The following is a 72089-nucleotide window of genomic DNA, read 5'->3' as shown; positions in this document are numbered from 1 at the left end:
ATTTGCGTATATTGAAGAATCCTTCCATTCCTGTGATAAATCCCACTTGATCATGGTGTATGATCCACTTAATGTGCTGTTGGCTTCTGTTTGGTAGTATTTTGTTGGGGATTTTTGCATCTATGTTCATCAGTGATATTTACCTGTTGTTTCCTTTCTTTGTGACATCTTTGTCTGGTTTTGGTATCAGGGTGACGGTGGCCTCATAGAATGAGTTTGGGAGTGTTCCTCCCTCTGCTATATTTTGGAAGAGTTTGATAAGGATAGGTGTTAACGCTTCTCTAAATGTTTGATAGAGTTCACCTGTGAAGCCATCTGGTCCTGGGCTTTTGTTTGTTGGAAGATTTTAATCACAGTCTCAATTTCAGTGCTTGTGATTCGTCTGTTTATAATTTCTATTTCTACCTGGTTCAGTCTTAGAACGTTGGGCTTTTCTAAGAATTTGTCCATTTCTTCCAGGTTGTCCATTTTATTGGCATAGAGTTGCTTGTAGTAATCTTTCAAGATCCTTTGTATTTCTGCAGTGTCAGTTGTTACTTCTCCTTTTTCATTTCTAATTCTATTGATTTGAGTCTTCTCCCTTTTTTTCTTGATGAGTCTGGCTAATGGTTTATCAATTTTGTTAATATTCTCAAAGAATTAGCTTTTAGTTTAATTGATCTTTGCTATCATTTTCTTCATTTCTTTTTCATTTATTTCTGATCTGATCTTTATGATTTCTTTCCTTCTGCTAACTTTGGTGTTTTTTTGTTCTTCTTTCTCTAATTGCTTTAGGTGTAAGATTAGGTTGTTGATTTGAGATGTTTCTTGTTTCTTGAGGTAGGATTGTATTGCTATAACCTTCCCTCTTATAACTGCTTTTGCTGCATCCCATAGGTTCCGGGTCATCATGTTTTCATTGTCATTTGTTTCTAGGAATTTTTTTATTTCCTTTTTGATTTCTTCAGTGATCTCTTGGTTAGTTAGTAATGTATTTTTTAGCCTCCATGTGTTTGTATTTTTTACAGTTTTTTTTTCCTGTAATTGATATCTAAGTCTCATAGCATTGTGGTTGGGAAAGATACTTGATACAATTTCAATTTTCTTAAATTTACCAAGGCTTGATTTGTGACCCAATATATGATCTATCTTGGAGAATGTTCCATGAGCACTTGAGACTAAAGTGTATTCTGTTGTTTTTGGATGGAATGTCCTATAAATATCAATTAAGTCCATCTTGTTTAATGTATCATTTAAAGCTTGTGTTTATTTTCATTTTGGATGATCTGTCCATTGGTGAAAGTGGGGCATTAAAGTCCCCTACTATGATTGTGTTACTGTCGATTTCCCCTTTCATGGTAGTTAGCATTTGCTTTATGTGTTGAGGTGCTCCTATGTTGGGTGCATAAATATTTACATTGTTATATCTTCTTCTTGGATTGATCTCTTGATCATTATGTAGTATCCTTCTTTGTCTCTTGTAATAGTCTTTATTTTAAAGTCTATTTTGTCTGATAATGAGAATCGCTACTCCAGCTTTCTTTTGATTTCCATTTGCATGGAATATCTTTTCCCATCCCCTCACTTTCAGTGTGTATGTGTCCTAAGGTCTGAAGTGGGTATCTCGTAGACAGCCTATATATTAGTCTTGTTTTTGTATCCATTCAGCCAGTCTGTGTCTTTTGGTTGGAGCATTTAATCCATTTATATTTAAGGTAGTTATTGATATGTAAGTTCCTATTACCATTTTCTTAATTGTTTGGGGTTTGTTATTGTATGCCTTTTCCTTCTGTTGTGTTTCCTGCCTAGAGAAGTTCCTTTAACATTTGTTGTAAAGCTGGTTTGTTGGTGCTGAATTCTCTTATCTTTTGCTTGTCTATAAAGGTTTTAATTTCTCTGTTTTATCTAAATGAGATCCTTGCTGGGTAGAGTAATCTTGGTTGTAGGTTATTCCCTTTCCTCACTTTACATATGTCCTGCCGTTCCCTTCTGGCTTGCAGAGTTCTGCCGAAAGATCAGCTGTTAACATTATGGGAATTCCCTTGTATGCTATTTGTTGCTTTTCCCTTGCTGCTTTCAATATTTTTTCTTCATATTTAATTTTGGATAGTTTGAGTAATATGTGTCTTGGCACGTTTCTCCTTGGATTTATCCTGTGTGGTATTCTCTGTGCTTCCTGGACTTGGTTCACTATTTCCTTTTCCATATTAGGGAAGTTTTCAACTATAATCTCTTCAAATATTTTCTCAATCCCTCTTTTTTTCTCTTCTTCTTCTGGGACCCCTATAATTCAAATGTTGGTGCATTTAATGTTGTCCCAGATGTCTCTGAGACTCTCCTCAATTGTTAGCATTCTTTTTTCTTTATCCTGGTCTGTGGTAGTTATTTGCACTATTTTATCTTCCAGGTCACTTCTCCGTTCTTCTGCCTCAGTTATTCTCCTACTGATTCCTTCTAGAAGACTTTTAATTTCATTTATTGTGTTGTTCATCGTTGTTTGTTTCATCTTTAGTTCTTCTATGTCCTTGTTACACATTTCTTGTATTTTCTCCATTCTGTTTCCAAGATTTTGGATCATCTTTACTATCATTACTCTGAATTATTTTTCAGTTAGACTGTCTATTTCCTCTTATTTGTTTGGTCTGGTGGGTTTTTACCTTGGTCCTTCATCTGCTGTGTGTTTCTCTGTCTTCTCATTTTCCTTACCTTACGGTGTTTGGGGTTTCCTTTTTGCAGGCTGCAGGGTTGTAGTTCCTATTGTTTTTGGTGTCTGCCCCCAGTGGCTAAGATTGGTTCAGTGGTTTGTGTAGGCTTCCTGGTGGAGGGGACTTGTGGCTGTGTTCTGGTGGATGAGGCTGGTTCTTTTCTTTCTGGTGGGCAGGACTGTGTCCAGTGGTGTATTTTGGGGTGTTTGTGAACTTATGATTTTAGGCAGCCTCTGTGCTAATGGGTGGGGTTGTGTTCCTCTCTTGCTCGTTGTTTTGCATAGGATGTCCAGCACTTTAGCTTGCTGGTTGTTTAGTGGAGCTGGGTCTTAGCGTTGAAATGGAGATCTCTGGGAGAGCTTTCACCATTTGATGTTAAGTGGGTCTCGGAGGTGTCTGGTGGAGCAATGTCCTGAACTCGGATCTCTCACTTCAGAGGCTCAGGTCTGACACCTGGCTGGAGCACCAAGACCCTGTCAGCCACATGGCTCAGAAGAAAAGGGAGAAAAAGAAAGAAAGAAAGAAGAAACAATAAAATAATATAAAATAAAGTCCTTAAAATTTTTAAAAATTATTAAAAAAAATTTTTAAAGTAATTAAAAAAAAAGAAAGAATAGAGCAACCAAACCAAAAAACAAATCTACCAATGATAACAAGCGCTAAAAACTAAACTAAGATAAACATAAAAATCAGAAACTAGTCAATTGCATACAGTAAACCTCAAGTCTATAGTTGCTCCCAAAGTTCACCACCTCAATTTTGGGATGAGTCTATTCAGGTATTCCACAGATGCAGGGCACATCAAGTTGTTTATGGAGATTTAATCCACTGCTCCTGAGGCTGTACGGAGAAATTTCCCTTTCTCTTCTTTGTTCGCACAGCTCCTGGGGTTCAGCTTTGGATTTGGCCCTGCTTCTGCATGTAGGTCACCCTCTGGCGTTTGTTCTTTCCCCTGAAGGCGGGGGTTAAAGGAGAAGCTGATTAGGGGGCTGTGGCTCACTCAGGCCGCGGGGAGGGAGGGGTACGGAATATGGGGCAAGCCTCTGGCAGCAGAGGCCGGCATGACATCGCAGCAGCCTGAGGCGCACTGTGTGTTCTCCCAGGGAAGTTGTCCCTGGATCACGGGGCCCTGGCAGTGGCGGGCTGCACAGGCTCCTGGGAGGGGAGGTGTGGATAGTGACCTGTGCTTGCACACAGGCTTCTTGGTGGCTGCAGCAGCAACCTTAGCATCTCATGCCCGTCTCTGGTGTCCACACTGATAGCCATGGCTCGCGCCCATCTCTGAAGCTCATTTAGGCGGTGCTCTGAATCCCCTCTCCTCGCACACCCCAAAACAGTGGTCTCTTGCCTCTTTGGCAGCTCCACACTTTTTCCTGGACTCCCTCCAAGCTAGCTGTGGCTCACTGGCCCCCTTCAGGTTGTGTTCACGCCAACAACCCCAGTCCTCTCCCTGTGATCTGACCTTCGAAGCCTGAGCCTCAGCTCCCAGCGCCCACCCACACCGGCAGGTGAGCAGACAAGCCTCTCAGGCTGGTGAGTGCTGGTCAGCACCGATCTGCCGCGTGGAAATCTCTCTGCTTTGCCCTCTGCACCCCTGTTGCTGTGCTCTCCTCCGTGGCTCCAAAGCTTCCCCCCTGACCCACCCACCCCGACTCCCCCAGTGGAGGGGCTTCCTAGTGTGTGGAAACTTTTCCTCCTTCACAGCTCTCTCCCACTGGTGCAGGTCCCATCCCTATTCTTTTGTCTCTGTTTTTTCTGTTTTCTTTTGTCCTACCCAGGTACGTGGGGAGTTTCTTGCCTTTCGGGAAGTCTGAGGTCTTCTGCCAGTGTCCAGTAGGTGTTCTGTAGGAGTTGTTCCACATGTAGATGTATTTTTGATGTATTTGTGGGGAGGAAGGTGATCTCCATGTCTTACTCCTCCGCCATCTTGAAGGACCCCCTGTAGGAGGTTTTAATTTCACAGAGATGTGGTTGAAATCTTGGGTTCTTCCTTTTGTCCTGGGCACTGGCTTTTCTCTGTATCAGGGTCTATGTGTTTACTGATGTTTCACATAGAAATATCCCCAATTGGTTCTGTTCTGTTTACTACTGGCCAGGGGCAAGATGTTCCCTTCATGCCTCCAATCCCACACAAGATATACAAATGCCTCTCCTCCTGTTACGGGGCTAGGAAATTTCCAGGTTTGTTGAACTGTAGGTTGTCCTTGGGTGATGACATGGGATGATGCTAACTCTTGAGTCCATTTGGTCACTGTCATCCCTTCTATTGTACTTCCTGGCATTTGAGACAAAAGATGTTTCTATTTTTTGTTTTGTTTTTTTAAAATTTTCAGAGTGTATTTGAACAAAAATCAGTTTGAATCAGGCAGCACTGAACAGGAAGTAGTTAGAATCCCTTCACCAACAGGAGCTAGAGGAAAAACTGACAGAAGGTGTTTCTTCTTCCCTCCATAAGGACTACCAGCTTTTTTCCCCCTTCTCTCATCTATTTTTGAGTTATATTGGAATTACTCTTTGCTTTCTGTCTTACTACTCCCAAGTTCTCTCTTCTATACTAGGAAGCTGGCACTGCAAGCTCAGATCTCAGAATCTTCCTCTCAGATTTGTTTGCTTCTGTTTTGTTGTAGGCTGGAGGAGGAAAGTTAGCTCTTGAATAAGAGTGAGTGAAAGGGGGAGTGAAATGCAAACGAAGCAACCATACTAATATTTTGAGCTAACATTCTACAACACCTATGCAAATGATGAAGTTAGAGTTAATATCTGCCTTTTCTTAAATGGGACCAGGTGATCTGAGACAAGATTTTTGTTTGTTTGTTTGTTTGTTTTGGTTAGTTTGGTCTACTAGTGAGATCTCCTTTGCTTGTAAGTGACATAAAGCAAATATGAATTAACCTTATTTAGTAAGGACTTTGGAGAAATAAAATGGCATCTGGTGAGATAAAAGGAAGAGAACAATCCAGTTATGTTTAAGAAGGGCAGGAATTCAACTGGGTGTTGGGGAGCGCTAGTCCCAGGCTCTACAATGTCCACAGGGCTCTTTTTCTTTGCCCTGTAATTCTTTTTCCTCCGTGTACAGATTGGCTTTCTCCATGAGGTAGAAAACATGATCACTCACTGAACCTTAAATGTAATTTTATAATTGGAGGAAAGAAACTGTGTGCCGTACCTCGCCCTCCCCGCCACCCCTCGCCAAGAAAAAGAAGAGAAAAAAAAGACAACCTGAGTAGGATATTTCTTGACCAAAAATTTATTTTAGACCTTACAAGAACAAATTTCAGAGTCTCTACTGGGGCTTTGTACAGCAAAATAAGCAGCTACTAAGAGGCATATTTTGACAAGGAGTTTTTTTTCAGTTCCAGCAGGTTGGTGGGGTAAAATTGAAAGTATAAGTTGGAGATCAAAGAAGGGAATTAGCACTGATCTGCACAGTAAGAATATTAAATACTTCATTGTGAGATTAATAGTTTTACAAAGTCTGTGGCTAGTAAGAAAAATAAATATCTTCTGCCTTATAGGTTGAGATTATACTGTTTTATAAGAATTGATATTTTTACTTTGGAGGGGTGTGTGTGTATATGTGTTTCTACTGCTACCTGTTAGAAATAGGAAGAATAATGAGACAAGTTCTGTGATGGCTACTCTTTCAGAGAATTTTAGACCCTTTGGGTTATTATTTCAGACTGAATAACTCAGACCTGCAAGAATATATTGCAGGGAAAAATCAGATGCATCTTAAAGCAAAATAGTTTACTGTCATACTTTCCCAAAAGGCATACAGGACATCACAGAGAGGGACAACCTGAAGAGAAGGGCATGAGGTTATAGATAAGAGACATACACCATCCATGAGAGGCTACTCTGTCCATTTTTAACTTCTTGGTTGCTTTTCCTTTAGATGTTGTACACAACAGATGACAGTCAACAAATATAACATCCTAGAAAGCTACTTTGCTTCAAGAATATCTGTCTGTAGAAGAAACAAGATAATGTGGCAACACCATGGGTATAGGGTACAGCAAATAGGGTACAGGGAAGATCCCTGTCCATTCCTTGGTCCTGCAGAGATTCCCAAGCCAGCAGACCCATATTTCATCAGATGTTTGGAGTGACTTGCCCAGAGTAGGTTTTTGAAAATCTGAGGAATTCCTCGTCACCTTCCTTTACTATTATCTATATCCCTCCCTTGTGTGTGAGTCAGAAACACATTAGTATTTGCAATGCCCAATTAACTAAGACATATTTAAGCACATTTAACTTAGCAGAATACATGTTTGACCAAAAGTAAGTCATCTGTAACATAATTCCCTTACTCATACTTTTGGAAAATGGGCTTTGTGTGGTTCATGGTCTAGACATCTTCTCCACATAGAGTTACAAAATACTGTGGCAGATGTTATATTAATTATGTAGTTAAATTTTCTCCCTTTTTATGTTGTAATCTTTAGTTACCCCAATCCTCTGTAAAGACTGATACAGCTGTTCAACCTCATGTAGTGATACTTTGTGGAATTAAAGAATGGGCAGTACAGGAAATGCTTACTGAAACAGAGTAACCTCTTTTTTTGGTGCCAGTACAGAGAGCAGTATGCTATTGAGGTCACTATGTCCCAGCAGACAAATAGGTGACCAGCAGTGATGTGAAGTTTTCTTAGGGAGGAACTGGGAATACTGGGATGAACCACAATGAGGAATGTGGTGTAATGGCTGTGTGGCCAATACAAGATAAAACCTGAGAAAACCGCTTTACACATGGACTTGAGACAGGAAAAATAAACTGGGAAGGAACTTGACATTTGGAGTACATGGTATGATCAAATTCTAAGTCCCAGTTGCAAAATCCCAGGGTAGGGACTTACTGCTCAACTTGGGTAAGATGCTAAGATGCAGATCAACACTCAGAAACCACCTAAAGCAAGGGTTACGCAATAACTTGGCTACTCCTCCAGACATATGAATGGGGAAGAAGGGAGCAGTGTTCAAAATGAGAGAGCACTTGGATGTTCAGCCCCACAGTAGTGCATTGGAGGCTGCTTCTTCCACTGCTAAGCACTGAGTGTGAGGGTATTACTATTTTTGGTGAAGATGACTTTTCCACATGCTGCTCCTCCTTATCATAAACATGGATTATGGAAAGTCGTAGATAAAAGATGATTAATTTATCAAATGGTGTAGTCTCTGTGTTTCATGCCTTTTACTATTTGTGTGAAGTCAGATTTGGACTACTCAGCTCCTTAACATGACAAATTACTAAAAGCCCTCTCACAATCCCAGGAAAAATCAAAAAGAAGACAGAAATGGAAAAATGTTTTTTTAATTCCAAAAACAATGAAGTTTTGATAAGTTCTCTCATGTACCTAATAGAAAGAAGAAAACTGGGAAAACAAAGAAATAGAAACCAAGAATCACCAACTAGAAACTTTGCCCCCTGAAAATTAATAAAGGAGCAACATAAACAACTTATTTTTCTCAACTTTACTGCAGTGTAATTGACAAATAAAAATTGTATATATTTAAGGTATACACACAATGGTTTGATTTATGCATACACTGTAAAATGATTAGCACAATCAAGCTAATTAACACATCCATCACATAGTTACCATTTTTGAAGGGGGGGTGGTGAGGACATTCAAGAGCTGCTCTCTTAGCAAGTTTCAAGTATAAAATAGAGTATTATTTATCTAAAGTCACCATGCTGTACATTAGATCCTCAGATCTTATTCATTTTATAACTGAAAGTTTGTACCCTTTGACTGATATATCCCTATTTTCCCCACCCCTTTAGCCCTGGTAACCACAGTTCTCCTACCTGGTTCTATGAGTTCAATGTATTTAAATTCCACATATAAGTAAGATCATACAGTATTTCTCTTTCTCTGTCTGGCTTATTTCACATAGCATAATGTCTTCCAGGTTTAACCACATTGTAGCAAATGGCAGGATTCCTTCTTTTTTATGGCTAAATAATATTCCATTGTGTGTGTGTGTGTGTGTGTGTGTGTGTGTGTGTGTGTGTATACACCACATTTACTTTATCCATTCATTCATTGATGGACACCTAGGTTATTTCCATATAGTTTAAAATGGTTTTTCTTTTGTATGTTTTAATATTATTTAAAAATAATAATAGATGACTAACATCCCCAAGGAAAGGTCTTTTCCAGATCTTTTATGGACAACTGTTCAAAAGTTTAGAGTTCTTTTTGATTTCAGTGGAATCATATACACTAATAATCTTCATGTTTGAAAGTAATTTTTTAAAAATTAATTAATTAATTAATTTGTTCATTTTTGGCTGCGTTGGGTCTCCGTTGCTGCGTGGGCTTCCTCCACTTGCGGCGAGCAGGGGCCACTCTTCGCTGTGGTGCGTGGGCCTCCCACTGAGGTGGCCTCTCCCATCACGGAGCACGGGCTCCAGGTACACAGGCTTCAGCTGTTGTGGCTTGCGGGCTCTAGAGCGCAGGCTCAGTAGTTGTGGCGCACAGGCTTAGCTGCTCCGCGGCATGTGGGATCTTCCCGGACCAGTGCTCGAACCCAAGTCCCCTGCATTGGCAGGTGGGTTCTTAACCACTGTGCCACCAGGGAAGCCCCTGATAGTAATTTTAAGTAGCTGTGAGTAGGGTGGATGTTGGGGAGAGTAGAAAAGCAAAGGGGAAATCAGATCTGAGATTTCCTTTCTGTTTAGATTGAAAACAATTGCCCCTGGGCAAGAGTTGGGAGTTTAAAAATTAAACATTTATCTGATATGTAAATTCATCTGAAGATCCAGGATTAAATGGGCAAAGGGTACTATCGAATCTTGAGGTCCATTCAGAGCTTCCTTAAGTAATTTTAATTCTCTACTCACTCTGAGTACTGTGACCCCATAGAAGTCCATGTTGTAGGGAGGGTATTAGCAAAGGAGGGAGAACACTTCAAGTGTTAAGAGGATAAAGATGACACCTCTTTATCCTCTTATTTGTCCCAGCTCTTCACAAAGGGAAAAAGTGAATTCATAGGACATGAGAGATTTGGAGACAAATACCTGATAAAACCACTGGGTCATATTAATTAGTTAACTGGTTCATGCATAAATAAATTGTCATCAAATAACTAATGGATTATATTACTCTGCTAGATGCCATTTTGGTTGTTGTGACTACAAGATGAGTATAACACATTGTGTCTTATTCAAGGAATTTGCAACCCAATTTTGGCTAGAGACAAAGTTAACATACATGAAAGTTTAAATATTACACAAGCAATAATGCAAGAGGTATCATGACCCAGTGATGCTGGTGATTTTATCATTAAATGGTGGAAGATTGGATGGGTATATAGATGGCTGTACCACTCTGAGAAACCCTATTTAAAAAGTGATGGCAATTTTGAACATAGCAGTGTTCTAAAGTAATAACTGCAGATGAGGAAGGATGGAGACAAGGTAGAAAGCACCAGGACGAGTTCCTTGCCTTCAAACTGTCTCCAAAATCTGACAAATAGCATCTGTGACATAAATAATACTGTCTGTTAGGTTTTAAATGGATCACAAAGTTTGTGTTTTAATTCAAATCTCACATAGTGCCATTTTCCCATCTAAAGCATTTTTGGTGTATAGTGGTCTCCATCAGAAGCAGTGGTGACATTGCTAGTCCCAAACCATTTGAGAAGTCCTGAAGCCAGGCATATCATTTCTCCATGCAGAAGTCACTGGTTGAATCATGGCCCTCTTCATTTTCCTTCTGTGCTACTAGTCTACTCCCTTTGCAGAGTCTGCAGTCCAACAGGCCTCTCCTTTAGAGCTTAAGTTCCTCTTGAGAGTGTCTGAGTTGTTCTCTTAAATTAGGCACTCATTAAGATACTGGAACCTAAACCATTGAGTCTCCTGGTTCTCAGGCTTTTAGACCCAGACCAGAACTTATACCATTGACCTCCTGGTTCTTAGTTCTTCAAAATGCAGATCTGAGGGTTTTTAAACCCTCATACATAATCGCATAAGCCAATTCTTTATAATAAATCTCTTTCTCTCCCTCTCTCTCTCTTTTTCTCTCTAGGTATATGTATATGTATATGGATAGATTTGTATCATATTGATTCTGCTTCTCTGGGGAACACTGACGAACATAGATGTATTCATATAATTAGGAGATAAGATCGGAAAATATGATTTTCTGTTTAAACTAGCCTGGATCCATAAGAAACATACAAAATGAGTAATTGCTGAAATCTTCCCTAAAGTAGCCCATTCTAAGAAATGATTTTAATATGTGGCTGATGATATTGAGGTGTCTCCTACATTTAATCAAAAATAAAAAGTATGTATTGCCAAAAGTCTTTAAAGTAATGATCATAGGTAGCTCAGTGGTAAATTTGATACGACATAGCCCCATAATTAAACATGAGCAAGCATCTATGAGGGTTTTTTGTATCACATTTTTTAATAATTGAAGTATAGTTGTTTTACAATGTTGTGTTAATTTCTACTGTACAGCAAAGTGACTCAGTTATACACATGTATACATTCTTTCTGTATATTCTTTTCCATTACAGCTTATCCCAGGAGACTGGATATAGTTCCCTGTACTATACAGTAGGACCTTGTTGTTTATCCATTCTAAATGTAAGAGTTTGCATCTACTAACCCCAAAATCCCAGTCCATCCCTCTCCCTGCCCCCACCCCCTTGGCAACCACAAGTCTGTTCTCTATGTCTGTGAGTCTGTTTTGTAGATAAGTTCATTTGTGCCATATTTTAGATTCCACATATAAACGATATCATATGGTATTTGTCTTTCTCTTTCTGACTTAGTTCACTTAGCATGATAATCTCTAGTTGCATCCATGCTGCTGCAAATGGCATTACTTCATCCTTTTTTATGGCTGAGTAGTATTCCATTGTATATATGTAACACGTCTTCTTTATCTATTCATCTGGCAATGGACATTAGGTTGTTTCCATATCTTGGCTATTGTGAATAGTGCTGCTATGAACATAGGGATGCATGTATCTTTTTGAATTATAGTTTTGTCTGGGTATACTGGCATAGGTTTTTAATTGAGGGAGAAACATAATCAGATTTGGATTTTAAAAAGATATGTTCAGAGAGTTTGTGGGCAGGGGTTTTCAGTTAGGAGACATTTGACTGAGGGAAACCAGTTAGGAAATTATTTTAACAGTTTAAATGAGAGATGATAAGGAGTTGAATCAAAGCAATAAGAATGGGTAAACAGAGGAAAATTAAGAGGTTTGATTTTATAAGTCACTTCCCTAGAACTCAGTCAGACACATTAATAGGTAAAGCTGATAGCAATCAAAATATTATTGAAGGGGAGCAGAATATGCCACCCCAAAATATGCTACTTTCGCATGCTGATTATTTTAAAGTTACTTAAGGAACAGCTGGTGCAAGGAGGACACTCTGACCTCCTTTGTCCCACTGAAAGCAGGAGATAAATTTCCCTTGTTAAAAGTACCTCTCGGGCTTCCCTGATGGCGCAGTGGTTGAGGATCTTCCTGCCGATGCAGGGGACACGGGTTCGTGCCCCGATCCGGGAAGATCCCACATGCCGCGGAGCGGCTAGGTCCGTGAGCCATGGCCGCTGAGCCTGCGCGTCCGGAGCCTGTGCTTCGCAACGGGAGAGGCCGCAACAGTGAGAAGCCCGTGTACCGCAAAAAAAAAAAAAAAAAAGTACCTCTCTATACCAGGAAGTAGAGACATGCTTATCACTGGAGATAGGGAATTCAGGGCTGAGAAGGCTGTATAAACAAATCTCATTACTTCACTCATTTGCTACCCCAAGCCCAAATCCCTTTGTCTTGTCAGTGTTTCACAAATGTATTGTCTCCTCATCAAAAAGGTATAAAATCTGCCTGCTCTGGTCACTTCTTTGAGTCTCCTATTTTTAAGGGATCCTGTACCTAGAAAATTAAATTTGTTTTTCTCCTATTAATCTGTCTTTGTCAATTTAATTATTAGACCAGCCAAAGAGCCTAGAGGGGAGGAAGGGAAAAGTTTTTCTCCCTGACATTATCTCTGGTGATTCTCTCAATGTATATATACCAAACAAGGTTGTGTTCAGCAGTTTGCATTCTCCACTCTGCAGATAAATAAGAACAATGCTAATATAATATCTTAAATTGAATCTTAGTTCATTTTTGAGCAAACTTCGCCCTTATTCCTATAAAATATTTTTGTTTCTTCATTTTTTGGGTGGGTTTGTTTCCTCTTGGGAAGCATGCTTGCTAGAGCTCTAGAGCTCTCTGAGGTTTAAGGTACTAGTAAACTGTGTCCAAGTAGAAGACTGGAACTATTAGAGGGATTTTTTTTTTTTTTTTTTTTTTTTTTTTTGCGGTACGCGGGCCTCTCACTGTTGTGGCCTCTCCCGTTGTGGAGCACAGGCTCCAGACGCGCAGGCTCAGCGGTCATGGCTCTCGGGCCCAGCCGCTCTGCGGCATGTGGGATCTTCCCGGACTGGGGCATGAACCCGCGTCCCCTGCATCGGCAGGCGGACTCTCCACCACTGCGCCACCAGGGAAGCCCTAGAGGGATTTTAAAAATGGTTGGCTCTGACAAAGGGTGATGTTTAGGGTGATCGACTTGATCTGTATGGTACTTGGGTGTTGGGCAGATTACTCTGTACACTTGTTAAGACCCATAGAACTGTACACCATAAAGAGTGAACTTTATGTAAAATTTAAAAAATCAACCAGAATTTTGGGTTAGGAGAACCCAAGATACTGGGAGAACCCAGACTGTGACAAATTAATTTAACTGTATAACAAATGTAAGGGGTTAGGGATAAAAGGAGCTGACATAAAGAACTTTGGAAAGTAGTGTTTTGATTGGATAATCTAAGTCTAAAGACAAAAAAGAACTATTCACAAGCAGTACACTGGTTGGTAGATTTGTTTCTTATACCAGTATTTCAGTAATTCTGAAATTACGTTATTGGTATACTACGGATGAACAAATAAATTAATATATTGTTGATAATGAGAGCCAGATTTCTCACTATCAGAGAAAGAAGTTACAAAGGAATTAGAGAGGGCAAGGGAAAGGCTAAAATGAACCCTATGTTGCTAGATTACAGAGTTGGTAACATCATTATTAACCCATTTATTTTAATAGCTATACAGTTATAAATACAGAAATAAACATACATATGTGTGTATACATGGGGTAGTATACATACATATATTTCTTAGGCCTGTCTACTAATGGGACCTAGAAAGAGTGACACTCCAGTAGTAACAAATATATCTAATTCCCAGATCTTGGTTTCTGTATACTATTCTTCAATAAAAAGAATCAGGTCTCCTTAGAGAAATGGCTGACTCTCAGTCTGGGGCAAGGAGAATATAAGATTCTGGAGCATCTTATATAGTCAGAAAGTAAGGCCAAAAAAAGAGAAAAATACAAAAAAGGAAGGTAGGGGCATGCCAGAAGGACACAGGAGCCAATATAAAATAGCTGGAATGGCTAAAGCTGGAATAATTTGAGCAACATAATAAGTAAAAATAGTATAGAGTTATAACCCAGAGAAATAAAATAAACATACATAAGTCCATATTTATACAAATAAATGATTGAGTAACTAAATAATTAATGAACACATAGGTGGGGTAGATGGGGAAGAGGGGACATTCCTTACAAAAGAATTCGATTAATAAGTGCAGAAGATATGAAGGAAATAGAAAGTCACCATTAGAACACCATAGTAATGACTGCTGCAGGCAAGATCCATTGATAAATGCTAATGTTAGTAGATGCAACTTTAAGAAGAAAGAGAATATTTGCATAGTCTCAGAATGTTTCCTCTAAATATTTATTAGTTTACTGGAGTGGTTTTAATAATTCCCACAAATTGTTTGATATTGTTATCTCCGGGAGATGGAATTAGTTCCCCTCCTCTTGAGGGTGGGTTGGAAGAGAATATGGAAAAGGAAAGATAACTGTAGAGTGGAGAGAATGGGGTGCTTAACACTTTAATCAAATTATCAAAGTTAACATCACCTAAAATAAGTCATACTGATATCATCACCCCCTGAAATGATACAATGGGAAGAGCACTTCACTTCTATGGTGATCTTCCCCAAAATCCATTACCCAAGTTTAATCGTGGGAAAACATCAGACACAACATGAGGGACAGTCTACAAGCTACCTGACCAGTACTCCTCAAAATTTTCAAGGACATGAAGACAAAGAAAGATCAAGAATCTCTCTTGTTCAGAGGAGACCAAGGAGACATGGTAACTAAATCAATGGGCAGTCCTAGATTGGATCCTGGGACAGAAAAAAACAATGGTTAGAAAAAAATAGCAAAATCAGAATAAAGCCTGCAGTTCAGTTAATAGTATTGTACTAATGTTCATTTCTTAGTTTTTTTTGTGTGTGTGGTTAGCAGGCCTCTTATTGCTGTGGCCTCTCCCGTTGCAGAGCACAGGTTCTGGACGCGCAGGCCCAGTGGCCATGGCTCATGGGCCCAGCCGCTCCGCGGCATATGGGATCTTCCCAGACCGGGGCACGAAGCTGTGTCCCCTGCATCGGCAGGTGGACTCTCAACCACTCGCCACCAGGGAAGCCCAGTTTCTTAGTTTTGATGAATGTGTCACAGCTGTGTAACTTAGAGGAAGCTGGGTGAAGAGTATATGGGACCTATCACTGCGATTCTTCAAATCTAAAATTATTTCAAAATAAAATTTATTAAAAATTATTGGTTCCAAACAGCTTTCTTGTTCACTGTAAAATAATGTCAGTTTCCGAGGTTCTGGAAGTAGCTCTAAGGACAAGGCAAAGATAAAATTGAATTCTGGAATAGATCAATAGGCTTTTATCTAGAAATCCTGCCAGAAATGATTCATATATTACCTAATTGTGAGACTTTGATGTCAAAACTTCAAGGAAAATGTTTTTAAATCTAAAAATATCTAAAAGTAAAATGAATACTCAATGATTTAATAAGACACATAAATACTTCAAATTCTCCTAATTATGAATTCTGTCTGAAAGTTTTATAAGCTTTATAAATTTATAAGTTTTGCTCACGAGGCCAATGAAACCCCACTGAAAAAAATGAGACGTTATTCTTGTATATTTTTGATAAAACTATATCACCTGACTAATGCTCCACAGTGAACAAAGGGTTTCTAAAAATTTCTGAAATTACCTTGACTGAATGGATGGGTAAAACCAACAGTTTGATAATCGGCATTAAAATAAATGCCAAAGCCTGTTTATATTTAACCCGCAAATGTGAAAAACTAATACTTCCCTTATCAATCTTGCATGCTATTTAAAAAATCCCCAGGAACATGCTGGACATATCTCTAAGATGCTTTTCTTAATATGCGATGAATAAGTTGTTCAAGGTGGATCCTGTACTGCTTCTAAATGCTACTAAGGTCCTTAGAAGATGAAATTCTTATCCCATCTTTTTCTAGGATTTGATCACTTTTTATGGGACTTCTCAGCCATATGGTGCATATAGAATCTTTCAGATTAAAAGAGCAAGGGAGGTTCCCCTGAAGCAGAAGGAGGTATTCCCCTATATTGCCCTGTTTGCCTTTCATACCTGCTTCATCTCTTACATCAAAGTGAACCCCCCCCACCCTTCCTAGAAATGTGTCAAAAAATTTCCCACGTAGTCACAATAATGCATTCTCAAAGCATGGCAACCTGTTGTGGAGGAGCATTCTTACATGTGATGTAGCCTCAGTCTATAATTGACAGAATGTAATGATTTCAAGACCATTTCCATTATTAAACTGATAACTACGTTATAGTACATGGGACAGTAATAAAAGAGAAATACTTGGCCCAATGACTGCTACTCAGGAGCTTACAGTTGAAGACTAATGAAATTGATGTATTTTGTAAAGGTCATAAAACGCATCCACTGCCAGAATGGACAATTAGGTGTTTGTATTTGACATACGCAATAATGGACATGCTCTAAGTGCCATTGATGAGCAGTTTTTCAGTCATCTACATGCTAGATCCAGTGCTAGGCTCTAGAGCTGGATATGATCATATATAATTCACCTTCTTTATCATTAAGGGGTGAGAAAGGCAATACCACCAAGGCTGGTCTCAAGGATGATGACTTGGTTTTGAGCAACACAGCATTCACTTTGTTCAGCCACCAAATTAAGCAAGGAAGTAACGCAAATAAGACAGCCAGATCTAGCATACTTGATGGCTTGCATGGGTTCAGCTCCCCGTTGCTTCCTTCTTGCTTATGGAAGCACACTTGAAAGTTCAGCAGGCTTTTCCATCTTCATAGAGTGAGAGATCCACTTAGAGGCACCTAGGACCACTGGCTCACTGCCTTTTATACTTTTATTGTGGGTTGTGGGTGGGAATAGCGAGGCGGCCATGTAGTCCTTAAGGATTGGTATTAATACCATAGAAGGATATGATTTTATTCTACGTAAGCCTTGTACCCCAACATCTGGAATCTGGGTTCCTAGCTCTTTTCTGGGCCAAGCTGCATAATTATGTGACACTTGAAGAGAATGGATGATAAACTAATTTCTTCTGTGTTTTATTTCTTACTGAGCCATTAGATCTACTTAGTACAGTAGGCCTGGCCAGATTCTACCACAGTCCACCACTTGGTTGAGGACATAGGTGGCCAGTCCTTGTTCCTAATTGATTTCTTACAACTCTCAATTGTATATATAGGTGCAATTGCCTCTGCAAATTGGCAGCATTACCTTCATTTTCCACTTAAAAAAGTAAGGGGTAAGGAATAGAAGAGAGCTGTTTTAATGCCTTATCCCAACAGATATGACTAAAGTGAAGTCATTATATCCGTCAATATAAGAGCTAAAAATTTATGAACAAACCAACATAAGTCTTAGTGTTACTTTAAAATCTCTGAGAGTAATTTTATTCTCAAACTTTGAAATAAATTATAATGTAGATCACTGCAACCAGATAATATTGTCTCTGAACACGGCTGAGACAGTATTATTTTTCTGGTGTTGTTAAAAAAAAAAAAAAAACTTGTCATCCGTTTTCAGAAAAGTTAGCAAATTGCACCCATTTTTATTTCTGATTTTGTATTTGTAATTTTTTTAAATAAAAATTCTATAAGCTTCAGACCCATCCCTAAAAAATTTTGAACCCATCCCTAAAATAATGTGAACTTTGAATCCATCCCTAAAAAAATTAATAATATTCTATTTTATTAATTTGACACTTTGACACTTTGAACCCATCCCTAAAAAAATTAACAATATTCTATTTTTTGCCTGTTTCCAAATATCTCAGTTTATTCAATATTTTACTTTTTACTATTTTACATTTAATTGTTAATATCCAACAAGGATAAAGTTATCATTACTATTAGTTGATACTTATAACTAAGTACTATGCATTGTTCTACATGCATTACTTGAACACTAACTTAATCCTTTTAATGATCCTATGAGATAGATACTATTATAATCTGTGTTTTACATGTGAGAGAACAAACATGGAAAGGCTATGGTCTAAAAATCACACAGTAAGTGGCAGAGCTGCGATTTGAACTAAGGCTGTCTGGCTCTACAATCCATGCCCTTAAGCTCTACTGCTATATATATATGGAAGCTTTCAAAGAAATATAAAATATAGAAAGATAATAATATTAGAAAGCAAAAATAGGCATTTTTCATAAAATGGAACCAAAACTAAAGTTATTACTCAAAACGAATACTGTAGAATAAAGTATGTTAAGGGAAAATATGAGCTAAATTTAGCTCTTTCTTTGCAATTCAGGAAGTATGATAAATTTATCACTCACAGGACTTGTGGGAAAGCTGTTGCTTTCCATAGACAAATTGAGGTAAATCTGTACATTTAGGGCCCTGAATCCTATTCCACATAGCACTGCAAATTGAGATCATATGTTACCATAAGGTACCTAAAGACACTTAGGTGTCTTTAGACACCTAAAACACTGCTGCTTACAGATTATGTTCTACAATAATCTAGTTCTAAAATACTATATATGCCAAAGAGATTGCCTGACATAAATGAGATTATTAACCATAACTCATTTACTGAGAAGCTTAACCAGTGATTTAGTCAAACAATACAACTTCTATCTCTCTCCATATTCTTAAACTTTATTGAAAGGAGTAACAGTCTCTTGACACTGAAGGAAAACTCTGACAGTCCCATGAACTTTTGTTGACTTCTAAGTAATAGTCACTTTAACCACAAGCAGCAGCTCAGTTCATTAATTGGAGTTTCCAGGTCTATGTAATATTCAAAACTTTGAAGTTGATTTGTTAGCAAATCATCTCTCTTTGCATACTTTGAGTTAGTTTCAGGCTGTTGGTTTTTTCTGTTTCGTTTTTTCAGTGTACTGCAAGCCGCATTCTCTGGTCTAGAGGCCACGAAAAGCTTCCTCCACGGAATGCTTTCATGGTCTTTTCAAAATTCACTGCTAAACCTATTCAACTGCAGTTCCCTTGACTGAGGCAGACAAATCTCTATGCTGGGTGGGCATTTTCAGCTTCTTCCGTAGCCCTGAGTAGTTTTGTGTTCACCTCCAGCTTCCTGATGCTTGGGTCCACCAGCATCTCTAGAAAGGCCTGTTGGACAGACACAGCTCTGGGCATAACCCTAACCCTAATTCTAACACTGTGCTGCAACTCTCTTCTGGGAGCCCCCATATTACCCACAAGAAACACTCTTCTGCCTCTTTTCCAGTTATCTGCTGCAGCATAACTAATTACCCCCAAATCTAGTGGCTTAAAACAGCAACTGTTTTATTATAGCTCACGATTTTTTGAAGCAGGGGTTCAGGAATGACTCACTGGGTATTTCTTCTGCTCTGTGTGGCATTGGTGGAAGTCACTCAGGGGTACAACTGGAGGATGGATTGATTTTGAGTGTCTAAGACTTAAATGTTTGGTGTTTTGGTTGGGAATGGCTGGGAAGTTGGCTGTCATCCAGAATGTTTTCCCAGGGCTTCTCTAGAATGGTGGTCTCAGGGTGGACAATTTATTACAGGAAATGTAGGATTTCTAGAGAACGTTCTAAAAGAGAGGAAGTGGACCAGAAATTGGCACTTAATCATTCCCACTGTATTTTATCATCAGAACAGTCACAGAGCTTATGTAAATTCAGAGAGAAGGAATATAGCCTCTACCTCTCCATGAGAGGGCTGTTAAAAAAAAAAATTGTGATCATCTTTGGCCACTGTAGTCACTGACAAGCTCTGTGAGTACAGGTCAAACTCCATGCACTATTTCTGTTTTGATGCTAGAGCACTTTTTAATTTTGTCTTCTGAGAGACAGGCTCCTGTACGCTGTATCGCTCAACTATGCAGACATATTTCAAAACGTTCCACGTGATCCCATAAAAGTCCCTATCAAAAAACTTAAGGTGGATATTAACAAATTGAAGAAGAAAAACCATATGATCACTTCAATAGATGCAGAAAAAGCTTTTGACAAAATTCAACAACCATTTATGATAAAAACTCTCCAGAAAGTGGGCATAGAGGAAATCTACCTCAACATAATAAAGGCCATATATGACAAACCCACAGCAAACATCATTTGCAATGGTGAAAAACTGAAAGCTTTTCCTCTAAGATCAGGAACAAGATAAGGATGTCCACTCTCGCCACTATTACTCAACATAGTTTTGGAAGTCCTAGCCTAGTCCACGGCAATCAGAGAAGAAAAAGAAATAAAAGTAATGCAAATTAGAAAAGAAGAAGTAAAGCTGCCACTGTTTGCAGATGACATGATACTATACATAGAGAATCCTAAAGATGCCACCAGAAAACTACTAGAGCTAATCAATGAATTTGGTAAAGTTGCAGGATACAAAATTAATGCACAGAGATCCCTTGCATTCCTATACACTAACAATGAAAGATCAGAAAGAGAAATTAAGGAAACAATCCCATTCACCATTGCAACAAAAAGAATAAAATACCTGGGAATAAACCTACCTAAGGAGGTAAAAGGCCTGTACTCAGAAAACTATAAGACACTGATGAAAGAAATCAAAGATGACACAAACAGATGGAGAGATATACCATGTTCTTGGATTGGAAGAATCAATATTGTGAAGATGACTATACTACACAAAGCAATCTACAGATTCAACGCAATCCCTATCAAATTACCAGTGGCAGTTTTTACAGAACTAGAACAAAAAAAATCTTAAAATTTTTATGGAGACACAAAAGACCCCAAATAGCCAAAGCAGTCTTGAGGGAAAAAAATGGAGCTGGAGGAATCAGACTCCCTGACTTCAGAGTATATTACAAAGCTACAGTAATCAAGACAATATGGTACTGGCACAAAAACAGAAATATAGATCAATGGAATAGGATAGAAAGCCCAGAGATAAACCCACACACCTATGGTCAACTAATCTATGACAAAGGAGGCAAGGATATACAATGGAGAAAAGACAGTCTCTTCAATAAGTGGTACTGGGAAAACTGGACAGCCACATGTAAAGGAATGAAATTAGAACACTCCCTAACACCATACACAAAAATAAACTCAAAATGGATTAAAGACCTAAATGTAAGACCAGGCACTATAAAACTCTTAGAGGAAAACATAGGAAGAACACTCTTTGACATAAATCACAGCAAGATCTTTTTTGACCCACCTCCTAGAATAATGGAAATGAAAACAAAAATAAACAAATGGAACCTAATGAAACTTAAAAGCTTTTGCAAAGCAAAGGAAACTACAAACAAGACAAAAAGACAACCCTCAGAATGGGAGGAAATATTTGCAAATGAAGCAACGGACAAAGGATTAATCTCCAAAATATCTAAACAGCTCCTTCAGCTCAATATTAAAGAAACAAACAACCCAATCCAAAAATGGGCAGAAGACCTAAATAGACATTTCTCCAAGGAAGACATACAGATGGCCAAGAAGCACATGAAAAGCTGCTCAGCATCACTAATTATTAGAGAAATGCAAATCCAAACTACAATGAGGTATCACCTCACACCAATTAGAATGGGCATCATCAGAAAATCTACAAACAACAAATGCTGGAGTGGGTGTGGAGAAAAGGGAACCCTCTTGCACTGTTGGTGGGAGTGTAAATTGATATAGTCACTCTGGAGAACAGTATGGAGGTTCCTTAAACAACTTAAAATAGAACTACCATATGACCTAGTAATCCCACTACTGGGCCTATACCCAGAGAAAACCATAATTCAAAAATACACATGCATCCCAATGTTCATTGCAGCACTATTTACAATAACCAGGTCATGGAAGCAACCTAAATGCCCATAGGCAGACAAATGGATAAAGAAGATGTGGTATATATATACAATGCAATAGTACTCAGCCATAAAAAGGAACAAATTTGGGTCCTTTGTAGAGCTGTGGATGGATCTAGAGACTGTCATACAGAGTAAAGTAAGTCAGAAAGAGAAAAACAAATATTGTATATTAACGCATATATTGGAACCTAGAAAAATAGTACAGATGAGCTGGTTTGCAGGGCAGAAATAGAGACACAGATGTAGAGAACAAATTTATGGACACCAAGGGGGGAAAGTGGCGGGTGGTGGTGGTGGTGGTGGTGGGATGAATTCGGAGATTGGAATTGACATGTATACACTAATATGTATAAAACAGATAACAAATAAGAACCTGCTGTATGAAAAAATAAAATTTAAGTGATAAAAAATAAAATGTTTAAAAAAAGAAAAAACCAAAAAACATCAACAAAAAAAAACTGAAGGTGGGAGTAGGGACTCACAGCAGGAAAGCAGCTGTCTCTAAAGAAATCTTTTCACTAATCTTCCCCTCTCCCCACACTCTAATGCCTAATGGTATCCTTGTTTGGTTGAGGGTTCCAGGAGTTGTGCAATGATTCTGACACTTTCCCTTTGTAAATTTTGTGCGTGGGATTTGTCTCACCCTGAGTTTGATTTATGACATATAATGTATTGGCACCTAGGTTGAAACTAAGACAGAAAGGGTTTCATTCTAACATCAGAAGAGTTTATGTTTTGCATGATCAGCAAGGCAGAAAGGGATATGGGCCCAATTTGCTGCAAGTGTGCCAAGAAAAAGAAGCCCTACAGTTCCCCAGACATGGCGGAGAGGAATTTGAACCTTTCCTCTCTTGACCCAGCTGTGGCCTAAAAATAGGGTGGTGGAGAGATTGTTTTGTTCCCAGGGCAGGTGGCAGTGGAGGCTTGATCCCACCCTCAGACTGAGAGGTGGAGCTGTGGCAGGAAAGGCAGCAGTTTTGTGGGATGTAAGAGCAGAGGTGGGGTGTCTGGGCAGGGGTGGGGCAGGCCGCTAGGAAGGGTTCAGATTTCACTTGTGTGCCTTGGCCAAGTGACTTGAGGAGTCAGTCTAAAAGGGTCCTCCACTATCACTGGAGCCAAAAAATAACTGGAAAGTTGAGGAACTACAGAAAATGTATCCATCTCAAGTCCTTGGAAAGAACACTGCTTATGGCTGAAACGGATACTTCATAGGCTGTTTAGGAGTGAGACCCCCAAGAACCTACTCAAGTCACAACAGATGTTTGCTAAAGTGACTTCTAAGTCTTATGAACTTAAACTGCTTCTGGACTTATGTGACTGAATGAAGTGTCTAAGTGGCCATCAGAGCTGAACTGAAGAAAGCGTTTCTTAGCTAGCCAGTGCTTCTGTTTACATAGTGACTTCCTTTTAAAGAGAAAATTGTAAAAGGTGAGAAAGAATAACTGTACAGTGGAGAAACCTGACAAATAACTACCTCAGCCAAGTGATCAAGGTTAATAGCATCAGTGACAAGTCATATTGACAGCATGTACCCTTGATGTGATACGGTGAGAAATGGGACGTTACCTCTGTGACCTTCCATCTAAGGACTCATAACCCAGTCTAATCATGACAAAAACATCAGTCAAACCCTAATTGAGGGACATCCTACAAAATATGAGACCAGTGTTCCTCAAACTTGTCAAGTTATTTAAAATAAGTAAAGTCTGAGAAACTGTCACAGCCTGTTGACTAAATGTAATGTAGTATCCTGGATCCTAGAACAAAAAAAGGACCTTAGATAAAAACTAAGGAAATATGAATGTAGTATGGGCTTATGTTAATAATAATATGTCAACATTTTTTATCAATTGTAATAAATGTACCATACTAATAGTAGATGTTAATAGGGGAAACTGGGTGCAGGAAATAAGGGAAATAGGGGAAACTGGTATATGGGATCTCTCTGTACCATATTTGAAACAGTAATTTTTCTGTAATTCTAAGTGTTCTAAAAAATAAAGTCTATAAAAATGTGTGTGTGTGTGTACCACTTGCATATAAAAATATTAAAGAAATATTTAAAGAGATCCAAATCATTAGCCTGCCTGTACTTACTTACACAAATGTCCTATGGCAATTCTTTTTCCCCTTCCCTTCACTTTCTTCCCTCGCACAGGCCCTGAGTATTTTCCATGAACTGCTGCCGTCTCCTTCTGATTAGTCTCTGTGCCTCAATTTCTTCTCCTTCCTGACCCTGGACCCAACAGTCACTTCATAATTCAGTTTTTTTCTGGTAGTTAATTTTCTGGTTTAAAAATTCCCTAGAGGACTTCCCTGATGGCGCAGTGGTTGAGAGTCCACCTGCCGATGCAAGGGACACGGGTTCGTGCCCCGGTCCGGGAAGATCCCACATGCTGCAGAGTGGCTGGACCCGTGAGCCATGGCCGCTGAGCCTGCGTGTCCGGAGCCTGTGCTCTGCAACGGGAGAGGCCACAACAGTGAGAGGCCCGCGTACCGCAAAAAAAAAAAAAAAAAAAAAAAAAAAAAAAAAAAAAAAAGTCCCTAGAGACCTCACCATTGCTCTCTGTATAAAGGGAATTCTTTCAGGCACTTAATGCCTCCCAGAATCTGGCCCAAAAGTTCTTCTGAGCGCATTTCTATCATTCCTTTTATTAACCAATCCCTGTGCCAGCTCAGAGGTTTTCAGACTTTAAAATATTTTAAGAGAGCAGAGCCTTGTTTTTCCTAAATAAAATGTTATGTAGAAACCCAAGTTACAAATCAAATAAAGACAAGACCTTGGTAGAGCTTGCGTGGAGATAACCTATTCAGTCCCCCTGCCTCAGGATCTGTTGGAAGTCACATGAATACTCCAGTTTCTGGGTCCGTGGCCTACTCACTAGTTCTAGTGCACTGAGCGCCGCTGCTTTCTTCTTGAGTGATTTTATGCCCTTGTTTCTGCCAGTAGATTAACCAAAAATGCCCTTCTTCTGCTTCTGTCACTGTTTGGTCCTGTTAAAATTATTCTTTTTCAAATACTACCTCTTCCAAGAGGACTTCTCAAATTGCCCTGACAGAATTTCTTTCTCACTCCCTTGGGGTTCTTGGCCCTTGACTTGAACTTCTGTTATGACATTTAATCCATACTGATCTGATCAGAATTATCTGATTATACTTATCATCCTCATTAGTCTGTAAGCCCCTTGAGGACAGGAGCTGTGGTTTTCATATCTGTGTGTTCCTCACAGTGGGTAGCATGATGCCTGTGCTTAGCAGACTTTTGGTTATTGCCAACTAAAATAGAAGATAGAGTGAAGAATGAATGTCTTGGATGTACTTTGAGTTGGACTCGTAATTCTGCTCTTTATTCTTAGCCTGCCTCTGACTCTTGATATCTGTTTTCTCCTTTCCCTCTCTTACTTTTTTTCCCACTCATGGATGCCTATCCGACAACTAAATTTGCCAGCTCCCTATGGCTTAGAGAGAGCAATGGAGAAATGTATCTTGAAGGTTATTACACTGTGTCCCCCATTTCCTTATCCCATGGTCTTTACCCAAAGCCTAGTCCAGTACCTGGGACATCATAGGTTTCAACATGTGTTTGTTGGTTTATTGAATGCTTGAGAATGATTTAGAAAGAGGGAGTTTTCTTTTTAAGCCAAAGCTGATTGTGCTCTCAGCCTTTGTTGCTGTAGAGTCAGCTGCAGCTACCCATAGAGAGATTGCAATGATTCTGAAAATGATCTCTGGCATTCCAGTTCAGATCTGGGGCTGCCAGCTTGGCTCTACAACTCAGCCCTCATATCTCAGCCCTCATATCTGACCTCTTATTTACACTGCGTTATTTAGCCTGGTTTTCCTCTTGAATGCTGTTCTTGACAATGATTTACAAATATTTATTCTCAATAAAAATGTTGGAGAGGAGTATAACGTGTGACTTATCCTAGACCCTGCAATCCTCTACAGATGGCCCTAAATACAACCACAGTGATTGGAGCAGCACAGATCACAGCAGGTGGCTCAGTGTGAGAGTGTGCTTGCTTGGTGGATTTTTAAATGGTGATGGCTCCGAGTAAGGATGAGTAAGGTATTATTTTCGGCTTGAGGACCTACCTTTAAAATCATATGAAGGTTGTAGCCTGAATTTCCAAAGTTGTTCACTTGTTTTTCCTACCACAACTTGAAAAACAGAATGCACTATCACACACACACACACACAAATAAAGGTATTGAAAATGCTAATTTTTTGTTTTAAAATTATAAATACATTCATAAATACATTCGTAAAAGATTCGAATACAAAGATTTGAATAGTATACAAAATATACTGAACACAATGGGAGCATTTGCCCTCTCATACTTAGCTTCTTTCCCAAGTGGTAACTACACATCCAAGTTTGTTGGTCATCTTTTCAGCCAATTTTACACAGACATCTATATTTTCCTTTATTATTTTTTCTAATATGTACTATACCTAGATTAAACAATATGAATCAGTTAGGATTTAATTTTAACTGCAAGTTCAAAAATAAATCACTTAACCATTTAATCACTTATTTTCATCAAATAATAAAAAGTCCAAGACTGCTGGGAAGATCTACAATGCCATGAGGGACCCAGGCTCTTTCTGTCTTTCTAATTCTATCCTTAGTTGTAGCTTTTGCCCACACATGTCACCTCAAAGACTCCAAAATAGCTGCTACAGCAGCATTTTCTCACGTTCCATATGGAAGGAGGTAAAAGGGCAAAGAGCAATGACTTTTCTTTGGTAATGACCCCTTGAAAACCACCGTGTGCCTGAGAGCCACATGGAGCTTGCAAACCGCAGCTAACGTGGACTCTTAGCACCTATGAGATGACGCCACTTTACCCCAATGGCAGTGCAAGTCCTATCAAAATGTAACAGCCAAAATGTAATAGTTACCTTCCTATCTCTACTTTTACATTAGTTGATATCAGTAATTTGTTTCTCAATTCTTGTTCTTTCTGCTCCAGCCTCTTTCCTTCTTGAGGTAGCAGAAATTTATTTTACATTTTTATTTTGAAATAATTGTAGATTCACAGGTGTTTACAATATACCCTTTACCCAGTCCTTCCCTATGGTTCCATCTTTCATAATTATACTATAATAGCAAAACCAGAAATTTGGCATTGGCACAATGTACGTGTATAGAGGTAGCAGATTTTTGCTTTCTTTATTGTTTTCTCCTTAAATGCTTCTTGTAAGACTCACAATTTCTTGTGATTAATGCCCAACTTGGGCTGACAGTGTGCAGAAGATACAGTGACACCAAGTGTATTCTGTGCCAGTCTTTCTTGGGCACAAACTTTCCAAGGTAAACATGTCTACAACATCAGGAATCCTTTCTATGTAAACTTTGGCAAGAAAGTTAAAACACACACAGTGCATATAGGATATGTGATTTGCTTAGGAAAATCTCAAAATAAGATATTTGGTAAGCTTTAACATATTTTAATTGTTATCATAGCCAGTAACTATAGAATATAATAATATTACTTTATTTTACTTTATTGTGTTTACAAAGCATTGTGGAATGCTTTGCATTTAACAGTGTGTCTTTATATCCATTTTCTCATTTTATTTTCACTATTATGTTGAAAAGGAAATATTGTTTTTCCTATTTAACAAATATAAAACCATGGCAGCTTAGAGACAGTAAAGAAAATGAGTAGAATGGGAGAGAAGACATTCAGTGCTATGATAAGGTTGTCCTACCCCAAATATCTACCAACTTACCAATTCTATTTTCATCTGAATATAAGCAATCTGGTTAAAAATTGAGATGTACTTTAAGTGTGAAGCACCAGGTAAAGCAGAGCAAGAAGGTGGCCATCTACAAACCAAGAAGAGAGCCCTGACAAGAGAGTTCTTACTATAACCCAACCATGTTTGCACCCTGATTTCAGACCTCCAGCCTCCAGAACCATTTTGTTGTTTAAACCACCCATTCTATGGTATTTTACTATGGCAGTCCAACCTAACTGAAACAACCTTTGAGGCTTTGGAATAGTTGTCTCCAAATTTCTATTCTTTAAAGCCCAATAAAAAGCTCATGAACTTACCTACTTACTGATGTCTATGATAGTCACAATTCTAAATATTCTTGTTTTCTTGGTTTGGGGGACACAGAAGAGTAGAGAGATAGGCATTCTGAGACCAGACCTCTGGCTGATACCATAACACCATTTGAAGTGACCCTAAATAAGTTGTTTTTAGAGAATAATAATAATATCAAATGAACAATTTGTTTCCATATTATTGCATTTACACCAAAAAGCCTAAAGAAAATATAATTACATTTTCTGGTCCTGTAGTATTTCTTATTAAGATTTAAGTTGTAATATGAAATGGATTCACCTATTTTTCAACATTCAGCACATTTTTTAAAATTTATTTTTTTCAAGTATAGTTGATTTACAATGTGTTAATCTCTGCTGTACAGCAAAGTGATTCAGTTACATATATATATATATATATATTCTATTTCATACTTTCCATTATGGTTTATCACAGGATATTGAATATAGTTATCTGTGCTATACAGTAGGACCTTGTTGTTTATCCATTCTATGTATAATAGTTTGCATCTGCTAACCCAAGATTCCCAACCGATCCCCAATCCCCCTCCCCCCTGGCAACTGCAAGTCTGTTCCCTACGTCTGTCAACACATTTTAATGTTCCATTACATTGGACAAGGAAATACACTTAGGATTTTAGAAAAACAAAAACTGAAGAAAATGCCTCTGCCACTAAATTGTTGGCCTTATGCCTTAGTCTTTTTTTTAATGCCTTAATCTTTTTACATTTAGGTTCCTTCATTTGTAAAATATAGATAATAACAGTATCTATCCCACAGAGTCTTTGTGAGGACTAAATTAATTGTAAAGTAAGGCATGTAGAACAGTGCCTATCACTGAATTATATGTATTAACTATTATTAATAATGATCATTATATCCTCTTTGGATAATGTGAGGTAACAATTAAAAAGAAATTTAGAAAATTCGAAATATAGAAGGCAATAAAAATAGGGTATTATCAGGCTTCCCTGGTGGCGCAGTGGTTGAGAGGCCGCCTGCCGATGCAGGGGACACGGGTTTGTGCCCCGGTCCGGGAAGATCCCACATGCCATGGAGTAGCTGGGCCCGTGAGCCATGGCTGCTGAGCCTGCGTGTCCGGAGCCTGTGCTCCGCAACAGGAGAGGCCACAACAGTGAGAGGCCCGTGTACCGCAGGAAAAAAAAAAAAATGGTATTGTCAAATATTTAAAGAATAGATTCTAAGTGTTGTGAGGCCTGAAACTTATACAATTTCGGGAGCCCTTCATCAGAAAATAAATACAAACTTACAAATATAAAATTAGGAATGGGGGGTTTCCCTGGTGGCACAGTGGTTAAAAATCCACCTGCCAATGCAGGGGATACGGATTCGATCCCTGTTTCTGGAAGATCCCACATACCGCAGAACAACTAAGCTCGTGCACCACAACTACTGAGCCTGCGCTCTGGAGCCCGTGAGCCACAACTACTGAGCCCACATGCCTAGAGCCTGTGCTCTGCAACAAGAGAAGCCACTGCAATGAGAAGCCTGCACAACATAATGAAGAGTAGCCCCTGAGTGCTGCAACTAGAGAAAGCCTGCTCACAGCAACGAAGACCCAACGCAGCCAAAAATAAATAAATAAAATAAATAAATTTTAAAAAATAAAATTAGGAATGAAGGATGCTCACATTAGCACTGTTTGAAAAGACAAAACAAAATAAAGCATAGCTATGTGCCTCAGTAGGTGAATTGTTAAAAAAAAAAATAGTGGTACATCCATACAATAGAATACCAAAAAGTTGTTTAAAATAATGAGATATCGACTTCCCTGGTGGCGCAGTGGTTAAGAATCCACCTGCCAATGCAGGGGACATGGGTTTGAACCCTGATCCAGGAATATCCCACGTGCTGCGGAGCAACTAAGCCCATGCGCCACAACTACTGAGCCTGCACTCTAGAGCCCGCAAGCCACAACTACTGAGCCTGTGCGCCACAACTACTGAAGCCTGCGTGCCTAGAGCCAGTGCTCCGCAACAAGAGAAGCCACCGCAATGAGAAGCCCAAGTACCGCAACAAACAGTAGCCACCGCTCGCCGCATGCGAGCCTGCATGCAGCAACGGAGACCCAATGCAGCCAAAAGTATACAAATAAATAAATTAATTAAAAAAATAATGAGGTATACATTAACATGGGAAAGACTGCAAGGTGTATTGTTAAGTAAGAAAAGCAAAATTCATTTTGGCAGATAGACTAAGTTGCCTAGCTGATATTTATTGTTTCAATTTTCCTTACTAAGAGATCTTAGTAAACCTTAGTTGGGAGGCAATGTGCAATTTTTCTTTAAGGAAAATTAGGCAAATACCACAGAAAGGCCAAGCAAACTCACAGGGTAGACATTTGGGTGGAAAACTGATATAAATATCTTTCTCTCTGGAAAGGGCAAAGAAGTTTGATTCTCTTGAGTTGTGCCTTTTCTTGTTTCCATCTGACTGTTTCCTCTTCCTGTAATCGTGCTGAAGCCAAAGAACAGGACAAGAGGGGGCAAGTAAATTAGATAGAGTGAAGGACATCTCCATAGGTCATTCCTATTGATTAAGGAAGAGCAAGTTCATCTTAATGAAATTCTCAATCTCACAGGCTGGAAGTAAGAGCTTTCCTTCTACTCCCATTGCGTTAAATTTCTTTCCATCTTACGTCCTGAAGAATATTTTGTCATCTCTTCTGGTTATTCTCTATTCTCTCCCCAAGTAAACTGTAACCTCTTTTCAAAAAAAATTTTTTTCAAGACATTTAGAATGCTTTAATTTTTCCACTTAACACCATTTGTATCAGTAACTGCAATATTGTAATTTTTAGCCTCTCACATTACCTAGTCAGTAAAGATTTAATTTTTTGAGGGTACGAGTAAGAACAGGAAGACAGGAGACACAGAATGTCAGACTTCACACTTGTCTCAAAAATTAAAATTATTTTCTTTGCAGCAAAACTATACCACAAACTTCAATGATTTAGCTTTAATCCCATGATTCATCATCTACTGGATTGGGAGCTTGTGAAAAAGAAAATCTTGCTGTGTTCAGGGTGCTCTTGCCCTGATGATTCTTTTCAGGATCATCAGATGCAAACACATTTCCTCTTGTTCTGTCACGGAAGCCAGGAACACATGTGCTCAAGGCACTTTCTTCCAGCTGTGCAGAACACCCTGTTGAGCATCTGGTGGTACTTTCATTGGAGGCTGTGCTGTATGGTAATCTGAGCATCAAAATAGGAAATATCTCTGCCAGCGTTTCCACAATGACCAGTACACTGGATTCAATGAACACATCATCAAAACTGATAACATATCAAACATTTTCAATATCTAGCCCTCTGGCAGCTACTGAAGTAGCTACGAAAACTGGGCACTTTCCACAATGAAAATCCCCAAGAGTTTGCTTTTTCTCTCTGTTCCAGACCACCGTGAATACATATGGTTGCTATTTTTTTCCTGACAAAGAAAAGTTACAATAAAATCTGCTTTCTTCTTAGTTTCAGCAAAAACTATAGTTTTTTCGTCACCTATGTTTTGCAGAATTTCTACAAGTTTTTCTCTTTTTCAGTACTAGCCAGCTGGGAGAATGGTCTGGTGAACATCTCTACGTGCTCTGCCCACTTATCCAACAGCCACAAACAAATAGTTTAACTTTTACAACTCCTCAGCCAAGCTTTGAATTTCCTCTGGGAAAACTGCACTGAGCAAAAGGGTTTGATGTTCCTTTGATTGCTGGGAAGGAAATTAGCTTCTTCATTTCTGGTCCAGAATCCATATCCAGCAGCAGTCATCTAAAATTAAATATTTGAGTTATCTGAGACCAATGTTTTCTTTATCTGTGATATCCGTTCGTCTTCCAGGAGTAGCACATAATAATCATAGCCTTGTAATGTCTGGGTGAGAGCAAAAGGGGACACCATTCTCGGTTCAGGCACTCTTGCTAGGCAACTGACATACTTCTTTGCTTTTATCCTTACGCGTTCTTAGAGATAGGGATTATTATTTTCACTTTTCATACAATGAAACAGAGGCTCAGAGAGGTTAGATAATTGATCTTCTAAGTGGTAGAGGCAGGAAACCATCTGGGACTTTATGGACACGCTAATCTGAGAATAAAAATGCTAATAGGAATCTTTATAAAATTGGTCTGCCTTTTGAAACATTCTTGTCTCTTCTGCCAAAGAGAGGCTGCCCCAAACTTCCTATGAAGTGAACAGAGAAACACTGTGCTTCATTATATCTACATTAACGATGGGCTTTAGCCAAAACTGAAAGGTAGGTGAGGTGAGACTCAGGGGCTTTTCTGTGTCTGCGCTTGGTGGCTCTCACTTAGCTCCATCCATGAGGTCACACCTGACCTGAGTCTGGGCCAACTTCCAGAATTAAACTCCATTTCCCTTAGTGCTGCAGTCTTAGCTGGTGGTCATGGAGGCAAAGTAATCTCAGAAGAGAAATGTCATGAGGAAGTTTAGTTTATAGAATTTGGAAACAAATACACTGGGTTCAAAAAACATAAGTCCTCCACTTATTAGTTCTGTCACTTTGGATTAAGTACTCATTCCAAAAATTTGGAATATGGAAATTTCCTCACGTGGTTGGTATGAGGATTAGAGACAATGTAAATGAAGGGAAAGGCTCACAGTAGGTGCCATTAAGATGTAGCTATGACTCAGAGCTTCTGGCTGAATTTTTGGTAGATACAAAGCCTGGACTTTTCCAACAAAAAAAAAAAATAGAAGAAAAATTTTAGAGATTTATGATCTTACTAAAGTCAAAAGTATTTACTTAAATAATGTATAGTCACCTCAGCTAAAATGAAAAAATATGTACATTTGGAACTAGTCTTCAACTTGGGCTTACCCTGCCTGCTTTGGACTGTCACCCTAACTTACTCCTCTTTGGCGATTTTCTAGTGGGAGAATAAGATTGGAGCAGCCTCTCTTTAGCAGATGTCCTTTTTGTTGGCACTGGGATCCTGCTGGGAATAGGACACTGTCCAATGTGCATCTTCCTCCCCCAACTTGGAAACAAATGGAAAACTCCCGTGAAAGTGTTGAGAGACAGTTCCCCATGGATCTCTCAGGTTTCTGCAAAATTTGTAAGCAGCACTAACTGCCCTTTCATTCTAGTTTATCTTCTCACAGATTTTGTAGAGGGAAAGCCTTGGAAGATAGAGTTGGTGTCTCCGTGTGGAGCAAAGCACAGCCTTGCATATTGTCCAGTGTTTCCCTCTGGGGCTAAGGTTGATAGACTTGCTCTAAGGCCATAAATAGAGTCAGATTCTCTATGCTCAGGATTCCACTACCTGCTCTGCATCCACTTGGGCTCCCTCTGCCTCAACACCACGGTACCTGGGGAGTAAGGAGAACCAATCTGAACGTAAATCTCGTGCTGCTTGCTATGCTGTGATTAGTGAAGTCCATCATCTCTCATCCAGGATTCTCTTGCCTTCTGCCAGCATGAAACTGTGACAGGCAAACTTATTAACTTGAGAGTAGGTAAAAATTCACATCCTTTACAGTTCTTGACGCAGAGCATGTGAAAACACTGAAATGTACAGTTGTCAGGACAGAGGACTCAGGAATCTCTTCTGATTAGGGAGTGCAGGTGGCTTAGAGAAATTGTTGCAAGAGAGGTAATACCTGAACTGCATTTTGAAAGATGAGTACAAGTTGGCCAAGTGAGAAAGGCTAAGAGAAGAATTCCAGGAAGAAGAAATGAGACATAGTTATGCATATGTTTGTGAGAAATTGGAATATTAGAGCTCAAATTGCAAGGGGATGGGCGTGGCAGGAGGTAATCTACAAAGCAGTCTGAGAATATATTGAGTAAAGAAAGAAGAAAAACTGATTTCTGGATTTTCTGCTCTGCTAAGCAGTCTCATGTGAACGGTCTCATTTTACTAGCACAGCAACTTTCTTAGGTTAGGTATTACTAAACTTTAAGGCTCAGAGAGTTTAAATAATTTCTTTAAGAATAATCAGCTAATAAATACTACAACAATGATGTAAGACCAATGCTCTTTCCATACTGTCTTCAGCCAGTCAGTGAGTAGCGTTTGATTCTTACTCTGTAGGTAACATCAGGAACCATCTGGGTTTTTTCTTTGTTGTTGTTTGTCTGTTTTGCTTTTTCCTTTAGGTCAAGATGTCCTAATCAAGTCCATCATTTAGAAGCAGCATGAGGCTTTTGACAGGCGTAGTCTGGGAAGAGTGAGACTAGTTACGAGATAACTGTAATGTTCCACTTGAGCATTTTTAAGGGGCCTGGAACTGGGTATATGGAGAAGAGAGAATAATTAATGGAGTTTGGAAGTGTAGTATATATTTATTTAACTTTTTATTTTATGTTGGAGTATAGCCAATTAACAATGTTGTGATAGCTTCAGGTGCACAGCAAGGCAACTCAGCAATACATGTACATGTATCCAGGAAGTGTAGTATATTATAAAGGTGAAATGATTTAGAAAAAAGGCACAGAGGTTTATAGCTTGGATGACTAGGTGATTTCAATTAACTGAAATAGGTGATTCTAGTTAAGGAATTTTGAGGGGCAACATTATTAAGTTTATAAAATAAATGAGATGACAAACAGTAAATTTCTGATAGTGAAATCTCAGGCAGCTTTTGCTTTATGGAAGATAAGTTTTGGAATAAGAGATGTTCAGTTTTTCATTGAGTGGACAGATTATTGTTTTCATTGGTAATTACAGCCTAATAATTTAAATCATAAAATCCTGCAGATGTGAGACAGCATTTAACGAAGGTGTTTACCTTGCAGTAAGAAACAAAAACACACACAAAATGTTATCAAGTTGGTTGCCTGGACCTGAGATGGGGTCCTAGTCAGGGCTGAGACCCCTTATCTCAGCCAGGGAAGTTCTTTTTCTGCTAGATTTGCACAGCCAATAACAAAACCAATGCTGAGACTGAAACAGCACAAGTTTTATTCAATGGCGAAAGAATGGAGAAGCGGAAACTTAATTCACAAATCAACTTCTCAACCCACTTGGGATGGAGATACCATACACATACGCGGGTCGAGGTAAAAGGGAGGGAATTGGAAAGAGTGGGAGGAATATTCATGACTTATCTGAGAACAGGGGTATGGTTTGAACCTGGAACTAATGCAACACTCCTTTTCAGTCCTCTTTTCCAGTTGTTGTCATGGCAACTGTCAACTGTCTTGTCACTGGTGTGTCATTTAGCATGCTAGTATATTACAGTGAGCATATAATGACGATGAAGGTCTACTGGAAGTCAAATCTTCTGCCATCTTGGGCCTAGTTGGTTCTAACCAGTTCTTGTTTTTCTCTTTGCAACTTCCTCCTGAAACTTAGATAAGAGCAATTGGTTTCCATTCAAGGGAGGGGAAGGAGGGGAAGGGGTATGATTACAGGGCAACAGACTTGGTCACAAATAGATATTGTAAGAAGGATTAGAATGCTAATTTACCCACTCAAACTTTTACTGTATTTCATTTAGTCTAATTAGTAATTAGTATTTTACTGAAATAATAATTTCTCTCCCCAACTAAATAATTTTGGCTCAAAACAGTGGACAGGTTTTTTTCTTTTCTATACCCTCTCATCATTTCTCTCCAAAACCCCCTCCAAAAATTGAGTCCTGGAAAAGATTTGAAGCAAGGGTGCTCATGAGCAGGAAAAAGACCAACATTTCTTTAACTTTGGTGGTTAACTTTACTTATTTTTTATTCTTGTTTGTAAAAAGAATGCCTGAATGATTCATACCATCTGTGGATTTAAGTGAATTCTTCTATTACTTTGAGAAAACATAGCTTTTCTTTGAAAATGAAAAAGAAAAGCTCTTTTACAAAACTTTTTCTCAAGTGAAAAGATTGTGTATATGTGCATAGCAAGTTTTAGATTACTGTTTAGTCAGAGCTCCAGTTAACTGGCTGATTCACCACCACCACTAATGCCAGGATAAAATTTCTCACTTAATGATAATGACAACTGGTTGAATGTAAACCAATGTTCATTCATTCAGATATATTGCCTAATAACTGACTCATTCTCAAGTGGATTTTTTTTTTTTTTGGTGGAAACACACACACACAAATACAAGCAAGAGAGAGAGAAATAATAGCAAAATGGGAGCTGTTACATGGTAGAAGTGAACACTTGAAGGGGTGATTTCTTTATTTATCACCGTGCAATGCAATTTACACCTCAAATTACTGTACAGAAATATTCTAAATGACAGTTTGAATGTTTAAATATGAAAGTAAGGGTATTTCTTTTTACATTACAAGTATGAAATTAGCCATGGTAATGTCACCGGTGGAAGGGCGAGTTCCTCAGTTCTTGTACTCTCGAGGGAAAGAATTCAGTTGAGAGACATAGAGCAGTTCTAAGTAGCAAGAGCTTTATTAAGCAAAAAGAAAGTACACTCCTGAGAAAGGATGAGAGCAGGCTGTCTGGAAACCAGAAGCAGCCCTACAATGGGGTAGGGTTGGGTTTTTTAGAATGGTGGTCCCTCCCAGTGTCCTGCATCATTTGACAAGTTGATCGACAGCTTTAGGTTATATCACTTTTCTCCTAGTGCGCAGGTGCTTACCCATAAGCACCAAAACGAAACTGACAGCAAAAACCACAATGCTGATTTATTACAAATATGGCATAATGAACCTCATGTTGCTTTGAGTCACCTTTTAGATCTTGGTGTGCCTGTGCCAATCTTTGCTAGCGGTTTTATCTTGCTTGGTCCTGATATGGCTGGAAACCTAGCAGTGGTTCTTGGCCACAAGAGGGAGGCTCTCTGGGTGTGTTCTGATCACAGTGTCCAGGTTGGGGAGGGAAAGATGACCCCATCCAGGATGGGGTGGGGCCCGCTTATGTCTGACTAGCTAACTAATATTTCCCCCTCAAAAGTTGGGACCCTAAAATCTTTGGAAAGATGGACTTCATCTCTCTCTGGCTGCTTCCTGCTGAAAAGGGGCATAGAGGGGTTTAGGGTCCCTCCTCTTGCTGACTGTTGGGTTCCTGTCCACTTGTCCTGGGGGGTCAATCCAAAGGTCCCATGTAGAATAATTTTGTCTCTTGGGTGTTGATGGGCTGATACCCTTAACTGAGGACCATCTGAGGTTTTATTGCCTGCCACGTCCGAAGTTGCCCTGGGCTCTGTCCCCGTGATGATGGTCCTTGATTTGGGAGCTGGCCAGAGCTGAGGGCCCCTTCATTTCAAGGCCATGATTTGGTCAGGGGCCAACCCAAGGTCCCTTCGGACTTCGGAGCAGTCCCTCTTCCAATGGCCAAACTTGTAGTATTGGGGCATGGCTTATGGGGCCCCTTTGTCTCTGGGCAGTTTGTCTTCCAGTGTTCTGGTTTCCCACAGTGATGACACTTGCTGGGGGGAGCCTCCTGGGAGCAACAGGGGGTTGGCTGTCAGACCTGTAATATTGCCAGTAGTTGAGCCTGCCTTTTAACTTTGTGTTTTTCTTTCTCCCTCTCCTTATCCTCTCTGTCTCCATTGTAGAAGACAGAGGAGGCTGCCCTAAGGAGCTCTGTGGAGGTGGTATTTGTTCCCAAGGCCATCTTTTGTATTTTCCTCCTTATGTCTGAGGCAGCCTGAGTGATGAAGTGGTCATTTAAAACCAGTTTCCCTGCCTCTGAGTCAGGATCCAAATTAATGTATTTTATGAGCACTTCTCTCAATCACTCAGAAAGTGGAGAGATTTTCTTGTGGTCCTTGGTCATAAGTGGCCAGTTGCCCATAATTAACAGGTTTTAGTTAACAATTATACTGCTTACAGTTAGTTTACATTGTTCATTGTTTATTCCCTCAACTGGGCAGAAGAGAAAGTGGTCCCTTCAGGTTAACTCAAAGGTCAGGGTTAATTGCCTGAACTTGTCTAGATATTTTTCAGGGTCATCTGAAAACTTCCCTAGATCTTGTTTTATCTGAGTGAGATCCTGCATGGAAATTGGAACTCTGACTTTTATGGGAAGCCCGGAAGGCCCTATTACCTCCTGGAGTGGACAAAGTTTTGAGGAGTTATGGGATCCCGGGTAATAGGGCAAAGCATCAGGGGGTCCAACGCTGGCTATAGTGAAGAAGGGTCTGATGATGTTGAACCTCCTTCTTTACCCCAGAAGGGAGTTCCTGTAGACAGGGCTTATTGGCTGGCTGATGATTGTATCATCAGGAGAAGGGGAGGGAACTTTGGTAGACAAATTAAGCATTGCCAAGACAGCAGAGTTTACCCAGCAAGTCTTGCAGAGTTCGGGGTTTTCCCTCAAGGCAAAGAAGACTTGGACATAAGGGACCTTGCTCTACTTGCCCATCTTTTGACAAAGAGGTCAAGTTGGAGAATGGTATTGTAATTTAAACTCTCATTTCAGGCCAGATTTCTCCCTCTCTTAGCTTATATTAGGACCATGCTGTGTTGCAAAAGAAAATTAATTGTTCCCTCTTTAAGGTTTAGGGATCAAATTTAGCCAGATTCTTTAGGATAAATCCTAAGGGTGAATCTTGAGGGATGGACAGTCGGTTGTCCATCTGAAAGAGAAAAGACGAATGTGCATAGGGGTCTTGATGAGTCCCTCAATTCCCTTATGGCCTTTTGTGGGTGAGACGTCCCTCACCGCTGATCCTGCCGGGCAGAACACATTTCAGTTCTGACCCCAGGGCTACTGTCTAGTGCACCTTACCACATGCCCCATCCTGAAGCCATTGTGGCTTCCCTGAGTCCTTTCTCTGGGTACTTTCCCTGTATGCCTTATGTCCGATCATCAAAGGTCCAAGATTGGGATGTAGTCCCTGGGATTTAGCATCTTTCCAATTTCATCCTCTCCTCAAGTCCTGTTGACCCTGTTTAAGGATGATCTTAAGGAACAACAAGGAACTATCTTCAAAGTGAGTCTTAGTAAATACAGACCTTAATTAATGAAACTAGGATTTAATATTTAGTGAAACATAATTCTCTCTCTCTTTTTTTAAATTACCCTCATCTCCATCAAACACAGCCACGACTAATTTGTTTTCAAAATAAGTTTGGTCCATTGACCACATAGGCTCTTCCATATTGACTCCGGTGTAACTTCTCAGGAGTCTCAGATTAAATTCCCAAAAGGCATCTCAAGGCTAAGAAAGCCACACCAAAGGCTTGCCATCAGATTTTGCCTAGGTGAATTTCTCTCTTCTAGAGGTCCCCAAAATATTTAGAGATTCCTGTACATGTCAGGAGACAGTCGTTTTATTTACCTGATAAGGCTGTTCATAACCCAACAGTCTCCAGTTTTTGGAGGGACCAGGCAGAGAGAAAATAAAAATGTTTTAATTTTACCCTCAGGGGTAAATTACCAAATTGTTGTTAATCATAAGTAGCTTGAGGAGAAGGGCTTTTCTAGATCAGAAAAACAAAGATTAGAAACTGGTAATATGTAAGACAAAAGTCATAAAAATTATAATCATGTTTAGCAGTTCATTTAATCCCATGTAATTAATTTTTGTTCTGTTTGAGTCCAGCTTTTCCATTAGTTTTGTTGACCTTGTCTGATGATTGAGGATGATAGTTACAGTGATAATTTTAAGAAGTTTGTGAGATTTCTGTTAAGGATTGTACGATTTGTCCAGTGAACTGGGTGCCTTGATCACTGAGATTGTAGAAAGTATACCCCAGATGGAAAACACATTTTCTAACCATTTCCTTTTCATTGTGAGGGCATTCGCCCTGCAGCCAGGGAAGGCTTTAACCCATCGAATAAAAAAATGAGGTTTGCCAGGGAACTGGGAAAAGCCAAGTGGATTTTGGATTTCCCATAGCCCTGACTGTTTTATTTATAGTTATTGTTTACCCGTTTAAATTCTCTGGTTTAGGTGTAGACTGTTGTTATCCTACAAGGACAACAGGAGGGCGAAAGTCTGACAATGACGAGCTAAACTTTTCATAGAAGTGGCCAAGAGAACTTTGTTCTCTTAACAGAGAGAGAGAAAAAAAAATCAAATTCCAGTGTTATATTAGCTTACTATTAACAACAAAATTCAATTACCTAATTAAATTCAGTCTAGTCTTAATCCTGACAATTTACAAAATTCTTTTCTCAAAGTTCCTTTTTCACAAACCTTTTATCACTTTCTGGATCCATATTAATTTGTCCCATGTTTTCTCCATACCTAAGCAACCAGCCCTAGGGCAAAATTATTCTCCTCTTTTCCTCAACAAAAATATATGTCCAGTCTTTATACCTTCTCTTGCGTTCAACATATCCTACTTGTTTTACACACTGAAATACTTCCCTTATCACTTTAGCAGCTTTTATTATTACAATTTGTAACCTTTAAAAGACCTTAACAAAACCAAGAAACAAATCATTGAATTGTTATATTAACATTTTCTGATTGGCAAACTTAAGATACTTAAGATTTCTATTGGTCCTTGGCAAGTCAAGTTTTAAATTACTACCCACTTTTTCAAAATTTGCGTTTTACAAAGATGGGGGAGATAAGGTTTCCTGGAAAAGACCAGGTAGGACATTTGCATTTCAAAGACATAGGAGGAGAAAGGCAAGTTCCTCCTAGGAGGATGTCTGTTTGTTTCCTTAAGGCCAGAAGAAAAGCTTTGCTTTTTTTCCCTCAATACTTACAAGCCTCTTAAAATAAGTAGGGGAGGTTTGGGGAGTGGTAAAGTGTTGGTGAGCTTTGGATTAGTCAAGGTAACAAACAAGAGCCAGTGGGAGAAAAAGCTACCAGAGTCCCAGGGCCTAAATTCTTAAGAGGGGGAGGGAGAAGACCTAGGCCCTGAGCCAACTAAATGGATTACCTTTATCACTGAAACAAAAGACAGAGAAGCAAGTAGAGGTAGTGCTGGAGTGCCACAAGGCAGTGATAACAATACAAGGCAAAAGTTCCCCTCAGGATATGGTCCTTGTGCTGTTGAAGAGGGCTACCTCTCCACAGAAGTAAAAAAGGCAACATCCAACCTGCTGGCAAAGCTGGCCAGGAGGCTCAAGGATCAATAGACAGTCTAAGAAGTTAGGAGAGAAGGAGGATATAAGAGAAATCCAGGACAGGAGGGAAGGTATGAAGTCATGACGCTTCCCAAGAGAGATTCGTAAGCCTGCTGAGAAAGGTACTTGACCACTAAGGGCTGGGTTGCAAATCTAGAGGAGGATGCACAGAGTCCCCCAAATGGGGCCACTGATGCAGTTCCAGTGTCCTGGAACCAGACTGGGACTAAGAACAAGTAGTGACTCCTAAAACTGTGCCACTGTGCACTGGTGTCGAATTGAATCTCAGAGACAGAGTTTTGAGTGAAGTAGAAAAGAATAGCTTTATTGCTTTGCCAGGCAAAGGGAGACACAGGGAGCTCATGCCCTTCAAAACTGCGTGTCCCCACCTGGGAGGATTTGGTGAGGAGTTTTATAGCAATGGTTCAAGGGTGGGGTTGCTGATAACAATCAGAATGTGTGCAGGGCCTGCACTCCTTTAATCTGGCCTCAGGTAGTCTCCTAATGAGCTTCCCTGGTTCCTTTAATCTGGCCTCAGGTGGTCTTCTTTGGAATGAAGAATGCTAACAACTTCCATTTGCTGGGGGTTGTTAGTTCTGTAAAGAGCTCAAAGATATTGTTATGTATATCCCTTGAGGTGGAACCAGGACCCTGCCCCAAGGCTGCTCTATTGTTTCCTGGCTGCTCCTCCCTTATCTCTTCGTTCCCTCCCTTCCCTGATTAGCGACTGTTTGAAAGGCTTCCGTACCCAGGAGCCCCACTGGGTGCTTCTTGGTTTCAGTAGGGAGGGGGAATTGGGCTCTAGCAGCCACAGAGGGGAGACTCACCTGACCAAGTTGCCAATTATTTGCTGCACGTTAATTTGGACGTCTGGTGGTCATCTTGGTGGATCTTCTTGAGTCCAGAGAGATAGAGTGATAGAGGAGAAGGAGAAAGATCAAGGGGAGAAAAGCCTTGGCCTCAGTGGACTCCTTCATGGTTGGAAATTGTATTTCCACCAGGTCCCAAGGACAGCGTCAGCTGCCACCCGAGTTTAATTTGGATCTGCACGGCCTGGGGGATACCCCCTGCCACCCTTAACTGGGGATCGCCATAACACAGTAAGTGGACTGAGATTGTGCCCTGTGGGTCTTGGAAAGCAAACAAAGCAGAGATTGAGAGGAAGCAAGTTCTCATGAGAGAGAGAGAGAGTGAAGTCAGGTGAGACATGCAGTTTACCTTGGCAGCAATCTGAGTCACAGCACCAAATATGTCACTGGCAGAACGGTGATTTCCTCACTTCTTGTACTCTCGAGAGAAAAATTCAGATGAGAGGCATAGAGCAGTTTTAAGTAGCAAGAGGTTTATTAAGCAAAGCGAAAGTATGCTCCTGAGAAAGGATGAGAGCAGGCTGTCTGGAAACCAGAAGCAGCCCCGCAATGGGGTAAGTTTGGGTTTTTTAGAGTGGTTGTCCCTCCCTGTGTCCTGCATCATTTGACTGACAAGTTGATCGACAGCTTTAGGTTATATAACTTTTCTTCTAATGTGCAGCTTCTTACCTATAAACGCCCAAGGGTAACCCGAGTGGGGTGGGGCGGGGAAGAGGGAACCACAGTGCTAATTTATTACAAATATGGCGTAATGAACCCCGGTTACTTTGAGTCACCTTGTAGGTCTTGGTGCGCCTGTGCTAACCTGTACTGCGGTTTTGTCCTGCTTGGCCCTGCTGTGGCTGGAAACCTAGCTGTGGTCCTTGGCCACAAGAGGGAGGATCTCTGGGCGTGTTCTGGTCACCAGTGTCCTGGTGGGGGAGGGAAAGATGACCCTGTCCAGGATGGGGGGGACCCACTCATGACTGACCAGCTACCTAACAGTAATACTTCTATTGGAATTTGAAATACAATTTTTTGAAACTTTGCTTTAAATAGTGGGAGGCTCCAGCCAGAGCCAAAATCAGTTTCAACCAATGACTTTTATTTCTGCTAAATAAGTTATCTAAAATTTCTTTGAATAAAGGAAAGTGTAAACAACAGATGTGGTAGGCAGTTTTTTAAATGCATGTTATTTACATGTTTTGCTATTATGTTATTAGCCCTGTATGTCAAACTCCTTTGGACTCCACAAAGTATTCTCCCAGAATTTTTTGTAGCTATATATAATGTTTTAGCAATGGAATCATGGTTTATTAAATGATTTTGGTAAATAATTACTCTATGAATCATTAAAATTGACTGTTAGCACTAACTTTTAGCTGAGTTCCAGGCAGATTTAGATAAGAAATGTTTGACTATGTACTCATTTAGAGTGCAGTCAATAATAAAGTATACAACTTCCAGTTTGATGTGTTCAAAGCTTGGTTTCATAGGAAACCAAGATATTTGTTTGCTAAAAATACTATTGCAGTAATCAAAAGTTTGATCTGCAAACATAAAGGCTTTAGAAGTTGAAGTGAATTTTCCTCTCTAGGGCAGGGTTCATCAGGCCCTGATCCTCATAATGTTTTTGTTTTGTTTTGTTTTGTTTTGTTTTTTGCGGTACGCGGGCCTCTCACTGTGTGGCCTCTCCTGTTGCAGAGCACAGGCTCCGGACGCACAGGCTCAGCGGCCATGGCTCACAGGCCCAGCCGCTCCACGGCATGTGGGATCTTCCCGGACCGGGGCACGAACCCATGTCCCCTGCATCGGCAGGCGGACTCTCAACCACTGCGCCACCAGGGAAGCCCCTCATAATGTTTTATAAAGAACCAAATGGCAAATATTTTCAGCTTTGAGAGCTGTATGGTTTTGGTCACAACTACACAACTCTACTACTGTAGTGTGAAAACAGCCATAGACAAGACATAAATGACTGAGCATGTCTATGTTTCAATAAAACTTTATTTATAAAATCAGGTTATAGACTGTGTTGACTGAAAAAAAAATGCACAGCTTAAAAGTTGAGAGTTATGTTTTATTCGGAGGACATTCTTAGGACTTCAAGCCCAGGAGGCAGCATCTCAAGTAACCCTGAGAAAACTTCTCCCAGGAGATGAGGGGGGAAGCCAGGATATATAGGAGTTTTGCAACAAAGGACAGGTAGTCTGAATGTCAAAAGATATTGTTAATTAAAGAAAGCCGGATATTTCAAGTTAAGGAATTTAGCACTTTTCTATGTATGGGAAGATGCAAGAGTCCCAGGCTCACCGAAATCATTCCTTTGATATGCACCCCAGCTATCTGGGGCCAATATCCTGTGTTTTCACATCCTGAGTTTCCTCAAGCTGCACCCTTGGGGGTGGCTGCAGTCTGATGACTAGTAGATGGCAGGTATCCTTTGTTTCCTTCCTGAGTTCCCTTGGGCTCACCATCATGGGTGGCTGCAATTGCGTATGACTGTGACATCCTGTGTTTACTGATATGGCAGGCAATATTTTATTTCTCACCTGTATTTGGCCAGTGAGCTATAGATTCTGTCAGGGAGGAAGAAATCTTCTACCCTTCTAGGTTCTTCTATGCTGTCCTATGAATTTAATTGACTTGAGACAAGATTAACAGGAGAAAATCAAACAAAAGTTTAATGAGATGTATGCATAGGAGAAACCCAGGAAAACTGAATAACTTATCAAAATGGCAGAAACCTTCACATTATATACCATCTTTAGCTAAAGACAGAAGAGGATTTGTCATGTAGAGGTTTGGGACTTCAAATGGGAGGAAGGCAACTGACATGAAGATGAAAAGGCAAATGTTTGGTAAACAACTGTTTGCTGGGCCATGCAGAGACAATGGGACACAGAGTGGACTCTGATCTTTAGGCCTCGCTTAGAGTTGCCCCCCCCCCACCCCTATAGCCCGTGTTCTTTGCAGATATCTCTGGTGATAGCTCAATTCCCTTTATCCAGATTCTTTAGGCAGCTAAGAGAGAGGTAAAAGGAATGACTTCCTGAGTCTTCTGTTTCTTGATTGTTTCAGCTTAAATTAATCCGCATGCCAAAGAGACGTTTTAGGGTGGCAAATTTTGCTCCCCTACAATTGCCAGCCCCTAGTTTAAATTATTCTTGTATTTGCATTCAAGCCCCCATTCTCCAGAACCTAGTATAATACTTCAAAGGACATAATTAACGTTTGTTGAATGCAGAAATGAATTGTTAAAATAGAATGATGAACGGGGCTTCCCTGGTGGCGCAGTGTTTGAGAGTCTGCCTGCCAACGCAGGGGACACGGGTTCGTGCCCTGGTCCGGGAAGACCCCACATGCCGCGGAGTGGCTGGGGCCGTGAGCCATGGCCACTGAGCCTGCGCGTCTGGAGCCTGTGCTCCGCAACGGGAGAGGCCACAACAGTGAGAGGCCCGTGTACCAAAAAAAAAAAAAAAAAAAAGAATAATGAAATAAATATACAAATTCATTTATAAGTTTAACAAGTATATATTCAGTATCAGACACAGGACACAATTCTAGGCTCTAGAGGTACCACAGTAGACTAAACAGGTCAAAAAATAAAATCCCTGCCCTTACAGAAATTACATTCCAGAGGAGCAAGAGACAACACACAAGATAAATAAAAAAGTGTGTGGTATGTCAGAGGTAAATAGCAAATAATAAAGAAATAAAGAAGGCATGGGGAATAGGGCTTGATAGAATTGCCATTTTAGATTAGGTAGGGAGGGAAAGCTATCTGTAAAGGATACATTTGAGTAAAAGCCAGAAGGAAGTGGGAGAAACATGTTCCAAAAATAAGGAAGAGTAAATGCAAAGGATCTTAAAACTGTATTCGTGTTTAAAGGTGTCAGTTCTTCTATATTTTCTTTATATTTTTAACAAAGCACTTTTTCCAAATAAGATATTATTAACATGTAATGAAATGCACCCATTTTAAGTGTAATGAAGGTAGTTAATGACGTCATGGGATTCGTTAGTTCTTGAGTGTTTAGTCCCTCAAAAATAAATACTATCCTAAAATAGCCAAAGAATCTATTCAGAAAAGTAAAGCGTAATCCAAATAAATGAAAAAAGAATTTCTTACACACATTTTATACTGGGTAACTATTTAGTATGATGGGGTTCAAGGCAGGCTACCCCAGGATGTGCCACTTTGTTATGTGGATTATTTTGAGCTGAAGACAGCCAAGGCCTAACAGACTCAAGAAGAGATTTTCACCTCCCATTCAACTGCCTAAAAGAATTTAGACAGAGGGCCTGCTCCGGGAATAGGGCTGTCACCAGAGGATAATTACAAAGAGAATGGGCTAGGTATAGGAAGATGGGGGGAGCTCTGCAGGGCCTGTTTCTTTAAGGTCCTCTCTGTCCTCAGTGTCTCTACATGGCATGACAAAAATTTGTTGGCTAAACATCTGCTCTTCCCACCTTCCTATGAACTCTGTTGTTTGCCTTTGAAGCCCCAGACCCCTACCCTTTTCTTCTTAGCTCAGGGTGGCAAATAAGCTTCAATTGCCTGACTGTCTTTGAGCTTCTCATGTCTATGTGAGGTTACCGTAGGTACAAAATTAAATTTGTTTTTCTCCTGTTAATCTCTCTTATGTCAATTTAATTATTAGACCAGCCAAAAGAACCTTGAAGGGCAGAGGAAAAATTTTCTTCTGCTGCAGTAAGAACATCAGTTTGATACAATTTATTGGCTCAATGACTAAAAAATGACTTGTCTAGTTTCCATTTTTTAGGTCATCTAGTGATTGCCATTATAATTCTCATAATATGCTTAATCCTTGATTTCTTGAGGTAATCTTTTAGACAACTGTGTTGTTATGTATACAGTAGACCTCCCTCTTCACGTATCTAGTGAGCACTTGAAACGTGTCTGATGATGTACTCTAAGTGCCAAATTCACATTAGATTTCAAAGATTTAGAGAAAAAAATGTGAAATAATTTATTCATAACTTTTATATTGATCATATGGTAATATTTTGGATATATTGGGCTAAATAAAATATATCACTAAAATCAATTTTATCAGTTTCTTTTTCCTTTTTAATGTGGCTACTAGAAAATTTAAATTTATAGCGTTAGCTATCACCTCCATCAACTTACATATTATCTTTTTGTGTGTGTGTGTGGTGAAAACATTTTATTTTCATTTTACCAGTGAAGAAGCTATGGCTTAAAGAGGCAAAATAACATGGATAGCAAACAATAGATTTTTTTTTTTTTTTTTTTTGTGGTACGCGGGCCTCTCACTGTTGTGGCCTCTCCCGTTGTGGAGCACAGGCTCCGGACGCGCAGGCTCAGCGGCCACGGCTCACGGGCCCAGCCGCTCCGCGGCATGTGGGATCCTCCCGGACCGGGGCACGAACCCGTGTCCCCTGCATCGGCAGGCGGACTCCCAACCACTGCGCCACCAGGGAAGCCCCAAACAATAGATTTTAAACATCTACCCATTTCAGTAAGTTTAGGAAGTATAACATTTAACCTCTATACTATTTTCCTTCAATATGAGGGGGAAATGCTAAAGACAAGGTGGGGAAGAAACCTCAGTACTCAGGAAAACATACCTCAAGCATGTTATTGATCATTAAAGTGAAGTATCCAATCTGATGATTTGAAAGAACATATCTTCTTATGTTATTATTATGTGTTTGAATAGATATGTTTCATTGCTTACAGTACTCAGTGTGGTATAACTCACTAACCCCTGTTGTTAGAGGGCAGCAGCAAATTGTCAATGAGACAAATAATTCGTGCTTGTCAGGAATTGAGAGAATGTGCTACATAAACCATCCCAGATATTGTAATCATGAGTAAAACTTTAAAAGGAAACATTTTAATATTTTCCTCCGAGTTGATTACTGTTAAACACGTGTATAAAATGTGTATCACTGTACACTAAGATAAAATTGCTGTGTTTCCAGTTATTTCTTCCTTTTTAGTACTTTTTGATCTTTATATTTTTACTTTTCATCCCTACTCATATTTTGAGTAAGATGACATTTTCATATCTCAATCACTGCTTCCTTTATGCTATTTCTGATCTGTTTTGCTTTTCTTCACATACTTATGTGTATAAGTAAGCTGACACTGCCATTTTTTAAGCTATTGCTTTTTTTCCCTTGTCCTGTGCATCTGCTTTACTTTTCAATTAACATTCACAGAAATCCAGAGGAAAGTAATAATAAGTTGGAAGACAGTGTGAAACATGGAAACGTGGAGAATTATGTATTTTCATCCCACATCCTTCCAAAATAGATTTAAGGTGACTTTCAGAAGTACATAGAAGAAGATGAAGAGCAACAATGGGTCAGAAGAAACTATGGAAAATGCACATGAGAGGGAAACAGATGGAAAGTAGGAGAGGGAGGGCAAAAAATGTAGACCATTAAATTAAGAAGTGCAGAAGAAAGGGTATGGGGAATAGGCAATATTTAAGGAAATGCCTGATAATTTCTTAGAATTGATGGAAATGTCAGTATGCAAATTCAGAGGCGAAAACATCCAAAGCAAAGCAAATAAAAAGAAATCCACACCTAGAAATATAGTAGTGAAGTTGCTGAAAGCAAAAAATGGAGAGAAAAATCTCATAATCAGCCATAAAAATAAGATGAATTGTCTTCAAAAGATTAAATGTAACATTAAAAGCTGATTTCTCAACAGGTAGAGTGAAAGTCAAAAGGTAATGTAATGTCATCTACAGTATAATAACTGAGGTAGCCAGCAGAAGATCCACACTATAGGAAATTATAAAATATAAAAAAGATATGCTTCAAGCAGAAGGAAAATAATTCCAGATTAAGTCAGAAATGAGCAAAGAATGAAGAACAAACACTGTGGTACAGATATAAGAAAATACAAATAATATTGGTAATATAAAATTATAACTGTAATGTATCATGGTGCTTAAATACCATGATGATACAGAGAGAATTAATGTTAGCATATAAGGGAACGAGTGGGACAAATGAAGTTAAAGGATTCTAAGGTCATTGTATTATCCAGAATGAAGGTAAAGTAATTGATAAAAAGAGGCATTAATAAGTTACCTGTAAATATTTTTATTTGTGGAGCAAAATTATTGAAAGAAAGAAAATAGAATACATAATTTACAAACTAGGAAGCAAAATAATAATAATAATAAAATCCAAAAGAAGGAAATAAAAGCAAAAAGAAAGAGAATAGATGGAATATAAAGAAAGCAAAAAATATAATGGTAAATTCATACCCAAATATATCAGTTAGTACACTTAGTGTAAATGAATGAAATATTTGAGTTATGAGATAAACATGTCAGGCTGGATTAAAAAACCAAAAAATATATATGCTACTTACCTTAGATACATACAACTCATAAAAATACAGATATCTTAAAAGTATGGAAAATGACTAATTATAACAAAAAAGCTACATAGCTATCTTAATACTTCATAAAAAAAGACTTTAAGAGAAAATAATTATTAGAGTTAAAAAATCCTTTATAATACTAAAAGATTCAATTTACCAGAGAGATAAAGTTATATTAAATCTATATGCAGTCAATGACATAGCCTCAAAATATGTAAAACCAAGATTGAGAATTCTACAAGGAGACGCGAAGAGAAATACTGAAATCCACAATCATTATGGGAGGTTTTGACACAATTCTCTCAGTATATGGGAGGAAAAAAAAAAAAGGAAAACAAACAAAAAGTAAGTAAGCTTAAGGAATATTTAAACAACATATTTAACAAATTTCCTTAAGTGAGTACACATTAGAAAACTCATCCACCAATTGCACATTACACTTTCTTTTTTTTTTTTTTTTGTGGGATGCGGGCCTCTCACTGTTGTGGCCTCTCCCGTTGCGGAGCACAGGCTCTGGACAAGCAGGCTCAGCGGCCATGGCTCACGGGCCCAGCCGCTCCGCGGCATGTAGGATCTTCCCGGACCGGGGCGCGAACCCGTGTCCCCTGCATCAGCAGGTGGACTCTCAACCACTGCGCCACCAGGGAAGCCCTACACTTTCTTTTAAAGCACAAAACTTACACAGAAAAGTCCACATACATTTAAAAGACTTAAATCATATAGAATATGTTCTCTGAAGTTAAAATAGAAATCAGTAACAAAATGGTAACTAAAACATCACCTTATATTTAAAAATTAGAAAATCTCTTCTAATTCATAGATTCAATTTAAAAATCCACAGAATAATAAAAACATTTTAATTTAATATAAGAATATTACATATCAACACTTGTAGGTTTTTACTAAAACATCACTTAGAATGATAACCATAGCTTTACATGTATGAGTTAGAAGAAAAGAGACTGAAACTTAATGAGCAATGCCTTCATGTGAGGAAATTAGAAAAAGAATTTAAAAATAAAACCAAAGAGTTTTGTAATGGTGGAGGAGCTTGTATGGGGCTAATCCTAACACAGATAACAATTATAAGCTATAGACAAAATTTAAAAGGTATGTATTGATCCCACTGGAGTGTGATTAAAATCGAGTATGACCCTTGAAAGAAGGTAATTTTTCTGGGTGAGATTCTAAAATACATGACTTTTTGACTTAGGGCACAAGGTAATTAAGAACTCAGGCCATTTATTAGCTTGACAAGTCAGAGGATGGACATCAGGGCTACCAGAGTGGCTGGAAAGAGAGAGGGGAATTTTGGCGAAGAAGAGATCCACAGGTTGTGCAGCCCAAAATTAGGTATATAAACTCAGTGAGAATTCTTAAGTGATCCCTGAAGTGCATAGACACAGTAGAGGCTCATGCAGCCCAGACCAAAATAAATAAAGACAACAGCTGAGCAGTGATTTTTAGTTGATGTGGATGTAGGGCACAGAGTTTGGAGCTTAAGACAGCCAAGTTAACTGCTTGCCAAAACAAAACTCTGCAATTTTCAAAAACAAAAAGAATGAGTCCGAAATGTATCCTCTACAACATCCAATATATAACAAAAAACTACAAATCATATGTATAAACACAAAAATATGAACCACAGTCAAAAGAAAAAGTAGTCAAAAGAAACTGATCCTGCTGGAATTAGTAGACAAGAACATTAAAACATTTATCAAAAGTATGTTCAAGGAAATAAGGAAAAATATGTCTATAATTATTGAACAGATAGAGAATTTCAGCAGAGAAAACTCCACTGAAGGACCAACATTCTGGATCTAAAGTTACAATACAAAAATGAAAACTTTATGGAATGAGCTTAAAAAAATATTGGAAACAAAAGAAATGCCCAATGAATTTGAAAATAGAGCAATAGAAATTATCCAAACTGGAGAATAGAAGAAAAAGTATTGTGCCAAAAATAAACCAGGCCTCAGGGACCTATGGGAAGTTAAAAAGCTGTCTAACATAAATGTAACTGGAGTCCTAAAAGAAGAAAAGAAATAGAAAATGAAACAGAAAAAATATTAAACAAATAATGAACTTACATATATAATGAACTCAGCTCATCTCAAGCAGGATAAATATAAAGAAAATCATGCACATCATAGTCAAACTGTTGAAGAGAAGAACAAAGAGAAAATCTTGAAAGCATACACAGGAAAGCAATACATTAAATACAGGAGAAGATTGATATAAGTGACAGATAACTTCTGACCAGAAACAGTAGACGTCAGAAAAAAATGGGACTTCTTTAAAATGTACAAGAAAAAAAGTGTGAACCCTGAAACTATATCCAGTGAAAATATTCTTCAAAAATGAAAAGAAAAGACATTTTCAGATAAACAAAAACTGAGAGACTTTGACATCAGTAGATATACACTACAAAGATTGCTAAGGGAATTTTTTAAGACTGAGGGAAACCAGATAGAAACTTGAAAGATATAAAAAGCAACAGAAGTATTAAATATGTGGAGCAATGTAAATTATTATATATTCTTTCTTAATCTGCTTAATCTTCTTAATCTGTTTAAAAGATATGAGTATTTAAAGCATTGTATATTAGGGATGGTATAGGTAATATATATATATCATAAATACAACATATTTTATGTTAGCTAGCAAAGGAATAGGAGAGAGAATAAAGAAAAATTTGTTAATATATATGCAATTATATTCATCCTGACATAAGAAATATTCATAACATCTCAAGTCCTCATTATTGTAGTTTAGGTTGGTTATAGTTTATTGTCTTGTGAGAGGTGACCCAAGCTTTCATCCCTGAAGGGTTGTTCCATTAGCATTCATGCCTGTAATGGGTGTTTTAATTTTCCCTTAATTTGCACCACAAAATATGGAAGTATTAAGAGTAGATCCAGAGAATTTCTGCATTCCAGACACAGTTTCTCCTGCCCTTGTTGTGTGATAGCAACCTATCATCATTTCTGCAGTCAGGATCAATTACCCTAGCCAGTAAATAAATAACCCCTTCTTGACCCGTTGGTTCATTAACAAGAGTATTCTAAATCCACCAGGTGGCAATATCATCTCCTAGTTTAATGGAATCAATATTACCTTTCTTGGTAGAAGAAACATTATGTCTTTGTGAATTAAGACCTCTAAACAAGCAGAGTCTAGAGCTGTGAGGACAGGAAACCACTCCCGTGTCTAGTCTTAACTCTAAGCCTCTTAAATCCTGGCCATGAGAGAAAAAGGACAAAAATGGTCATCGATTCAGAAAATATACTCTATTATGGAGGACATTACTACAGCCTCTCAAGTGTTTCCTCCAAGCTGGTACCACAGTTCAGTTTTTAAGATATCTCACTGTTGACACAGGTCATCTGTTTAGAGTGACAAGGAACATGATAAATTTCCTAAGCATGAGCTGATTGCCATATTTCAATTGCTGAAATACGAGTTCCATGGTTAGAAACAATTCTGTGTGGAATAACATGACAGTAAAGAAGACATTCTGTGGGATAATGGTTGGTGGTTTTGGCAGAAGTAATATGGTCAGGGAAGGCAAATCCTTTTCAGAGTAAATATCTACTCCACTGAGAACAAAGTGTTGTCCTTTTAGTGATGGAAATGGTCTGATGTAATTAATCTGCTACTGGTTCCCCTGGTGAATCATGCCATATCAAGAGTTCATTGTTGCTTTCTGTTATTGGGAAATTAGGGACTCAGCAGTGGCTATAGCCAAATCAGCCTTAGTGAGTAGGAAATAATTTGATGAGCCCATACATAACTTCTGAGCATGCTTGCATGGCCAATTTATTCATCAGCCACTTATCAAGTACAGGGGTAGCTGGGGAATGAGACTGATTTATATCCACAATGAGACTGATATATATCCACAAAGGTTATCTTGTCCACCTGATTATTAAGATACAGCTTTGTTCAGATTACTGTTTGGTGAGCATTCAGAAATATCTTCACAGTCTGTACACACTTGGAAAGTTTCTTCCACGTAGCATTTCCTCAGGTCTCCTTTTCATCATTTATCTAGTCATGCTCCTCTCAAGTCTAATCTCCCAGCCAAACCATCAGTCCTTGCTCATGAATTATTATAAAAGTATAATTCTGGTCATCTCTCCTGTCAGATAAAATGAACAGTCAGAATGTTGTCCACTGCGAGAATTTTCTTTTAACACTCTCAGGGACATCCACGAAAGAGGCTATATGCCTGAATTGTCCATAATGCAGAACACTAAAAGGATAATAAGAAAAGAGTATAAACAACTTTCTACCAATATATTTGAAAACTTAGATGAACTGGACAAATTTCTTGAGAAACTCAACTACCAAACCTGACAGAATATGAAATATACAATCTGAATAGTTCTGTATCTATTAAATAAATTGAATCCAGTGGAGAAAAAAGAAAGAAATTGAATTCAAAACCAGTAACCTTACTCAGAAGTAGCCTCCAGACTCCTAGTTTTTCTGGTGAATTCTATCATGTAATAATAATCTTACACAAATATTAAAGAAGAAACAATAATAGTCTTATACAAACTCTCAAAAAATAGAGGAGGCCACAAGACATCCACATTTGCTTTTATAATATATACAATTGACCCTTGAAAAATGCAGGATTTAGGGGCAACGACCCCCCACACTGTTGAAAATTCAAGCATAACTTTTGACTCTGCCAAAACATAAATGCTAACAGCCTACTGTTGACTGAAAGCCTACCGATAACATAAACTGTCGGTTAACACATATTTTTTATGTTATATGTAGTATATACTGTATTCTTTCAATAAAGTAAGCTAGAGAAAAATGTTATTAAGAAAATCATAAGAGAAAATATATTTACAGTATTAAACTGTGTTTATTGATACTATAAGTTTATTTACATCATCTGTTTACAGGATGAATCACCTGTCAGTACCTATATCAATATTGTCTTAAATGATACAAAGCACTGTAGATGTTATATTGTATTAGTAGTACTAGACATCAAAAGTGAAAAGATAATGTGAAAAAGGAATCCATATTTATAGGTATAATGATTCATGCATTGATAATGAAGAAGCAGCAGTACAATTGCTTTATGGTAAGCTAGTGTAATCTATACTAGTGTTTCATGATGGTATAGCCTATACACTAATGACTAAATCACTATCAAATTTTTATGACATACATTATTACAACCATATTCATAGTTCAGTACTGGAAAAATTGTTACATTAAAAAAATCCGCTTACCTGTGATGATATACAGTTTCTCCAATCATGAGAGGGAGAGGCATACTGTATGGTAATTCATTTTTAAAAGCAAATTTATAAAACAGTAAGAAAACTAACACATTGTTAATTTTATACTAAGTATCACTCACCTTATGCCTATGTAAGGATAGGCTATCCACTTCAATACAAGTCCTGCACATGATGTTCTACATGATGAATACTTAGGCAATGATGCTGCTGACACAAAAACATGTCATGCAGTCTTGCTGTACAGTTATTAGATTTTCACATAAAGACACACACATATACAACAAATACATTTATTAACTGTATGGCATGATGACTATTTACTATTTATTGAGTGGAAGTGGATCATAATAAAGGTCTTTATCCTCACTGTCTTCACGTTGAGTAGGCTGAGGAGAGGAAAGAGGAGGGGTTCGTCTTGCTGTCTCAGGGGTGGCAGAGGCGGAAGAGGTGGAGGAGGGGAAAGAGGAGGCAGGAGATGCAGACACACTCAGTGTAACTTTATGGAAATACATCATAATTTCTGTCTGACGTTACTGCTTTTTCATTTCTCTAAAAATGTTTCTATACGGTACCAATTCTTCTTCAACCATTTCCTTTAGTTTCAGTGCCCATATCAAAGAAGGGTCCATGTTGTAAAAGAAGTCAAAAGCAGTCTTGAATTACCAGAACCCTTCTGCCAGATTATGTCAATTTGTTTTCTGACACTGCCTCTTCTATATCTTCTTCCTCCTTGTCTGGCAGTGGTTTGGAAGCACGCATGTCCGTTAAGTCGCCTTCTGTTAATTCCTCTGTTGTGATCTCCTTTAGCTTTTGAATTTCTCTAAGATCCATATCCTGAAACCCTTCCCCCCGGCCTTTTTTTTTTTTTGCCGTATCCACAATCTCTTTCATAATTTCCTTGGTTGGCTCTGTTGTAAATCCTGTGAAGTCATGCACAATATCTGGACACAGTTTTCTCCAGCAGGAATTTATTGTTTTGGGCTTGATGGCTTTCACAGCTTTTTCTATAAAAAATATGACATCTTCAATGGTGTAATCCTTCCAGACTTTCACAACGTTCTCTCTATCAGAGTTCTCTTCCACAGCATTGACAATCCTTTCCATAGAGTACCATGTGTAATGCGCCTTAAAGCTCTTTATGACCCCGTGTTCTAGAGGCTGAGTTAGAGACATTGTGTTTGGGGACAAAAAGACCACTTCAGAGCCTTCAGTGTTGAACTCACAGTGTTCTGGGTGGCCAGGGGCATTGCCCCAAATCCAAAGAACTTTAAAAGGCAGTCCCTTACTGGCAAGGTACTTCCTGACTTCAAGAACAAAGAATTGGTTGAACCAATTCAGAAAAAGCGTTCTCATTGTCCAGGCCTTCTTGTTGTACAACTAAAAGACTGGCAGCTGGTGTTTATCTTTTACCTTCAAGGCTTGAGAGTTAACAGCTTTATAGATAAGAGCAATCCTGATCATAAACCCAACTGCATTTGCACAAAACACAGTCTTAATCTATCCCTTCCTGCCTTAAATCCTGGTACTCACTTCTTCTCCTTACTAATAAATGTCTTTTGTGACATTTGTTTTTTTCCAAAATAGGGCAGATTTGTCTTCATTAAAAACCTATTCAGGCAGATATTCTTTTTCCTCAATGGCTTTCCTTAATAACATCTGGGAATTCTTCTCCTGTTATCTTTATATTTGTTAAACCAAACTTCTTTCTAAAATTATAAAACCAGCCTTTGATGGTATTAAATTCTCCAGCTTTAGATCTTTCACCTTCCTTTTGTTTTGAGTTGTCGTATAATGACTTCACTTTTTGTTGAATCATATTATAGTCTATAGGTATGCCTTTCTTTTAGCAATCCTGCTCTCACATAAAAGCTGCATTTTCAATATGAGATAAGAAGGTATTTCACCAAAAAATGCAAGGCTTTCCTGCCTCTTGGTGTACCTGCAGTGATGGATTCGCAAATTTCCTTTTCTTTTTTCTGCATTGGTTCTTAGGCTGGATTCATTTATCTTGAAATAACTGGCAACTGCAGCTGCAGACCTCAAGCTACAGTACATATCAAGTAATTCAACTTTCTCTTGTAATGTCACGACTCTTTCTGCTTCTTAGGAGTACTTCCAGCATCATTAGTGGCAATTCATATGTGTCCCAAGGTGTTATTCAAGGTTTACAGTGTTGCACTAAACACAATGAAAAATATGCAAGAACTGTGAGAGATCACTTTTTACTGCCACACATAATTTATTGGAGAGACGAACTGCTCACTTTGATGATTAGCATCACATGGTGTTTTAAGCAGATACTCATAACACTTGAGTTCATAGCAATAACAACAGGAGGTGGCTATGAAATTATTACAGTAGTACAGTATATACTGCAGTTAATTTTATTAAGTTATGATTTAGTACTGCATCTTTATGGTTTTTTTACATGTCTATTGTGAAAGACCTTGTGTATGGTCTGTAAGTGTTTGTGTGCATAAGTTTTGATACATTTTAACTTTTATAATAGATCTGTGCATATTTTATGGTAATAAATGATGGACTAGTATCTACATATATTTTATGTACTCATGACATACATAACTTTTTCTTAATTTTTTTATGTTTCTATGGTATGTGGTTCGTCTGTGAGTTTTTTTCAAATTATGCAAAACAAAAAATTTCCCAATATATTTATTGAGAAAAATCCATGTATAAGTGGAGCAATGCAGTTCAAACCCATGTTATTCAAGAGTCAGCTGTATGTGTGTGTGTGAAACAACCACGAACTTTACAGAAAAGAGAAAAAGAGAATTTTTTTCCTGAATTATTTCAGAATATAATGCAGATCTCATGCCTCTTCACACTTCATGCTTCTGACCTAGAATGTTGGAGGTTAAAGGAGACCCCATGCTGGCAGAGTAATTCACATGGAAATATTGACCCTGAAGTAGGGCTGCTTTTACATAGTGGGAATAGGGAAGTGTATGTTTTGTGGCTACATAATCCACAAAATTATCCACAGAATTCTTCTTCATACCTGTCTGGTTTTGATGGTAAATGGACAAGTGCAGTAGCCGTAACCTGAGAAGGGTATCATGACTGGAAACTTAGACATCTCAATTAATAAGGTGGATAAGGTGAACAGAAACTTTCAGATGGCTCAAAGAAACAGCATTTGAAACTGAAGTGAGGTAAATGTAACTAATGAAAGTAAGTGCTATTTCTCTCGAATAATATGCAAATGAAAATACTTGATCCAAGAATTACTACAAACAGGAAAAAATACCTCAACTAAAATGTTTTGCTAAATTTACAAATGGAAGAACCATCCTCTTAAAAGAATCAGGGATATACCTCATTAAAAATTATCATCAGGGAGAACGTCCATGCTCTGGAGCTTAGTATTGGCCATAGGTGATTTGGTCTGAATATCCGTGGATCTAAATCATACTCTAATTTGTATATTCTTAAGCACTTAAATACGGTCAGATTAAATTGTTCTAATCAGACAATTTTTAAAGCAGTGGTTTAATGACTTTGTGCTTAAACCTTTAATTCCAGATGTATTAGGATAAGTCATCAATTCCTTAACGTCAGTAATGGAAAAGATTTGTCAAGTTTTTTTTTTTTTCATATGACATTTTATTCCTTGCATCACTGTGAGATTTATGCCAACTTAACTGATTTATTACATGTGTTAATTGTCTAGACACGGAATTGTTGGAAAGTTTTCCCACATACAGTAACAGGTTTTAGATTCTATTAAATAGCTTATGATTTCCGCATGACAATAATTTATGTTATTTGGCGTTATCAAGCTAGTTGACCATAAAAAAATCAAAGGATTCATGTACTACAAGCTTAGACTACTAGTAATATATAACATCACCATGCTGGCAAGATGATAGGATGCTTCTTCTGAAGGAAACTTGAAATAGAGTTCTAATGCTATATTGTGTCTGACAGTCTGATATCATTGGAACCTCTTCACAGTTCAATTTCCATCTCATCTGATTTTTGTTATGAGACATAATTATTAAAAACCATGTCCTGATGAGTATTATAGGAAAACAATCTAGAATCCCAAAACTGTCACTGCATGTCACTGCAACAATTCTTTGTCTAGACAGTTAAGACATGTCATTAATTGTTTAGTGAATTGTTTAGTAAATTTACAGCTATTTATGTGAGGCGGTTAAGTCCAGCGCTAAACTCTTTACTCTTTCATGGTCAGAAGAGAAATGGTTAGAATGCAATCTTAGAACCTTGAATGTAGGTGTAAATTGTGATGTCTCTGGAAATTATTTCATATGAAGGGTATGGAGGAAGCTCAATCTGATAAAATAAGGAATTAAATGATTCCTTAGTGGCATATTAGTTTACAGGCTACTCAATTTTTACACAAAAGAAATCCATTTTAATGATGCAAATTATGCACATAATGACAGAATGTCACAATTCAAATAAAAATCTTCAAATTAGTTTTTTAAAATAAATATCTAAGTATCGTTACTTCTTATGCTTGTAGCTCTAAGCTACATGCTGAGAGGCATAAGAAAAAAAAATCTTTTGTCTTCAGGACATTCATATTTCAACAGGCACATGTCACTTAAAATTTATCTAATTCAAAAAGGAGCTTACTATCTAGACGAACAAATCTGCTGTCTCTCTAACTGTCCCACTTCTGTCAATAACAACCATGCTCAAATCTCAGCAATTCCTTTCTATGTTTAGTTACGTAATATATTTCTCTATTTCTTCCTGCAAACCCTCTATCCCTCCCTTTCTAGCCCAACCAAAGCCTTTAAATTATCACACTTTTGATAGGATTCTCATTCTTGGACTTCTTGTCCTCAGTTTTTTGCTTAGTTAACCAAATGAATTATCTTAAATGTTTTATTTCACCTTCTTAATCCCTTGTTTTGACCGCCTCTGACTTGCCTATAATATTAGATCCAGAATCTCAGTGTCTGCTCATCACCTCACCTCTACACCATCCCAAACTCTCCCTAGGCTTCTCATTGTTCCTTATACTCACTCAGATATTTTACTCATTCTGGTCCCAAGATCTCAAATTCCATCTCCAGGTCTCTACAACTATCTACCCACCCTCTAAAGCACAACTCAAGCTTCATTTCTCTTCTTTCTGACCTTAGCAGTCCTTATGGATTTTGCTTTTCCCTGGGTCTAAATCATTTAGATTATCTCTCTATGTCTGGAAAACCATGTAAATAAAGTACTTAATACTTATTTAATTGAGTAATACCCAGTACCTATACACAAGTAGTTTAGAATCTGTAAGTTTTAAAGTAAACACCAATTTTTCATCATTCCCAGAAAAAGACTGGATTTCAATTTATGGCCACTTTCAATTTATGGACAAATAAGATGAGGCATTTTGGAGCAATTTTAAAAAACCTTGTATTTCCCAGCCTGGATTGTGATCAATGTAATGAATGGTCAGTGACTGCCTACACAATACCCATAGTCCATCTCAGAATTCATAAGCACTGTATCATGATCATCAACTTTATTTTCAACACTTGAATATCAGTTAGACCCCAAAACGGTATTTAAATCTTGATTTAGAACTGTAATATTTAATGGGCTGAAAATTTAATAGCATCATCATCATCATTGCCATCATGATAGTCAGCTAATATTTACTGTGTGCTCCTCACCATATTCCAGGTACTGTTTTAAGTGCTTATTTGATTAATTCATGCAATCATCACAATAGCCCTAGGACTCAGGTATTATTATTATATTATACCCATTTTAAAGATGAGGATACTGAGGTAGGAAGATGTTAAGTAATTTGCCTAAGGACAGACAGCTAGTAATGGCAAAGTTGGGGTTCAAAATCAGGCAATTTAGTGTATGGATTCAGGAATTTTAATAACTTTAGCAGAACTCACAAAAATATACTTATTTCTTTAGTAAAAATCATCATTGGTTTCTAATTCTATTATATTAATTATTACTTATCATAGTCTTTGTCTCTTAATACTAGTTTTTGCCTTTGTCTTACTTGGGAAAAGTTGGAGCCAGACACTTGTCTTACATGGCAAATTGGGTTGCCCAAGTTGCTCAAAGATATTATATTTTTGTTGGGGGAAAAGCTGTAATTAATGTTTAAAATTAGGTTGATTATGGCAGAAGGAAAGTAGTAACCATTTATAGAACTTTTATGTTACCATGGACAAATAAGTTAAAATTTCTGACACTATAGTGATGTGGGCTGAATTTCCTAACCTACGTCAAAATTTATCTATTGAAGTTACTTCATTCCTGTATTATTCTTATAGATCAATTATGTCTCTGATAGCTCTTTGAAAGGGTCCAAATAACTGGAAGATTAACTAATAGTTTCAATAAAATCAAATAAATCTGACTGGTATTCAGAAAAAAATTCCGAATGACTTTTCTGCCATAATCAGGTAAAGGAATGCATTTTATACTGCTTCCTGTTAAGCATTCATACGTTCAAATTTGGCTCCATTCTACATTCCTGTAAGGAATTGAATGGAACGTGAGCTATTTAATGTGAGTCACTTGGTGGTTTCATTTTTTAATTTGGACTCGTTTGCCCAAATTACAATGGAATCTAGTAAAGGCATAGAAGGGCATAACATTTTGATATGACCTGAAGGTCATAAAAATACAAAAATCATAGTTGATGAACATAGAGCTACTTACTCATGCTACTTTTTATTTGTAAAGATAAGAGCAAAACCCCAAAATGATAGGCTAGATTGGGTGTCTTTTATGATCCCGCTTGCCTTACTACCATAATATAGTAACAAATGATATTGAGTTTTAGAATTTAAATGGCACTTCAGAATTTTCCTAATAGATCTAGTTTAAATGACAAATAATAAAATAAGCAACCACAAGCAAATATTTTTGTAGAACAGTTAAGTGTCTGTGTCCTTGAAAAGACATTGGTTTGGATTCCAGTTCTCCATGACAGACGGAGCACACACATTTATTGATCCTCCCTCCTGAATCCCACTGCAGTGAACATGAAAATGCACCGAAGGAAACACATCCGCAGTAGAATTAACAGGAAGTGTAGGACACCAGTAGATTAGACTAGAGAGTCTGAAGGCCTAAGGCAAATGAAGTAGGTGTTCCTTATATGAGCAGAAATGAAAACCAATCTGTATCCTAGAGGGACCACAAAGAATCAGCAGGTGTGAGGATTAGGATTGTGTTGTGGGACAGTGAAAATTGAAGTTATTATTTCAAAAACTATATCCTGAACTGCAATGTCCTGCATGTAGTCCACCACTCCCATCCTTGTAGACATATAGAGAGGGCAGTTGTGGCAGTAAATAGAGTGGACATAACAGATGTACAGTTTAAAGGGGGCTAGGGTTTCTAATGTGAGACCTAGACTATTTTGGTATGAAATATTTTATTTCGGCATGAAAATGAATGAGATTTGCCGAGAAACAGCTGCTCAAAATTGTCCAGGTTATTGAGCTATTATCTCTTGGCTTCAAATCCACCCATCTCCACTCTGTTTTGTGGTACTGGAACTGGTATTGCAAACCACGTTTCTCCTTTGTCGGCTTATTTCCTGTTAGGCTCTGCCAATAGGGGGCATTAAGTGGAGACTGTAGAAGGATTTCTGGTGGCATCATCCCAGCAGCGCTTCACCTGGACTGCAGCAGTTTTTTCCAGTAGTAGCTGTCAGTTTTAGTTTGCAGTTTTTCTAACACTCAGAGAAATCAACTTTATTGTGTCCCCTCAGACTTCAACACCAGCTGTGCTAAATCCCCTCCTCAGACATTTTGGATTTTGGTGTCACACAGCCTTCCTCTGAGCTTCTAAAGCACCAGAACAAGCTGAGGAGTGCCTCCTCCTCTGAATCCCAGCTCCCAGCAATTTCTTCTGAGCTCTCGAGGCACCTGTACTAACCAAGCAGTGCTCCTTCCTCAGACATGTAAGCCTCAGTGCCACAGGATCTGCCCTGCACGTATCTAAGTTGTAATAATTCCAACTTCATCTTTTTCTTCCCCCAACGCTTAGGTGTCATAACTGCTTACTGTAGTTATTACCTTTGTGATAAGTCAGTATTCTCAATTTGCGTTTTTAGTTCTATAATATCTGGTTAATAATTCTTTATATTAAATAATCTTTCTTAAAATAAGTGGGGCTGTTTTTACCTCCTGATTGTATCCTGACTGGCACAGAAATAAACCCCACCTACAAAACATTCAAAGCCAGTGCTCCCAATCAGGCAGGAGGCTGGCTGTCAAAGCATTCAGATTGATTTGTAGAGGAAACAAAATTAATAAACCCAGTCCTTCATTTATTAACAAAACAGAAAAATAAGGGCCATGAGTCATTTTAAAATCCTATAAAATGTAAAAGTAATGCTAGTTTTGGTGACAGTTGGGAGGTTCAAGGTGAAGGGGAAAAGATGAAGGAAGTTTACATAATTGTCATTCTCTTAAACATTGTAAATTTAAGAGCTACTCTAAAGCTGAGGATGAAGAAATATGGATCTAGCATAGCAATGAAAATTATATAAGATACCAATAAAAGATTTATTATTACTGAATAAGTGAGGACAGAGACATTTAGCTGTTCACCAAAATCTATGCTTCCCCTTCCACAGAGTTATCTTGGGGAAGCAGTTTTCAGGCTAGGACTATATCTCCTTGCTCGTGTCTTCTGCCTCTCGGTGTGGCTGTACCACTAGCACTTGCCAGTGTCATGAGATCATAAGTAATGTGTATGTTCCTTCCAGGCCAAGGGTTTTGAGAACTGAGTGTGGCTTTTTCACACTCTTTTTCCTTTCTCCTGGCTACATGCAGAGGACAGTGAAGATCTCTGGGATGATAGAACCACAAGACTGAAGGGACGCCACACAAATGGAGGGAAACTGCCTCACACTGGAATGTTGTAGCAAAAAATGTTAACTTCTAATTTACCATGCCATTGAATAAAATAATAATAATAAAATAGGAGTAGAAAAAGTTAAGTGAAAAACTAAATGAGCTAAAATATTTCATCATTCCTAATGGAAAGTCATAAGGTATTGTCAAAAGTTGATAAATCCAGTAACGGAGGCATAAATACATAGGGTAGAATTTTGATGGCAGTCACCAGAAAAAAAAAAAAAGATTAAAAGTGGACACCTCTGGAGAGCAGCAGGACTGAAGACTGAAAATGTGGCAGGAGAAAAAGGAGGATTTTTTTTTTAACATCTTTATTGGAGTGTAATTGCTTTACAATAGTGTGTTAGTTTCTGCTTTATAACAAAGTGAATCAGTTATATATACACATATGTTCCCATATCTCTTCCCTCTTGCGTCTCCCTCCCTCCCACCCTCCCTATCCCACCCCTCTAGTTGGTCACAAAGCACCGAGCTGCTCTCCCTGTGCTATGCGGCTGCTTCCCACTAGCTATCTATTTTACATTTGGTAGTGTATATACGTCCATGCCTCTCTCTCGCTTTGTCACAGCTTACCCTTCCCCCTCCCCATATCCTCAAGTCCATTCTCTAGTAGGTCTGTGTCTTTATTCCTATCTTGCCCCTAGGTTCTTCATGACCTTTTTTTTTTTCTTAGATTCCATATATATGTGTTAGCATACGGTATTTGTTTTTCTCTTTCTGACTTACTTCACTCTGTATGACAGAATCTAGGTCCATCCACCTCACTACAAATAACTCAATTTCGTTTCCTTTTATGGCTGAGTAATATTCCATTGTATATATGTGCCACATCTTCTTTATCCATTCATCTGTTGATGGACACTTAGGTTGCTTCCATGTCCTGGCTATTGTAAATAAAGGAGGACTTCTTTGTTTTGTGTCCAACTACACCTCTGTCATTTACTACATGTCTAATTTAGAAAAATTATTTAATCTCTATTATAGTTTTCTTTTGTATAATATGGAAAATATAGTAACTACCTCATAGCTCTCCAAAATATATTATGTTCTAAGCACATACAGAATAAAATAAACTCAGTCAGGTTAGAAAAAGATATATTTCAAAAGTCTAAGCCACAGTAATGGTCCATATGATGAATCACATTTTATAGCTGTATAATATGCATGTATTATAGATACATATGTACAAATCTATGTGTAATCATAAAAAGTCATTTATATTCATATACCTCTATATACTTGTCACTGTACTTTAATAATCTTACTCTATTTCCAAAGGTGCTTTGTATAAGTAGAGTTCTTTTAATTTCTATTTTGCCAAAAAAATCATTGAATCTTAAAGGGGAGGCTTGTTACTTATCTTAAAGTCATGTTATTATTAGTTATATTATTAATTAATAATAGTAGAAACAATATTGGAATCATGATTTCTTGACTCTTAATTCAGCACTTTTTCCATAATGTTTGTACTCTACTATTATTAGTAGTAGTTATGATTTTAGTTTGGTTTTGCCTGAAAGGTAAATGTCACTATGACATAATTGAAACCATGCAAATGGATGAGACTGCCCAGGGAGAATGTATTACATGCAAAAAGAAGGATGGCTTGAGTGATGATTCTCAGGAAGACCAACATTTAAGGGAAAGGTAGACAGCATACAAATGGAGAAGAAATGACCAAATAAATAGGAAGCAAACCAGAAGAGTGAGTGCAATGTCACAGAAGACAAAGGATGGTAACATTTCATTAAAAAAATAAAGTGGTCTAAAGGGTTCAATTATGTTAAAAGAAAATGTACATTGGATTTAAGAATAAAGAAGTCATTGCTGTTTTGGGTAAAAGAAAATGTACATTGGATTTAAGAATAAAGAAGTCATTGCTGTTTTGGGTAAGACAAATTTCAATGGGGTGGCAGGAGCAGAATGTAGACTGTAGTAATTTGAGGGGGAGGTGGTTTGGAGAATCATTGTTGATAAGAATTTTATCTGTGAAGAAAGGAGAATGTTGGGGAAGTTGGTAGAGGAGAGTGCAGGGTCGTGGAGAGATTTGTTTTTGTGTTTTGTTTTAAGATGATAGAAACTTAACCCAACCAATAAAGAGGAAAATGTTGAAGATACAGGAAAGAAAAATAACATTCGGTAGACTGAGGAGTGTGAGTGAAGGGGCATCCAGAATATAGCTGTCAGAGTACACCTTATACAGAAGGGGGAGATCATTTCCATAAGCAGGAGGGAGAGAAGAAAGGATGGTATGGATGTAAGTAAGTGTGTAGATCTGGTGGGGAAGGAAGTTTGCATAAGATGACTTTTATTAATTTTGAGAAATAATAGAAGATGTATAAAGGAATTTGATGGAAACCACCAAAAATGGAAAAGATGACTGAATTGGGAAACCTAGAAGGATTCTTAGGCAGTATCAAGAATCAATCTATAGTAGGAGAATATGAATTCACAGAGCCATTAAGGTTCGTAGTTTTATGGTTTTCTCCTGTAGCAATAAGCAAATGAGTAGCTGGTATAGGATCAAAATCTTTTAGAAAAAGCACAAACTGACTACCTATTGACATGTGAAAATGCATGTTAAATTCAGGTAAATTGGAAGGCTTTCAAAAATGTCTCTATAGCTCTGATAATCAAAGTTCACCCAAATATCTAAGAAGCAGGTTTACTCATGTCAGACATGCTCCAAGCTATCAGAAATTCATTTATATAACCATTCTGAAAAACTAAACTGGAAACTTAAATCAAATCTGTAATTACTACACTGGTTCCAGAATCATGAAAACCTATGAAAAGAAAAATTTTCTTTTCTTCATAATATGTTATGGATTTTGTAAGTACCCTAATAAAATTCTGACAACACAGTTTGCATCGTGAGTAGGGAAATTGCTGAGGCAATGGGTTGCGCAGATTAACTGGTTCCACACCTTAATGCTTTAGATTTTTCAGATTCTTTACATATGCTAGAACTTTAAAAAATTTTTGACCTAAAACAAACACAAAAGTGGTTTTCAAAATTTAACGCAGCATTATAACTACTTTTAGCATTTTCAAGGTTTAACACACTTGACTGCTCCCTCCTTGTACCTCATCCTTCACTTACCTTCCAAGATAATAATCTCTCCTGAATTTCCACCTTACCTGGCTGCTACCTTACCTTTCCTTCCTGTTTGACTTCACTGTCTTTCTGTCCTCTAAATTCTGAGACTCTATGTTTACTCCCTAGATGCACTCATCCAACTCACATCTATAAATACCATCTATTGTTGATTACTCCCCAATTTATGCCTTAGCCTAGATTTCTCTTTGGAACTCTAGATTCATATGTCCACTTGACATGTCTACCATATATCTACTTGACATCTCTATGCATATATCTAATAGTCATCTCAAATTTAACTTGTCCAAAAACTAGCTTTTGATTCCTCCCTTCTACCACCACCAATCTCAAATCAGCTCTAACCACATTTCCCCATCTCAGTAAATGGCAACTCCATTCTCCCAAGTTTGTTAGGCCAAAGATGTTTGCGATCCAGGACTCTCCCACCTTTATCTCATCAAGCAGCACATCCTGTTAAATGGGTCCATCAAAACAGATTTTAAATTCATCTGCCACTGATTCATCCTCCACCTCCACTGATATCACCCAAGCTCAAGGCTAGGAGGTTATTTCCAGTGTTTGCTCTTACATATAAAGCTATAATCAAACATTCTTGTACAAGTCTCTGTCTACATATGTTGTTGTTTCTCGATGGTAGGTAACTAGTAGGGTAAATACATTATGCTTTGTCATAAATTATGGGTGTTTTATTTTAATAAATATGGAGTGATTGCCCTTTAGAAGGTTTGTACAAATTTGCACATCCTCCTGGGGAACATGAGAAGAAGGTAATGTTGATATGTTTGATCTGATTCTTTCTCCCCCTAAATTGAAAGCTATGTCTGATTCATCTCTGTATCCAACACAGAACTGATATTGAATCTTTCCCAGAGATAGTGCAGCAACCCCACAGCTAGGCATTCAGATATCCTGGAGTTTTGTGCTGGCCCTTTATCTAACTAGCCAGTCATTATAGAGCCAATATCTTCACTGCTTCATACCGTATATTCTCTTCACCTGTAAGATGACGAGGTTGGACTAGATGGTCTAAAAATTTTTTCCAACTCCTCATTCTAAGATTTAAATCTTACATAAGAAATGTTTTTAGACCAACTGGTGCTTCACCACATGTTAGCCAACAGTTATTTGTCTGCATCCCTTTATGACTATCCTTTCTTCTCCTCTTTCATTTAATGGAAAATGCTACTTAAAAGCAAAAAGAAAGATATCATTTAAATAAGTATGGGTCATAAAACATATTTCTTTAAAATAAAGAAAAGCTGAAACTCTGAAGAAGACATAGAGAAAATCTCATCTAATTTCTTCATGCTACTGATATGGTAACTGTGAGCCAAAAGGAGGAATGTGAAGTGTCAGAGATTACACCCCTGAGGTTCCAGAGCCCCGAGAGAACCCAGCAGATTTACTCTGTGCATCCACTGCTTATTTCATTATCTTATATTTTGTGTAATATATTTGTAGACAGCAGAGTTTCTAAAGGATTTTGGAAGCAAAGAGTAGCCTATCTGGAGTTGCTCTTCTGTTTGCTTTATTACATTGACTACTCCTGCTAAGTAAAACCTAACCTGTTTATCTCCCTCATATTGTTTCTTGCTAGTTCTCTGGTGTACTCTTGGTTAGAGATGTGGTTAGTTTAGCAGCAGCCTGGCTGTCTATAATTCGGCTGCCAGGAGAGGATTTGTAGCGACCTATTTGAAGAGAGTCTAGTTCCTTCTTCTCTAAAATCAGGAAGGAACATGACTTCCTGGCAGGAGAATTAACTCAGGTGTCGGCAGCAAGCTGCAGCCTGATGTGCTCTGAGCCCATCTGGAGCTCTATGTCTTGGAGAAAAAGGCTTCAATACAGAATTGGGGAGTGCTTAGGATGGGATTCATCATGTTGCTCTCCACTTCATTCCTGACCAGAGGCACATTTGGTCATGTGAGCTTGGAAGTTCTAATGAAAATGTTTTTCAGTTTAACAAAAGAGTAATATTAACAGTTGTCATTCACTTTGCTCTTACTGGGTAGAAGGCAACTCTAATAATAATAAATTAAATTTATTATTTCTTCTAATTAGCACAAATCTTATCAGTACACTGCTTCTATACCCCCATGGTAGTGGAAAATTGAAAGAAATCTAGGTGTTTACATTTTAAGAGAAATAGCTAGATAATATGTGGTAGACACATTCCATAGGAGAAAAAATGAACTAGACACTCACATAGCACCATACAGAGATCTTAAAAATAAGATATGAGTAAAACAATACTAAATAAGAGAATAAGATTTATAGCAGAGTACCACCTATGTAAAATAAAAACTATAATTACAAACACTGTATCCAAAGATACATGCATATTGAAAGACACATACAAACACGTTAGAGTGGATGTCTAAAAGGAGAAATGGCTGAAGTGAGGAGAGGAATTTAAAGTAACAAAATAATAATAAAGAGAAAAGCCTTATTTATAAGGAATGATAATGATAGTTTACAATGAAGTCTCTGCAAGTTCAAAAAGATTTTTTTTTTTTTTTTTTTTTCTGGTACGTGGGCCTCTCACTGTTGTGGCCTCTCCCGTTGCGGAGCACAGGCTCCGGATACGCAGGCTCAGCAGCCATGGCTCACGGGCCTAGCCGCTCCGTGGCATGTGGGGTCTTCCCGGACCGGGGCACGAACCCGTGTCCCCTGCATCGGCAGGCGGACTGTCAACCACTGCACCACCAGGGAAGCCCTCGAAAAGATTTTTAAATGCCATGGATCATAATTAAAATAATACATGTGGAGAAGTGTGGAGCACAGCTATAGCAGTACATAGAAGAACATTTATAGCCTTAAATTTCATGGTAGAAAATAACTCTCAAAATTACTAATATTTAACTCAAGAAGTTAAAAAATGAACAGCAGGGCTTCCCTGGTGGCACAGTGGTTGAGAGTCTGCCTGCCGATGCAGGGGACATGGGTTCGTGCCCCGGTCCGGGAAGGTCCCACATGCCGCGGAATGGCTGGGTCCATGAGCCATGGTCGCTGAGCCTGCGCGTCCGGAGCCTGCACGTCCAGAGCCTCTGCTCCGCAACGGGAAAGGCCACAACAGTGAGAGGCCCGCGTACACGCAAAAAAAAAAAAAAAGAACAACAAAGTAAACCAAAAAATTGAAAAAGGAATAAAAATGATCAGCATAAATTAATGAGAGTACAAAGATATGCTAGAGAATGTAAACAAAGCCAAAAGTGAGTTCTTTGATTAGGACTAATAAAATTGACAGATTTTCTACTCTATGGACCAAGAAAAATTTTAAAAGAAAAAAGGCACAAATAAACAACGATAGAAATGAAAATGGAATGTAACTACAGATTCAGCAGATTTTTAAAAATAATTAGGGACAATATGAAAATATTCTGCATGTTCTTTTCCTCCATGCCAGGCCCACAGCCCTTTTTCCTTTGTTCTAGCTACTGTAGGATTGCAATTTCCAAAAAACCATCAGCACAGAGGCTTTGCTGAGGGCTCCGATGTTTAGAGAAATTAGGCTAAAGCAAAGAGCAACGTAGAATTTTGGAGGGACATACAAGTTGATTCAACTGTCTGTTTTGTTTGAATATTTAGTTAAATACTTAGTATAAAGAACAAAATATTTCAAATTAACAAGGCTAGGTGATGAGTACACCAGTACACAAGTGTTAATTATATTATTTTATTTATTCGTAGGACTTAAAAAAGTGCCTAAATGTGATTTTTAAAAAGTAAGCTTTCTCTACTAGGAATGTTTCTCATTTTTTAATTGATTATGCATTAGCTGTTTCCTTCCCTGTGGTTATGTCCTCTGAAGTTTCCTTTCTCTCTGCAAAGACAATTAAATTAAATTCTTTTAGATCTCACATACTTATTGTTCTGAATATATCCTTTTTTCCCCCAACTCAGATTTCTTTTTGATGACTCTGCATTTGGAAACAAGTACTGCTGTATCTTGAGGAGATATCATGCAGTACTTCTGTGCTGTACCATCCAGTGGCCCTTCAGACTGAAGGACTTCTTTCCCAAGCTTCTAGTAATGTTGTTGAATAAACAACATTACTAGAAGCCTTCAGCCCTTTTTGGAGATGGTTTCTCTGAGGACAGTTGCCTTGCCCAAGTTCGAGTCCCCTTCTGGGGGCAGACCATACTCAATGACTTATCGACACATGAGTATGAAGGCTCAGCCCCCTTACTACAACTCAGACGATTCTAATGGGCCATTCCAACATCACCTGATGTTGCAAGGTCGTCTGAGGCATTATTGTGACTTCACTCCAACCCAACTTCTCCCCTCTTGCCAATCCTGCTTCATTCTTCACAAATGGTGACTGCAAGAGCATACACTTCTTCCTTGCTAATTTATATTATGCAGTCTACCTCCCATGAAAGCCACTGTGACAAGGGGCAGTGTAGCATGTTGGAAAGGGAACAGATACTGAAATCAGATGTGCTTATTTTAATCCTAGCCCTACACCATTTCTTCAACTTGAACTGCCTGAGTCTTAATATCTTCATGTGTAATATGAGGATAATACTTCCCTCATAGAATTTTTTGAGAATGTTTTTAAGTTCTGAATAGCTATAACAGTGTTGATGTTGCTATTATTAAAATCAGGTAATATCACAGAGTTCAGCAAGAGTGCGGCGAGCCGCTTCTGACCAGCAGAATAACGAGTCACCACACGCAAGATTCTTCTCGTATCACACTTTATTGGAGCACAGCTTAGTTGAAGAAAGATGGAAGGAAGACCCTACGCAGCAGAATATGGCAGGCTTTATACTGGCCAGCAGGTCCACACAATAGCCCTGGATTGGTGTGTGTCAGTACATGTGACAATATATTGCTACGCCTACAATCCACGGGATGCACGCGTGGCGCCTTACGCGGCACTCCCGGGTAGTGCAAGCAAGATGCAACAATGTAACTTCGCCTTCCTCTGGACCAAGAATCCAGCTCCTTCCTGGCGGCGTCCCACATCTCCCCCTTTTTCTTTATGTCCTTAGACCACACGACGGTCGCCCGTACAAGTCTTGCCCCCAAGGGGACATGGCTGTTCAAGGGCTATTGTCATGGGCGGCAGAAATCACCCTCCCATAGTGCAATGCTGCTTACAGCGCGGGGTGCAAGGGCTGATTCCGCAGAGGCTCCCACTAGGAGTGCAATGGCTCATGGCCATCCTGTGCAGGGGCAACCACTAGGACTTGTTTAGCAGGGAGATCCAGGCACCGGCAGGCTGGCCGTTTTCAATGGCCACCAAGGCTTGCATCAACATGATCTTTTGTGTGTGTGACTTACGTTTCAGACGACACACCAACCATAGGCATAGTGCAATCCCCACTGCACAAAGGATGCCAAAAGCCCCCATGCCTACCCATTCTTTAAAGAAAAGAAAAGTAGAGGATAGCCATGAAGCAAAATTCCCAAAAGAAACAGGGTGTAACTCGGTAGTATTAAGATGAATAATCTGTAATCGTTGTTCAAACAGCAGTCTCTCTGCTTCTTCGGACCAATTTCCTTTTAAATATTCTCCAATCAATTTACTTTGGTTCAAGCGTCCTATAATTTTATAGGGAGTAACACAAAG

This window comes from Stenella coeruleoalba (genome assembly GCF_951394435.1).
Source record: "Stenella coeruleoalba genome assembly, chromosome: 3".
Lineage (NCBI taxonomy): Eukaryota > Metazoa > Chordata > Mammalia > Artiodactyla > Delphinidae > Stenella > Stenella coeruleoalba.
The sequence above is the reverse complement of the archived record's forward strand: the minus strand, read 5'-3'. Positions refer to the sequence as shown.